The sequence below is a fragment of the Gossypium hirsutum genome, chromosome A09 (assembly GCF_007990345.1).
Source record: "Gossypium hirsutum isolate 1008001.06 chromosome A09, Gossypium_hirsutum_v2.1, whole genome shotgun sequence".
Taxonomy (NCBI): domain Eukaryota; kingdom Viridiplantae; phylum Streptophyta; class Magnoliopsida; order Malvales; family Malvaceae; genus Gossypium; species Gossypium hirsutum.
In genome coordinates, this window is record NC_053432.1 from 50,845,586 (window position 1) to 50,906,533 (window position 60,948).

The 60,948-nt window shown below is 32.6% G+C and overlaps 2 protein-coding genes across 8 annotated transcripts; both read right to left on the bottom strand.

The window, feature by feature from the left end:
* Positions 1–22,126: 22,126 nt before the first annotated feature.
* Positions 22,127–24,696, bottom strand: LOC107888884 (heavy metal-associated isoprenylated plant protein 32). Its single transcript, XM_016813142.2, has 3 exons — positions 24,166–24,696; positions 23,977–24,052; positions 22,127–23,886 (listed from the first exon to the last, which is right to left on the bottom strand). The coding sequence occupies exons 1-3, from the start codon at positions 24,193–24,195 to the stop codon at positions 22,439–22,441; spliced, it is 1,554 nt and encodes a 517-aa protein (XP_016668631.1). The 5' UTR covers positions 24,196–24,696; the 3' UTR covers positions 22,127–22,438.
* A 26,859-nt stretch (positions 24,697–51,555) lies between these two features.
* LOC107888883 (probable E3 ubiquitin-protein ligase LUL4) lies at positions 51,556–60,673 on the bottom strand. Of its 7 annotated transcripts, none has more exons than XR_001681536.2 (5): positions 60,043–60,662; positions 53,553–54,063; positions 52,518–52,660; positions 52,148–52,234; positions 51,556–52,072 (listed from the first exon to the last, which is right to left on the bottom strand). XR_001681536.2 is itself a non-coding variant. In XM_016813140.2 (4 exons), the coding sequence occupies exons 1-3, from the start codon at positions 60,543–60,545 to the stop codon at positions 52,550–52,552; spliced, it is 1,125 nt and encodes a 374-aa protein (XP_016668629.2). In that variant the 5' UTR covers positions 60,546–60,661; the 3' UTR covers positions 51,556–51,881; positions 52,518–52,549. The 7 variants fall into 7 exon arrangements, 3 of the variants coding, with proteins under 3 accessions (XP_016668629.2, XP_016668626.2, XP_016668627.2); XR_001681537.2 differs by having other exon boundaries at positions 51,914–52,072; positions 52,159–52,234; positions 60,043–60,673; XR_001681539.2 differs by having other exon boundaries at positions 51,914–52,072; positions 52,159–52,203; positions 60,043–60,661.
* Positions 60,674–60,948: the final 275 nt, after the last annotated feature.

Sequence of the window (60,948 nt, forward strand, 5' to 3'; positions counted from 1 at the left end):
ATAGAGACTACTTACTCCATTTGGTCCATCTAATTTTTTTATTAGGATAAATAAGTAAATTTAGAAAGTTCACAAATGTTTTATAAAAATATTTTATAAAATATTTTTTAAAAAAATTTAAAAAATACATATTAATTTTTTAAAATTATTTATGAAATAAAATTTTAAAGTACCAGTATACCAAATACTCACCCATAATGATAATAATAATTAAAGTGTACGAAAGACAAAGCCATGAGAAAATTGAAGAAATAAGTACTTCAATGATGCATATTAGCATATTATGCAAGGCAAAGAGGAGAAGCAAGATCCGAAGGAGAGGGGTTTTGGTTGGGACTTTAACGTCATAGCCAAACTAACAACATAAATTTGGATGTCCGCCAACCTTGCATTAAATATTTCTCCAAGGGATATATGGTACTGGATAGATCTATTTATTTAAGATTGAAAGAGATGCAAATAATTATCGGGATATCGAAAAGTGAATAAGAAATTTTATTTTGTACTTTTAAAATCAAATTATAATCTAGAGATAAAACAGAACTGGTTTCACTCGAATTGGATTTTTTCAGCTCAAATAGGAGGCCTTTATTTATGGGTAAGTACCTCCTTACGAAGGAAAAGTTATCCAATCAACACAACTATTGAGGTAAGAGTACACAACCTTTCAATTTTGAAAGGTCGCTGAATCAACACAATTACTCCTCTTTTGAAACGAAATTTTTGAACTAGCATCCGTTGGAAGCCAATGGACACAACCATTTCCTAAATCAACATGTCTATGTACGTTTCTTTCTTTCCCATATTATATGCATATATTACACATATATGTTATGTATATGACACAAAATTTTAATTATAGAATAGAGTGCGGGAGGATGTCTTTTTTATATGTAAAAAAATTAACTTAAAGTGTCTATCTAACTAATGTACCTCCACACCCGAGCTACAGGATGCAACAACAGTTAATGAAATAAATTATATACATTTTTAACTTTAATATTCAATAAAACAACAAAATAATTCATAATCCATGTTAAGCATGATTTACAACCAAATCTGAGTCTTAATCAAGCTTACGGAAGCTCTTAAGTTGACTCGAGTATAAATAATGACTAAATTGTAAACTTTTAAATAACTATGGAAAAATCACATAACAGCGCCACATGGTCATGTCCCTAGGTCATGTTACAATCAGTGGCCGTGTGAAGCTGGAGTTACATGGTCGTGTATCTACATCGTGTAACCTATTGAAACCATGTAAACCTAAATGAAAAAACTTACAAACATTCACACAGCCGTTTGGCTAGGCCGTGTGAGAGACTAAGACCGTGTGAAAAATCTAGTTACCGTATGAACAGTACCCACACGGATGTGTGCCCAGCCAATGCAACAGATTGTAACTATGTTTACCCAAAACATCCAAATCAATATAGAGCACACGAGGGAGTCATTTACCCGTGTGTAACACACGGCCTTGTGTTAGCCTGTGTGTGCCAATAAGTTCCTTATTATGCAAGCTACCAACCAAAATTTGACCTAGGTCATGAGTTTGTATTTAACCATTCTTTAAACCTATTCAAAATAAACAAAAGCATGCCAAAACATATCATTTCCTATATCTAACCAATATTCCTCAAGGAACCATCACATAACATGAATTAATACCAAAGCACATCTCAATTCATGCCAAGATAGATAATGACCAAACATATGCCTTATACACAATCAAAATACCAACTTTCAATCACCTATTAATGACCAAAAATGCCAAACCCACAACCTATAAGATTGGTATCAACACCATTCCACATAATATACTTAAAACATCAATTCAATCATCCAACTATTATGTCATAATCTCCAACACAATCTCACCTACTCAAACATTTCATGTCATGATTAGACATGTCAAACATTCATTTTAATCTGTCACATGTCCCATGCCTAACAACCATATTTACAGTTTGCTATGTTAAGGGTTCCAGATTTGCTAAGACCGTTTATGAGCTAGGAAAGGCTAGTTTTCGGTGAAAGCAAATTGGTGAGCGTTTAGATTAACTGCTTATGGACACAATTCAATGCATTGTTAGGGAATTTAGTTGTAGCCTAAACCACCTACTCTAAATTTCGAGTGTAAGTTATCTTGTGCTCATGCTTAACTTGTGTATTATGTGCTCGTTGAATTGTGAAAATGTGAATTAAGATGATATGCCATTACATGTATTATGTGTTCATGATTATTATTGTGGAATTATATATGTGAACATGTCAAGCAAGCTAAGTGTTAGTGATAATATTATGCTTATGATGCAAATATGTAGTGGTAATGAGCAGGAAACCGATAAGCAATATATGTATGTTTAATAACGGATATTTTTGCCTTGTGACACTTGAGACCATTGAATATAGTTGACATGCCATAGGATTGTGAGTACTCACTTATATGTATATGTGATTTTGGGCATTGAAGCCCTAGGACATGTTGGAGGGATAAGGGAATGTGAGCTAAGCTCCATTCAACGGGACATGTGAGGGGAAATAATGAGAGTGTTAGTTATATGCTTCACTATGGGACATGTTTGACTATGAGTCTATGTGGTGTGTTGGAGATCCGTGTATCCGATGAGTGGTGATAGTACCCACTTTTACGTTTCATAGCTTAAGTACCAAATTATCTTAAGTTGTAAATATATTTGTATGTATTGTGATGTATGCATGAATGTATATATGTTGAATTTGTAAATAGGCTATTGAATATGCAAAAGATGTAAAATGTGTCAACTAAGTTGAGGTTGTTATAATTATGTTACTTATATGATTCACCAATGCTTGATGAACTATTTGTATGGTAGTTGTTCTAGGCATTCACTAAGTTTATCAAGCTCGCCCGCTCCTGATGTGATCCCAGTCGCATCATGTTTCGGTACATCTCGACGACATCGAGATTGGCCCAAACTCGAGGGGCTCAAATGCAAAATGAGAACTTTTGGACATTTTGTTAATGTTATGCTGCCAAATTTGTGAGGCAAACTTTTCACTATTTTCGTCCAAGGATTCGTTGGCTACCTAGTGTTCTAGTTGAGTCATCCGCTTTCTTTATCGAAAACTGATCTTATCACTACTGTATTAAATGGTAGAGTTATTTAGTTCAAGAATTCCAAGAGACTTGAGCTTTATTTCAGCTTTTAAGATGTGACCATTCAGCTAGCCTTTTCCTAGCCTTATAAATATGTGTGTAATCAGCCTTTTGGAGGAAGAACTTTTTGGACATTTTGTTAATGTTATGCTGCCAAATTTGTGAGGCAAACTTTTCTCTATTTTCGTTCAAGGATTCGTTGGCTACCTAGTGTTCTTGTTGAGTCATCCGCTTTCTTTGTCGGAAATCGAACTTATCACTACTCGTAGTGTGGCGTTCAAACATACTAAGGTTCCTACTTTGCTAAGTAGCGGGTCGAGGTTCTCATATTCTCCATCCGACCACCTTGAAAACTTATAAACGTTTGGGTCAATATTTTCTAATATTGGTTCGTTCGTGTTTGTTTTTGAGATTATTTTCATTCCATTCCGTTCCATCCTTTCGTTTCATCATAATCGAATCATCAATTCACTTCACATTCATTGTTTACTATATTTATCTCCATCTTTTTTTTCTATAACCGAACCTACAAAAACTTCATATCCATAAACCCATCTTTGAATTTTTTTACATAACTTTCGCCATTATTTACTTAAAACATCCTTTGAACAAACCGAACAATACTTCTTCATAGACGATCGGGCAAACTCATATACGACTCAAATTTCCCTGAGGCAGATCGTATCAGCTCCCTTCTTTACCCATTACAAATTAGTTGTGTGCCGGTGTGAGCGATGTGGTTCACAAAGAGTGATCCAATCAAGTTTTTGTGTTTTTTTGTAGGTGTTTATTATCTATTCATTTATGTTTCGGGAATAAGGCAATGTGATAGACTTTATGCTGGTTTGGCTATGGCTTTTAAGTTGTTTATATGATTATGCCTTAGGACTTAGAGACTTTACATTTGAATTATTGGTTTCTTGCTTAGTCATGATTATGAAGTTTTAGATTATTATTTCGGATATTTTGGTGCTCATTCAATAAAGTGAAAGATGTGTGATGATAAGGCACTAATTGGTACGAGTTATATGTTTGAAATTGTTGTATTTTTTTATGTCTGGAGTAGAGGTATCGATATTCAGATTTTAATATTGATACATCTATGATTTTTGAAAGTGCAGGAAGTAGCGTAATTTGGTATCGATACCTTATCACGAGTAACGATACTTTTTGAAAGGTGCCGATAATTTCTAAGACTTTGGATTTTTGTGCGAGAAATAAAATGCAAGTTTGGCAGCAATTTTCCAAGCGGTATGAATACCGCTTGAGAGAAATATCAATACCACACATTAAGTATCGATACCTACGTGATAGTTTTAGAATTTTTGCTTAATGGTCCCAATGCATGATTAACTATTATTATAAAACTAATTGATGTATGAATTGCATATAACAATGTTAACTAAGGAGTAAGATTGACTTAAAACCTATACGAATACTAAAATGGAAGACGTTTCGTTAGAATGAGATTTTACTTGTATATGACATGAAACGGTGGTGTGGCATCCTGATATTTGGGCTTGGCGACCAGGTCGGGTATAGGGTGTTAAATCAGTAATGTTATCGTCGATAAATTCTTAGCGAATCGTCGATAGTAACCGGCTAAGCGCAAAAAACTATGCACCTCAAAGACATTCTTCAGAGCTTTTCAATTTACAATTGCAGAAATTTTGCTCGGATCAACCCGAATATCATCCGTAGAAATCATGTGACCAAGGAATCCAACCTCTTGAAGCCAGAACTCACATTTACTAAACTCCGTGTATAATTGTTTCTCACGTAAAGTTTATAGTTCGATTTTCAAATGTTGAGCATGCTCAGCTTCAATGTTCGAATAGATCAGTATATCATCAATGAATACTGCTACAAATTTATCTAAATGTGGTTGAAAAAATTGATTCCTTTAGTCCATAAATACGGCAGGGGCATTGGTCAATCCGAAAGGCATCACCAAAAACTCGTAGTGATCGTAATGGGCTCGGAGTGCAGTTTTCGCTCACAAATATCTTTAACTCACAACTGCTAGTAGCCGGATCTGATATCTATTTTCGAAAATACAGTAGCTCTTTTCAACTGATCAAACAAATAGTCAATACAAGGTAGAGGGTAATATATTCTTTATAATGACTTTATTCAACTGCCTGTAATCAATACACAACCTTATCGACCTATCTTTCTTCTTCACGAATAACACTAAGACACCTCAAAAAGATACACTCGGCCATATAAAAATCCTATCAGACAACTCTTGTAATTGGGCTTTAAGTTCTTTTAGTTATGTTGGTGTCATTTGGTATAATGTAATAGATATTGGTGCGATCCCTGGCACTATATCAATCACGAATTCAACTTCCCGATATGGCAATAACCCAAGAAATTTTTCTGGAAACACATCTGTAAACTCATTAACAATCGGTACCTAATCATCTTTGATCCCAATTCTTGAGTATCAAGTGTATAAGTGAAAAATGCTTCATACTCTTTTTTGATCAATTTTTGAACGGAGACTGCCGAAATAACATTAGTAGCATAATCCAATCTATTAGACTCAACTATAACAATCTCATCATTCTGACATCTTAAAACAATCCGTTTCAGTCTACAGTTCACCATGGCATCATGTAAAATCAATAGTTTATTTCCAAGATAAGATCAAATTTGTTAAATGGCAGTAACATTATATCAGCAGGAAATTTACAACCCTGAATTCTCAGCAAGCACTTTTGACATATCAAATTGACTTTAACATATTGACCTAATGGATTCGTAACTCTGACATCAAATTCAATTAACTTGACGAGTATATTCTTATCTGTTACTACTACAGTGTAAATATATGAGTTGACTACAGTTCAATCAGTGCATATATAGTAACATCAAAGAGAGAGAAGGTACCATGAATAACATCGGGTGCAACAACTTCCTCTTTAGCTCGGATAGCATACACTCAAGTAGACGCCCTAGCTTCATACCTAATTGTTGTCTCTTTGGTACCCTAGTATTACTACTCTATCCGAGACTTCTACCTTTCTTAAGAATGAACATTGGCTTCACATTTCGATATCAGTGTCACCTGTCTTTCTCGGGAAATTCCTCAAGAAATACTCGATAGATCCACATCTGAAAAAAGCACCTATTTTGATTTGATATTCACCAAAATTTCATTTTCCACAATGTTCACAAACTAGTCTATCGGCAATGCAAACACTGGCAACATTAGTGACCAGAATAGGCTGAAATCTCGAGTCACTTGGTCTCGGTTTATTTCATCCTAAAAACCCAGTTTGTGTTGCAAATCAACTAAAAGCTTCCTCTGATTTCTTTGCTAGAGGAGCTGAACACAATCTAGGTACCCCCCATTTACCAAAGTCCCGAAATCTCATTTTTAATTGTCTTTCCTCATTATAATTTTTTTTATCTTTTGAGCTCATTCAGGTAAAACTACTAACTCCCGCAATTTTAATGCCCTAACTAACATTTGGATCACATCATTCAGGCCAGATTTAAAAGGATTGCATATTTCATCTTTTGTCGGCACAATCTCGCAAGCATATTTGTTAAGCTGTACAAATTCCCTCTCATTTTCAACCACAGATTGATTGTCTTACTTTAGCTCAAGAAATTAGTTCTTTTTCTTGTCCAGATATTTTTTACTAATATGTTTCTTCTAGAATTCTATTTGGAAAAAGTCTCAGCTCATTTTCTCTTTCAATACCATAGTTGTCAACGTAGACCACCAATGATAGGCTTCATCTTTTAACAGTGATACAACACATCTTAAGCATTCGTTAGAAGTACAAACCCGTTGGATCGTCGTTTGTCTTACTTCTGAATTCTTCGGCTCTACATTTTCTAATTTTATCGATCGAAGGCTAACATGAACTTTCAATATTTTGAGGACAAGGGGGTGCCACAAGAGGCAGAGCATGGGGTGGAGGTTGTGAAGCCACAGAATTGGCTCACTTAAACTCGGCGAACTTCTGAACCATCATGCTAAAAAAGGCATTTTTTACTTCATTTTCTAACATTTGCGGAACTTGCATACTATTACTCACTTCTTGTTCAGAAGCCGGTGCATTATAGTCTACTTCATCAGTTACAGCACGATTGGACTCTACAGACATCTTTGAATCTATAAGAAAAAAAAGTCAAATCAGATCAAATACCATCACACTGTCACAGGTTAATGTGGCATGCAATTTCTAGACTCAACACATGTTACGGTTTAATCGATACGTTCAGTCCTAGAATCGATTAAATCGTATCTTTGATACAATTAAATATAACACACCCCTTGCCCAATCTAATCGTCGAACTTGATCTATAAAATCCTACAATAGTTAATTGAATAAATTACATACATTTCTAACTTTAATATTCAATAAAAAAATTTCATAATCCATGTTAAACATGATTTACAACCAAATCCAAATCTTAATCGAGCTTACAAAAGCTCTTAAGTTGACCCGAATACAAATAAAGACTAAAAACAACTATGGAAAAGTTATAGAATAGGGTCACATAGCCGTGTGCCTAAGATGTGTTACAATCAGTGACTGTGTGAAGCTGAAGTTACAGGGTCATGTATCCAAATCGTGTAACTCACTAAATTCGAGTGGACCTAAATGCAAACCGTTACATACATTCACACAGTCGTGTGGCTGGACCATTTGAGAGACTGAGACAATGTGAAAAATCTAGTAACCATATGAAAATTACCCACAAGGGCGTGTGGCCAGCCCGTGTAACAAATTGTAATTGTGTTTACCCAAAACTTCCAAATCAATATAGAGAACATGACCGTGTCACTTACCCATGTGTGACATGCAGTCGTGTGTTAGCCCGTGTGTGCCAATAAGTTCTTTATTATGCAAGCTATCAACCAAAATTTGACCTAGGTCATAAGTATGCATTTATCCATTTTTTAAACCTATTCAAAATGTGCAAAAGCAAGTCAAAAAATATCATTTCCTATATCTAACGAATATGCCTCAAGGTACCATCGCACAACATAAAGTCATACCAAAATACATCTCAATTCATACCAAGACAAATAATTCCCAAGCATATGTCTTATACACAACAAAAATACCAACTTTCAATCACTTATTCATGACCAAAAATGCCAAATCCACAAGCTATAAGATTGATATCAACACCATTCCACATAACGTACTTAAAACATCCAATTCAATCATCCAACTTTTATGCCATAATCTCCAACACATTCTCACTTATTCGAACATTCCATATGATAATTAGAGACATGTCTAACATTCATTTTAATCCATCACATTTCCCATGCTTAACAAGCACATTTAAAGTTGTCATTTCAAGCCATAATCAAACATATCAAAATGCCATCAAACACACATACTTTATACATCACCATTCATATTTTGATTTTACAAAACACTTATATACAGCTTAACTCTTATATACATGCCACATAACCAAGTTGAACAATTAAAATTGTACCAAAATAAAGATTGGATAGTGCGATCTTTAGGATGATCCGATTGTCGAGTTCCGCAAAATGCTAACTACAGGAAACAAAAAATGAAACAGAGGAAACTTTAAATAAGCTTAGTAAGTTCATAGGTTCAAAACAATATAACTTACCTTAATTCCCAAAATAACATAGTTAAGTAAACAATTTTCCCTGTTACCACAATTCATATCATCAAGTGAATCCATCGTGTATATAACTTGTAAAACATTCCATTCGATATAATTCAATCTCAACCAAAGCTATATCATCAAGCCATTGGCCATATGCACTTTTACATTATACAACAATACTTTATCTCATCATAATACTTTCACCATTTATCATTATCCAATTGTAACAACAGTTTAGCCTGATGAAGTATAATGAACAGATGCGGATATGTGCATAATCACCTAAAACACACATGATTGCTCAAACAAGGCATACCATCCATGAACACACCTAAGCACTAAGTGTCAAGCCCATAGGATAAACATCCCTCCAAAAACAAATCTAGGCACTGAGTGCGTGGCCCGTAGGCTAAACATCCCCCCCATAACACACCTGATCATTATAAAGATAACTTGGTAATTCGCAACAAATGATGGATTCTGGTACAATCAGTGAATAAACAGTACGTCATCATCTCATCTCATATCAAACCGATACAGTGTGCGAAATAACCCTATTGGCATGACAATTGTATCCTATCCTATGCTCATCCAGGCTTAATACACATCAGTATAACACTTTTTAATTCAATCCTTTTTCTCACATTTGTACCAATTTGCAACATTTAAGTATACATTCAAACATTAAAAAAATACACAATTTAAATATAAACATTACAAAAATACATAAAATTATACTGTATGAACTTATCGGGTATAAACAGTAATAGAATAAGTGTCAAGGAATAATGTTATTTTCCATTTTCCTCGATTATCTACTAGTTGATTTGTTTCTTGATCTATACGATAATTCATTTCAAATTGTCAATTCTAAATACCTTATAACATCTTATTTAATGCGTATGATATCCTATTATAATTTTTCACAAATTCTCTAAATTTTTACAGTTTATTCAATTTAGTCCTTAAAACCCAAACAAGCATATTTTTCATATTTAAACTCCAAACTTTAAACCTGAGTTTAAACTCATCCTTATGTAGCTCTTAGGCATCTATGTCTATAAAAATTTCATGCCAATTTCAACATATTTTTATTTTTGTCCCTAAACTTAAAACTAACAAAATTCACTGTACAAAATAGTCCTATTTTAGATAAAAGCTTCAAAGTCAACCATTTAACATTAGAAACATCAAAAGCCATCAATGGAAACTTTTAAAACTTTTGACAGATTTACAATTTAGAGCTTGGGTTAGCTAGATTAAGCTACAACGATCTCAAAAACATAAAATTTACGAAAAATGAGCTTGATTTACATACCATGACAGAGGCCGATTGAGCTTGAAGAAAAAAGATATGGCTTCCTTAGGATTTTAGTGCTCATTTAGAGAAGAAATAATGAAATGAAAATAATATGGATGATGACTTATTTTTTATTATTATTTTAACTTAATTTAATTAAAAGTGTTTTTATAAAAATTGAATAACTATATTCTAATCGGCTACTAATCATAAAAATGGCTTATTTTCCATATAGAACCTTAAACAATTATTAATCAAGCCTTTTAACAAATAAAAACCAATATCGGTTAACTTTTACAGTTTTTATGTTTTAGTCCTTGTACTCTAATTAACCATTCAATCAACCAAATTTTTGAAACCAAAATTTAATATAATACTATAATATACTAGTAAATACTAATAAAGAATATTTACTGACTCGATTGTAGGAAAACGGGATTCTGAAACTACCGTTTATGGTACCACTACAAACGGGTTGTTACATTAATATTTACTAAGGGTTGTTTAAAAATATTTATATATGTGATATTATATGCCACGAATCTTGCTTATTTTCAAATAAAACACAGATTTATCTATAGATTTTTAAGTTATACATAATCAAATGTTACCATAGCTTGAACTTTTGAAATGAAAGTAAAACAAAACATAATACTTTCGTACCAAAGTCATTCTAATACAACGTGTTACAAGGTCATGCACTACATTCTGTGTGTAGTAAGTAATTCAAGATTCTACCAATCAATCCATAAAAATTAACCTTTCACTTCTCTACTTGAAAGGCGAGCTCATCAAAAGTGTTCACAAGTTTTTTCTCATTTCACTTATTTGAATATAAGTTATGAATCTAATTAAGAGTAATAAATCCAACCTACTTCATTTTGAAATGTAGCGCATCAACCAAGTATAATACTTTACTAGAATAATTTGCCCCCACTAGTCAAAAAACATTTGGTATACTTCAATTGTCAACCTCGTTGACATATTCAAAGTATCTGTGAACTCTGACGCATATTATTTTTTATTAATAAAAAATATATATTTATCCGAAATCAATATGATAGAGTATAGTTTAAACAAGATTATCGTTATGAACTAGTAGTAGTCTCATACTTCTCATGGCCTTATTTGTAACACCCCTAACCCATACTCATAGCTGAATTAGGGTTACGAGGTATTATCTGACAAAACACAATTCGACACATTCACATAATTGATTTCATGATTAAGAATATATCAACTTTTTTTTTACAAAACTTTTCAATCGAATAACAACCATATATTCATTCATATAGTCAAATTTGCATATACTGACCACTTAATCAACTAAAATCAATCATAAATTATTTCTTATAATTCATAAACAATTCATGCTTAAAATTTCAATCACATCAATATCATCAACTTATACCATTATTCAAATACTCAACTATTATTCAAGCATATATCCTTAGATAATATATACCAAGCATATGTCAAAACAGCCATTTCGTTAGTTGAATAGTATCATATTAATTCATAATTTCTGCACTATGCATATTATAACCAAACGGACTACATATACCTAGTCATTTACTTCATAAACTATTCGGCTAGTATTAACTTATAAAATTTATACCCATTACAAATAATATAAAATTTGGTCATTTAAACATATATCTACTCGGTCATATCACATGATTAAATTTTCAATAACATGAAAGATAATAACTATCATTATTTCCAGATTAAATATACCTCTTCTCACATTACAAATTTATGCGCATATGACATAACGATCTAAACCATTTTTCGAACATCCATACTGAAGTATATCATGTCTACTTCACATACTATAATTATATCTAAACATCACTCTTACAACATCAATTGGGATGTATAAAATCTGAACCTAAATACCAACCATTTAATTATGATGTATATACACAAGCTTACCATCACAAACCAAAACTAAAAAAAAAAAACCAACTCACAAGTGATTGTCTCATAAGCATACACATATTTTTACTATGTCTAGTCAAATATAATCATGCATTGTATAACCTAATTCTTATCTCACAAAATGATCAAAACAATTACACACACATATGACATAAACATTACTTAATCAAAATATGGTATATCATAACTGAAACGTGCATTCATCATTTACTTCATTGTCTAAACCGAATGAAACCACACTTACCATTTCCCATTGTCAAATCATATACCCAAACATCACAAATTGATAAACCAAATATCAAGCTTACTAAAGTGAGCTAATTTATAAGTCATTCGTGACATACCCAATCAATACGTATAACCAAATTACCGTAATCAAATATACTTGGACTTAAGCTTCATGAACACATATGCGTTATAGCAAAAACATATCCATCAACCGAATCATTACTCAACTAAAACTTGAAACCAAAACACCATACATACATACTATGAAACATACTTCCCAAAATAAACTTATAGCATGCCTGAATATACACAAACATTAACCTCATTAACAAGCCATTTTCGCATGGCTATATATATATATACAAATATCAAAACCAAATATATCAAAACAAGCCTATACATGCCACATAACCAAATCTCAAAGCATTTATTTACCGAAGCGAAAACTGGATAATGTGATGAGGTCTCCTACAACTCCCAACCCGAGCAATTCTCTGAAACTCTATAAACATAGGAAAAACACACAGAGTAATCTTTAAAAGCTTAGTAAGCCATAAGCAAATTAATGACTCAATAACAATATTAATTCAATTTCCAAACTAATTCATACTATCATAATCACATTTAATTTCAAACTTACAGTTTCATATAATACATATATTTTTATTTTTCCAAATATACATACATCCAATATCAAAATATCATTCACACTCAAAGCCATAATGTCATTATTTAACCGAATATACATAATCTCATATACATATATTCATGGATCATTTCATAAATATTTTTATTTTATATCCTTAAGGCCGTACATAATCATTTATATATGTTTGCACATAGGTCACAAATATAACATCATTATACATAACCTTTGGCCGAATGTACTATATCTATTATCAAGGTAACATTCAATTTCAAAACCATGGTACCATTCTATAATCAAATATATACACACTCATAAGCATATGTTCTTGAATCAAACTTTAATATCTCATACTTATACTTATCATGTAGCCGAATATACTTCACAAATATACTTACATTTACATTAGCATCATGTAATAAATTGCATTGCATATCAAATAACTAACTTACCTTATTTCAAATAGGTAATAAGCTATTACATACCTGATCACTTTAGTCTGTTATACACCTTCAATCACAACTTATCGTTGCCCGTTGAACCATTCGAAATTGAATAGGATACTTGGATGATCCCATATATCGTACAATGTCAACGTCCCAGACATGGTCTTACATGCTATCTTATATTGATGCCATTGTCCCAGACAGGGTCTTACATGAATCAAATACGATACCGATGTCCCAGAAATGGTCTTACACGTAACCACATATCAATGCCAACATCCCAAACGTGGACTTACACGTAATCACATATTGATGCCAACATCCCAGACTTGGTCTTACACCTAATCACATATCGATGCCAGCATCCCAAACGTGGTCTTATTCGTAATCACATATCGATGCCAACGTCCCAGACGTGGTCTTACTCGTAATCACATATCGATGTCACATATATATCCATGTATCAACTTTAACTTGACCAAAATACACATATGTTCATTAACCAAATTATCATTCACTTACAAGGTCACAATATCATCATATAGTCGAATATATATATATACACTCATGATTCACACATTAATATCACATACATATATCATTAGTCGAACATATATTTGCAATTAATATACATATAATCAACACTTTAACATGTATAGTTCATGTCATCACTTCGAACACCAAAACTTATTCATTACTTTATCATCAAACATAAATTATTTTTCCTTACTCAATGTCGATTAGTAATTTATTACTAATTATTACAATTATTTATAAATCACCTATATTAAAATTTAACAACATCTATTTGCTTATAAACTTACCTCGGACAACGGTAATCAAGATAGGACAAATATTCGATAACTTTGGTTTTTCTCCTGATCCAAATCTGATTTATTTGGTTCTTGATCTTAATCTAGCCAAATCATAGCCGAAACCTTAAGCTAATTTTTTTTCTTTCTTTTCTTTGATGAATTCGGCAAAGATAAAGCATAATGGCTATATTTTATGCTTTGGTTTTATTATAATATATATTATTACACATGTTACATAAATAGCCTTTATATTAATATTTAAAACCATTATATTTAATGGCTATAATCGTCCACCTTAAACTAACATGGTAATATTGCATTATAAATGCCTCCATTTTTAAAGACAATAACAATTTAATCCTTACAAATTAAACCATCAAATTTTTATTTTAAGCGATTAAGCCCTTTTTACTAAATCGACACTCAAATGACAAAATTAAATCACGAAAATGTATCACATATAAATTCACACATAATAAACACTAAAAATAATTTTTAATTATTTTTCTGACTTAGATTCGTGGTCCCAAAACCACCGTTCCAATAGTATCTAAATCGGGCTGTTACATTATTGATCTTTCCACTAGATAATGGCTTAATAAGAGGGTCAAACAACATCAAACTAATGGGTAAAAACCCAAGCACTATTTTACCTTTTTTCATAACATCTCTTATGAGATTGTATCTCATAGGAATTTGATTACTACTGCTTGAGATTCTCTCATTATTAATGTTATATATTGTAATATCCTGATTTTGGGCCTAGTCGGAATAGTGGTTTCGTGACCACAAAATCCGAGATAGAAATAATTATTTTATGATTATTTTAAGGTCTGTGATATGATTGCATGATTGTGTGAAAATTTCGTGAAGAAATTTTATGCATAAAGTGCTTAAATTGAAATTAGGGACTAAATCGAATAATTTGCAAAACTTGCATTCTAGAAGTTTCTAGTATGGAATTGTTTTGAAATATTAATTAGGAGGTCTTAAATAGCAATTTTACCAATTTCTAAGTCTATGGACAAAAATTGGACATGGATGGAATTTTTGGAAAGTTTAGTAGTAAGGGCATTTTGGTCATTTAGGGGTAAAATGAATTAAAATACAAAATTAAAAGCCAATTTTGCTCATCTTCAACCCCATGGCCGAATATAGCAAGGAGAAACCATGGCTAGGGTTTTTCAAGCTTCCAAGCTCGATTGTAAGTCCGTTCTAGCCTCGTTTTTAATGATTTTTACGTTTTTGGAGTCCCGGTAGCTCGATTTAGCTTATGCTAGCAATAATTTAACCTAGGGTTTATATTTGGAAAAATACCCATAGGTGAAATTTGTGTATTTTGGTGTTTTATGATAGAATATGAGGTTTTAGATTATGTTAGACAACTTGTGCTACTCGGTTTTAAGTGAAAACGAGCAAAAGGGCTTAATCGGTAAAAATACCTAATAGTCATAAGTACATGTTAGAGTGAGAATTTGATGTTGCCATAGAAGGGGAAAATGATCAGCATGTCATAAAACATAAGAAAGTAGGCTGAAGTTTAATTTACAAGCTTTGAGGCAAAAGTGTAAATATGCAAAAGTTTAGGGGCAAAATTGTAATTTTTCCAAAATATGATTTTGGGTCAATTTGAATAATGTGAGTCCTAATTAGACTATATTTTAAATGATAGAGCAAGGAAAACTGAAATTCGGGCTAAAATGGGGAAAATACCAAGTTGTGGACGAAATGGTAAAAGTAGCCATTTTCGCATACGAGTTTTGACAAGCCAGCTCGAAAATTGGGAACGGTCGGAGGCTCGCTCACACTATCCGTATACCATCTTGGCATAATGGCTTGTATATTTTGAATATGGCATGTATAACATTATAATAATTTTGTATATATGGTCTTATGATATGGTTATTGAGTGGTATGGAAATGCTTGGTAATGATTAGCCATTGGAATGGCTAATCATGATCATATTTGGTGTTATGTATGTCAAATTACTAGCTAATCCATGGAAACCATGAAATAGGTAAATTTTACCATAAAATAGATTCAGATAGCAGTAATGACGTGAATTTGAAAAATCACTAAAAATAATAGAAATGGAATTAAATAATGAATAAGTTATGGAATCGAAGCTTGATGAGTCTATTTTCATATGGAAGAAGCGAAATAGGTATATGAGCTATATTTTATGAGATGTTTAAATTTTTGTGAAATAGGGCCAGAGCGATTTCTGGATCCCCTATTCTGAATTTGTAAATTCACCATAAATTTTACAAAGATAATTAGAAGTCATACTTTATATGTACAGATTCATTATTAAGTCTAGTTTTATTAGAGACAAACGGCATAGTCATTGAAGCTCTGTACAGGGAGATATCTGATTCGTAATACACAGAGGTCAGATTAGTTGAACCCTGAAACAGGGGAGTCTTTAACTAATAAACTGTACTAATTGGCCCAACCAAAAATTCTAGAAAAAAATTAGTAGATATATATATGAGTCTAGTTTCAGGAAAAATTTACGGAATTGGATTTCGAGTTTCGAAACTCGAGATATGATTTTTAAAGCAACTGTGATGCAGTTAGCCAGCTTGTCTGGAAATTTTAAAATGAATTGTATGAGCTGTTTAAGTAATGAATTAAGTCCATTAACACCTCGTGTTCGACTCTGGCAACGGTCTCGGGTACGAGGCGTTACATATATAGTTACTTGTTATCACAATGCAAAGTGATTGGTCCTTTAAGAGTTTCTAAGAATGAAATGCATTTTAGAAATATTTTTGTCCATAACATATTTTACTTTCTAGTGACATAGAAATAAACTCATTTTCTAAAATGAAATACAATACATGTTTACTTTTTAAATGAGCAAGCAACTATTGCACCACTTAATGTAAATAATCAACCATTATTAGGTTTAGAGTTCACTTTATCATATGCATAATTTACATCACTATAGCATTCTTAAACAAGAGTTGTATAGTTATATTGCAATGTATAATATTCTTATCTAAAACATCTATTAATTTCATTCCAATGTTCTATATTAGAATTACTAATGCATCTACTCAAGAATCCAATAGCACAAGCAATATCAAACCTAACATGATCCATAGCATACATCAAGCCACCAATTATTTAGCATATTCCTTTTTTGATATATTGATACGAACCTAGAAGGGGTAAACTCATTTGAGTTTAAGTCTAGAGAATTAACCAACTTGTGCCAAATTTTTGGGTTGAGTTGCCTACTTATAAATCAAAGGCTTATCTCTTAACTTCATAAATCACTTTGAAATACGTCAATCTAAGTTTAAGAGATCAAGTTATAATCATTTTAGTGAAGCTTGTCAAGCAAGAATTTCTAAACGAGTTTAATATGGATTTTTGAGTTGAAGGCTTTGGATCAATATTTAATTTGTATTGGGCAGCTTGGGAGCCCACATTACACTCAAACTCATCTTTCTCAATACTAACATCTTCAAGTCTCTTAAGTGTCATAGCTTCTAAAGTATAAAAGAAACAATACAAAAGGCAAAGAAAAATAGATAAAGAAGAAAGACAAGAAAAAGCAAAGCAAACATACTAACCTTAAAACTTTGATCGGAAATTTAGACAAACCAAAAAAACAAATATGGAAATAGATCAAAAGTGAAGATGAACTCAGAAGAAATAGAAAGGATTTAGAGAGTTCTCACAATTCAAACAAGTAGCAAAACAAAAGTAAGAGAAATAATCCCTAAATTTTCCTATTTAAAAAAAGAAGAGACCCTTCAGTCACACTTAGTGTGTTACAACAAAGCAAACATGTGCAACAGTAGAACAAACACGTGCGACACTCACATGCAACTTCCAACAAATAGCACAAATTATCCACTCATGAAGAGACATAACTTCTTTGAGCCACCACTATTGATTACCTTGATTACTTAACAAACGTGTCGCCATTCTAATGCTATAATAGCCCGTTTTTCAATGGTGTCGAAAACAGTGGTTTCAGGGCCACCAAATCCGACAAGTAAGTTCATAAATATTATTATTTAATATTTATGAGTCAAATGTGATTTAAAAAAAAGTTTTTGATTTGATAATTTATGTTATATAAGTGATTTATTAAGTTCAAATGGTTTTAGAAGATGATGTATTAGGATCTCATTTTTATAAACTGAGCTGTAAATATTTATAAAAATATTTACGGGGTGTCATTAAGGTGGTATTAAAGTTTCGTTAAGAAATTTTAATGTTTCAATGGTTAATTAATTAAAAATGATCAAATTAAAAAAAATGCATTCCTGGGACTCTGTTCCCGTAAACCGGACACGAAGCTAGTTGTGTAGTTAATTAGGTTTCTGTGAAGTGAATTTGCTTGAATTTAAAGTAATTAGGTATAAGGACTAAATTGTAATTAGGTATAATGACTAAATTGCATATAGGGTGAAAGTTGAATTATAGATAAAAGAAAAAGTAAAAGGACTAAAGAAGGAATTATGCCATTGCTCATAAATGAGGCGGCATAAGTGTTTATTATTAAAAAAATTTAAAGTTAAAATATATATTATAATATTATAATATTAAATCTTAATGTTTAATTATATATATTATATATATTATATTATATAATAATAAAACAAAGAAATAAAAGAAAAAGAAATAGAGAAAGAAACAGAGAAGCAAAAATGAAGTAGGAGAAAATTAGGGTTTCAAAGTTCCAAGCTCAATTAGTTAGTCAATTTAGTCCATTTTCTTTTAATTTTTATGTTTTTGGAATCCTGGTATTAAATACTACCCGACTCATGTCAAAATTTTAGAAATTATTGAGTTTTTAAATGTTGTTAGTGTTGAATAATTTTAGTATTAGGGACTAAATTGATAGATTTTTAAGCTAGAAGTGAAAAAGGATTAAATTGTAGAATAAATTATAAAATTTGAATAATAGGGACTAAATTGTGAAAATTTTGAAATTTAGGGATTTAAGTGAAAATAGGAAGTTAAATTTAGTTCAAATTGAAATTTGTGTGAAAATATAGGATTAATTGTAAAGAAATAAAGTTGTCTCGGTTTAGGGGCTAAATGGAAAATTAGTCAAATATTGAGCAAAAAAATTGAAATATGCAATATAAAATTGAATTGTGTTGTATTGATAAATTTTAATTGTTTTAATTCCGTAGCTAACGTCGTACCGGAACCCTCGACTAAAAAGGGGAAAGATAAATTCGACGAGGAATAGCTCGGAATTTCTTGTTTGTATTTCTATAATCCGAATTTAGTTGTTAATTGTTATAATTTAATTTAATGTACATGGTAAGTGTTGAGGTGAGAATTATTGTATTTTGCAATTGAAATGGATTGATTTAGTATGTGATAAATTTATTGAATTTATATTGATTGAATTGATATATATATATTGGATATATTGATTATTTGAATTGAAATGAATATTGGTTGTATTTGAAAAGTGAAATTAAACCCTATTAACTATATCAGGTTGAGTCGGATATAGATGGCATGCCATAAGATTGCAAGAGTTCAGGGATTTCTTCGACTTCGACTTCGACTCGATGAGACACTGGGTGTCAATTTACTACTTGGGATTAATTCGATAAGGCACTGGGTGCCAATTTACTTTGGTTTAGACGATGAGACACTCGGTGTCAAATTATTACTTCGAATTATCCAATAAGGCAATGGGTGCCAAACTAGTATGTTTTGGTTGGATCCGTGTATCTGTCCGAGTCTGAGTGGTGTTAATAGGGGTAAATGAATAATAAAATTTTATAATTGATGTTGAAATGGTATGGTGTAACAAATGGAAGTGAAATAGTGAATTGAAAATAGAATGTGAAATATGTTGCAAATATATGGAATATATGAGTTATATATTCATTAAATGACTATGGAATGAATATCGCAATTGTATAATGAAATGTGAAATAAATTGTGAAAAGCTATGTATATAGCAAGTATGAGAATTAAGATAATTGTAAAACAAATGAAATATGATATTGTTGTTGTAATTAAATATTAATATGTGTTTATATTTCAATTGTATAATTGTAATTTCTTATCTTTAAATATTAAGATTATAGAAATACCACTGAGTTTATACTCAACGTACGGTTTTATTTCCCGTGCGCAAGTTAGGTACTTAACTTTTGATCGCCGATTCAACATCCAACAACGATCCCGAACTCCAATGTGGTGATATTTATCATTTGTGTCGTCATGTACCTAGGGTGTCTAAATAATAGTTATTTTGTGGTTTGATTGTAAATGAGGTTATAAGTTTAATTTTGGTTGGTTTTATACATATAAATATGTGTTCATTTTTGAAGCCATATTATGGCATGGTAAATTGAACTAAATCTAGATAGGTGCATGTGAATTTAATTTTGTGTTTAAGAGCTCATGAACTAGTAAAATTGATTTGGATTTGATATGTTTATAATTTGGATTAAAATGACACTTTGATGACTTGTTTTAATGATATGAAATGTTTGAAATTTTTGTCTGTTTGATCTGTAGACTCCGGTAATGCTCCGTAACCCAATTCCGACGAAGGATGCAGGTTGGGGGTATTACAAATGCACACTCCCAAAACTTCTTCACCACGTCAACATTTAGAGCCTATTTTAAATGGAAAACATGAATTTCAAAATTTTGAAATTCCTAAGTTATTAATTTTACAAGTTATTAATTTTCAAAATTACATGGAATTACACAAAACTCAATTCAATCATAGCTAACATCAACAAACTTACCCCTTCAATAGACTTGACAAACCTCATTTCTCAACAGACTCAAGAAGGTCACTATATAACCTCTCTTGTTTGAAGGGCAATTATTATACCACCTTCGTGAATCCCTTACACGTGTCCTCAATAGGCGAACTTCATACCATCCACGTGTCTCGATTAGGCAAACCTCACATCAAGCAAACCTTAAGCATCAAGCAACACCGTGACGAACTCTCGCTAAACCATCACCAAGTGTGCATGGAGCCTTAGGCCCATTAATTGCTCAGCCATCATAAAATATTGTATCATCGACCTAAAAGGTCACATCGCCACCACTATAAGGAGACAATATAGGACTCTGCCTCCAACAAGCTCAAGACGTGTGGCCTTCCTTTTCTCTCACATATAAACCCAATCATAATACCTAAGAGATCATCAAATATACACCTAGAACACTTAAAGAACTTTCTTCCCCAACCAATTCTATCCTAAAAACCCTCTTCATTCTCACCCAAAAATAGTGGCTCTCCATCCCAATTTACCGTCATCATCACTGCCATACACTCCTTGTTAATTCTACTTATCCACAAGTTCAAATCGAATTGATAGAAAAGCTCGAAGACTTTCCAAAGAAACGCTACGCAATGTCTATTCTCCCATAGCATGGAAGGAGCTGCTTCCATTCTTTTTTCCTAAATCAAAACTAAATTGAAATTTTTATTTTAATATAATTTATTTGTATTATAAATTAAATGTGTATATTTAAATTTAATGAAATAACTTAAAATTATTTTTATAATTTAAAGAAAAAAAACTCAAGGACCGAATGATTTGCAGCAATATAAATTGAAATGGATTTTGTTTTTTTATATATAGAAAAGAAGTTAAAGAAACAAACAAGGGAAATCTTTACCAAAGTTTTTGTAGAAGTGAAAAGTGAAAATGAGAATGTAAAAGTTAAAAAAGGGTTAAAAAGTTAAAGCGGTTACCTAATTATAATCATTATTAGGAATGAGAGAGAGTAGGGACAAAATCGCCAATAAAAACACGCTATTCAAGATTGGTGGGTCCCTATTTCTCCCACCGCACTCACTCTGTCCCACACTATCACATGACTCTTTTACCATTGTTTTACATATTTATTTCATTTTTTTATTTACCCTTTTTATATATATATTTTATTTGCATCTTAATTTAATATTGCTATTTTTTTTGCGTGTGTGTGTGTACGTGAGAGAGTGAGAGAGTGAGAGAGAGAAGTAGAACAAATATTTATTTGTGTTCTTATTTGTATTGCTACATATAATTTATATAATATCAACAACATTCTCATAAAAAAGGGAAAGCCACACCACTGACTTTCCACGTACAACATTTATCATCCTCCCCTAAAACCTTCAACAAAAATATTATCTATATCATAATTTAACCCCTAATCCAACATAAAATTGAAAAAAGAAAAAAAAGATAAAAACTAAAATTAAAAAAAAAAACATTTTCAAGTATATTATGGCATCAAACTTGAACTTTTTTTTTTAGGGGGTAAAATGAAAATCCAAATCATCATCATCTTCACATAACATTGCAGCTTGAGGTATTCTCATCACTAAAGAAGTGGGTATAAGGGTCGGGTTGAGGTTGAGGTTGAGGTTGAGGTTGGGGATATGGATACGGGTATGGATATTGATATGGGTATGGTGGCATGTAATTCACAGCTGCGGGTGGCCTAGCATGCATCATGGGCTGAAACCTCTCATTTCCTCCTCCCATGGCACGTTGTTGGTTCATCATTGCTGCCAAATACTGTTGCTGTTGTTGTTGTTGATGGTATGGGTTGCCCGGCATTACATCCGGACCCGCTCCCTGAAAGTACCCTCCGCCGCCGCCGCCGCCGTTCATGGCTGCTGCCGGTAACCCTTGCACTGCTGGGATGTTACCCATTTGGGGTAAGCTCCCCATTTGGCCCATTGCCATGTTCATGGCAGCAGCCCTTTGTTGTTGACTCATGTTCCCACCATTAGCGCCGCCACCCATGGTAGGGAACCCATCGGAAACACCGTTGGGAGCACCCTTTTTGCCACCGTTCCCACCACCGTTGTTACCACCATTCTTGTGTAGCTCCTGAGGTAAACCACCGCCATTTTTACCACCGTTTTTACCACCGCCACCTTGATATGGATTCCCCCCGTTAGGATTCCCTCCAGCACCACCACCTTTCTTACCTCCATTCCCATTTTTACCCTCATTGTTACCACCACCAACAGGCATACCACCCCCACCGTTACCACCTTTCTTACCATTACCCCCACCATTAGGAGCAGCATTTTGGGGACCCTTTTGGGGATTCATAAGCTGAGGGAGATTACCATTCATCATGCCATTCAACATCACCATGTTGTTGGGCATTCCTTTAGGAGGAGCATTATTCCCCATCATAGCCTTCATCTTGTTAACTGGATGACGAGGATCATCCAACTCATCACCATCATCAAAATCATCATCATCATCAAGATCACAATCATCATCCAAGTCATCATCGTCATAATCATCATCACTGAAATCTTCCTCTTCAGCAAACTTGACAGCTTTGTTGTTTTGGAGTTGGTTGGGATTAGGACCCATTTTCATGTCCTTCAACTGAGGCAGCTTCAGATCTTGTAACCCTTTCATTTGTTGAAGCTGTTGAAGATGCTGGTGCAACTGTTGAGGTGTCGGCTGACCACCTTTCGGCTGGTTATTGTTGTGGTTGTTGTTGTTGTTGTTCCCTTTCTGACCACCCTTGTTGTTGTTTTGGTTGTTGTTCTTGTTGTTGTTGTTTCCACCTTTGTTGCCATTATCAAGCATCTGCATGTTCTTGAACTGGTTGGCAAGATGTGCTTGATTGTTGTTAGCTTTTGCAGAACCCCAAGGCTCTGCATGCTTCCCTGATTTTGCAAGCTTTCTTATTAGAACATTAGGATCTACATTTCCCAACACTGTTACCTTACCTTGCTCAGAATCTATGGTGGTCTTAAAAACCCCTGACAAAACAAAAATAAAACCCCAAAAAACTCAACTTTAAAGTCTGAAACATGAAAAACAAATTAATGTCCAAAAAAAAGAAGAAATACCTTCAATCTTTTGTAAGATTTTCTTCACTTTGTGCTTACATCCATCACAGTGTATGTTAACTTTGAGGACACAAGTCTGCAAACAAGCAAAAAAAAAAGATTTTTTGAGTAGAAACGAAGTAAAGGTATAATCTTTAACAAAAAACACTAGAGAAACAAAAATGAGAGAGAAAAAGAGAGAGAAAATACTTGGATCTTCATAAACTCTTCTTTACTCATTTTTTTTTCTTCTTTTCTAATCTCAAATACACATACAACAACAAGGAGAATGAAAGAGGGAAAAAAAGGGTTGGTAACAGATCTGAAGAAAAAAAACAGAAGAAATGATAGAAATTTACAACAAATCCCAACAGACTTAGTTTTTGGGTTTGTTTAACAGAAGAAGAAGAAGAAAGAATGAGAGCCGGAGAATGAGAAGAAGAAGAAAGAGAATAGATGTTAATAAGCAAAGCAAAGACTCTGCTAAAAGCAAAGAAAGAGAGAGTGCCGGCAATGGCAATGGCAACAGCAGGCAAGGCAAAGCAAAGCAAAGCTTCACTCTATCTTTTGGATCTTTATTTATTGATATATTTATATATATATTGAAATTTTACCAGAAAGAAGAATAGAGTGATTTTTTTTTTTTTGGTAAAATGTGTATTAGAGCCAAATGGTGGCTTAGGCTTGGCTTGAGCTTTGGCTTTTGGCTTTGGTATTGGCTTTGTATGAAGAAGAAAATAAATAAATAAAGAAATTTGAGGCTTTTGGTGATTTCACAAATTTCACCGTAAGAGGGGGATTGGATTTTGGTGGGTCCAAAATAATAAATGGAATGTACAAAGATCACAGATGTGAATGAACTCCTTGTCAGATTTTTCACTCTCTTATAATACAATACAATAATGACACTAGATGGCATTGCCATACGCTTCCCTATCCTCCTTAGATTCGATTTTATTTTAATTATTTTCTTATTTTTAATTAAGCTCTTTGAATTATAAATTTATAAATTAATTCAGCCTTAAAATTTAATTTTTACATCAAAATAACGACTAATGATATATATAGCAGTTAATAGCGACACGAAATAAGTTGATGAAAGAGATTCCAACATTATCTAAATTATTATATTTTTTTATGTTTAAATCTAACTTAAGTTTAGTCTAATGAAAATAAAAAAATTTTGTTTTATATTCATATTTACATATTTTTTATTATTTAAATTAAATTCAAAATTAGGAAAAAGAAATTGGTCGAAAGCTTGAGTTTGTACATGCCAGCCTAATAAATTTAACAATCGATCCAACAAAAAGAACTTACCATATATCATATGATTGGATTGCCTTGGTGTATCCATTTTACAACCTTCAAACAAGCACATATTAAACCCATATAAATTTTATTCTTTTTTTTCTCAATAAAAGTTCAACTAAAGTGTACTCTTACAATATTTCTTGATTTATAAAAATCGAAGTCTTGGAAAACCCCTCATCAAAAAATAAACACAACCCTAAAATTCTTGCTACTCGATCAAACCGTTATTGGATTTCTTCCGATTCAATCAAGCACATATTCAATTTCTCATTCATTTTTTTTTCCTAAATTGAAAATTTCCCACTCCATTAAAGAGAAAAACTATGTTGAAAAGAAATAAAATTTGCAATTATCAATTTTATGAAAGTATAAAATAGATTAATGCTTTTTCAAAGAATTGAAACACTTAAACATAATACAGATAGTAGTATACATCTCAGGCCTACAACAATCACACCACATCCTATAGTCAAAGTAAGAGAATTTTTTTTCAACCCTCCTATATTTGATTGGTCTCCTTGTCTCAATCACTTGTAGGATGCGCATGAACTCCGTTGTCGTCCAAGATGTCTACCAAAACTAACTAAACTAAATTTATATTAAAACTAAGAAAAGAAAAGAAAAACAAAAAAAAAAAACAAGAAGTTTCAATCAAGGCTAGTTCATGGAGTTTGGAGCATCAATCATTTAATTTTAACGGTAAAAGGAGGCTTGGATGAGGAGAAGCGTCAATCGAAGTCTGGTGATGATTCAACAACCAAAAGAAGATACTTGGGATTTGATTTGGTTGATTTCATCTTAAACCATTCAGTAATTGGAAGAAAGCAACGAAAAGGTAGCAAGTCGACACCTTCAATTGGCCAAAAGTGACCTGAATTATGGTGATTCCAAGTAGTGGCTAGGGTATGGAGAAGAAGGGATTAGCTTTGTTTTGTTCTGCAAAGGAATAAGAAATGAATAGGCAAAAGAAAAAAAAATAGGAAAAAAGGAAACTTACGTGTGAGATATTTTTATAATCTTTCTAATTTTTTAGAATATTGACAAATTGTAAATATTAAGGCTACTTTTTAAGAATCATTACCAAATTGACATAATATATAAACATTGACGGCTAAAATTGTTATTATACCAATTTTAAAAGTTGTTACATCATTTTCCTATTAGTCAGTTAACAATTGGTGACAAAAAAAAAAGAGGCAAATCCAATAAGTTGAGTGCCCATTTTATTACTTTCCATAGTTAGGTGATAAAAAAAAACCTTACTAATAATGGCCTTGTTCCTTAGACTAAGGGTGCCTTTGGATAAAAATTTGCGATGGTGAGATGGAAGATCAAGAGATTATTCTTTCTCATTGCGTTACTTTCATATTTAGGTAACTTATGGTGCAATCCATTTAGCAACTCTCAACCATGGAAAAAAAAAACCCTCCAATGAAAATGGCGTTTGTTTTTTTAAAAGTGTGCTTATTTTTATTCCAAATAAAAGATGATGCATGCTTACTGATTGGCTTCCACTGACAGTGGTATATAAAAAATTTAATAAATAATGATGTTAATATGAAAATTGTTATCATATAATAATTATATCAATTATTTTATCTGATAATTTAACAAGCACAAACTTGGACAAGTGGAAGTCGGGCGAATAGGATTGTTTCTCGAATTAGAGTGGCTTAGTTGTTTCAGATTAAAGCAAATGGTTTTGCTGGGAGGATTTGGATTATTTGGAATGAAACGGTTCTAATTAACATATTGGTTATGCATCCTTAAATGGTTCATATGAAAGTTAGCAATGTGTAAGCTCAAATAAAAAAAAAAAGAAAGTTAGCAATGTGTAAGATTCCTCTAGTTTTCTCTGTTCAGCAATATATGTTAACCCATAACAAATGATGATGAAGGAACTTTAGTATACTTAGAATTACATGGCAGATTCGATTTTGAAGCTGTGGTTGATTGCTAGAGATTTTAATTCAGTTTTGGAGGGATCGAAAAGGGTAAGAGGTGTTGCTATGTCGCGAATAGGTTGTAAATGGTTCCAATCATTCGTGTTTGACAATGGGCTTCGTGATTTAGGATATAATAGACCACAATTTACTTGGAGTAGAAGGAATCTTTCATAGAGGCTTGTTAAGGTAGTTTGTAATTCAGAATGGGATCTTTTTGCCCTAATTGTGTGGTTCACAATTTCCATTTATTAAAATCGGATCATAAACCGATTTTGGTCTCATTAAGGCCGGTTATTAAAATGGGTTGTAGGCCTTTTTTATGTTTAGCCAACTGGATGATTGATCGCAAGGTTTTGTGATAAGTTTTAAATATTTATAATTACTCATTCTTGAACTAACTATTATCGCGATGTAGGCAAGTGTACCTATCGAACAGTAGTATAGTTTTAGCAAGACCGGATTGTCAAACCCAAAGAAACTAAAAGTACTAGTAATGACTGTCTTTTTATTATCTAGCCTAAGAATAAAGAGGTTTTGTTTTAATTAACTAATTATCTAAACTAAGAACTCACAGAGAAAAGAATTGAGGAATTACTTTTGGGAAAATCGATTGAATGAAGACAATATCTAAGGAAAAATCCACCTAGACTTTACTTGTTATTCTGGCTCCGAATCGGACGATTTATTCATTCAACTTGTTTCGTAGAGATCCCTAAGTTATGTTATTATCCCTATTCAAGACTAATAACGTCTAATCCCTAGATTGAATAACCGAAACTTTTCTCTAATTAACACTCTAGGGTTTCATTAACTCGATCTATAGATCTCCTTATTAGGTTTCACCCTAATCCGGCAAAATCTTGTCACCCTATTTCTAGGCGCGCAATCAACCCCGCTTAATTATGACAAAAGTACTCTTAGACAAGATCTATTCCTCCTCTGAATAAGAGCATGTCTTGAATCAATATCCTGGGATATCAAAACAAGAATTAAGAACACATAATTAAGAACAAGTTAAATATTTATCATACGATTCAAAAAATAATAACAAGATTCGTCTTAGGTTTCATTCCCCTTAGGTATTTAAGGGTTTTAGTTCATAACTAAATAAGAAAACATTTCAGAAGAATAAAGAATACAAAACATAAAGAAAACCCAAAACTCCTGAAGGGAAATTGAGGAGAGATCTTTAGTCTTGATGATGAATTCGGCTTCCAAGATGGATCAATCGGCTTCCTTAGAGTAATTCCTTACCCCCTCTTCTCCCTCCCTTTTTCTTCCTCCTCTAAGGTGTATTTATAGGCTTTGGAATACCTAGAAGCCCTCAAAAGTGGCCTTTTCCAAATTGGACTTAACTTGGGCTCGGCAGGGACACGCCGGTGTGTGATTACTTCAGACCGTGTTCGAGCCTGTTAGAATGGCACGGGCGTGTGCTATACCCGTGTGAGGAGGTCTAGGCCGTGTTGATCTCGTACTTTGGCCCATTTTTTTCGTTTTTGGCCCGTTTCTCATTCCTTTCGCTCTCTTATGCTCTCCTAAGTATAAAACATGAAATTAAAGCATTAGGAGCATCGAATTCACCAATTCTTATGGAAAATCATCCATAAAATGCATTAAAAATGGGGTAAAAATATGTATAATTTACGGTTTATCAAATACTCCCACACTTAAGCATTTGCTTGTCCTCAAGCAAAATTCTCAACTCATAATCAAAATAAATTCTCCTCAACTTACAATTCCTATCGATAATATCTCAGAATAATCCATAGGTAATCATACATTGAGAATTTAACTAAAAGAACATAACAGTTTCAAACATTCCAAGTTGAGTATTTAATCATGCAAACATAAATGTCTCTCCGCATCTAAATAATTACCTTTGATTTAGAATATCATAGAGTTTCACATCCTCACTAAAGATTCACTCAAATCACTTGAGGTGTTTAAGGACAATAAATGAAGCACTCAATAGTCAATAATGAAAAGTCATTACCATAGGCTTTCATGAAAATCAAATCTCCACCACTATAATTTAAGATGATACATCAATTAAAAGGTCTTTAGAGGGTTGAAGTGAGGCTTAGTTAGGGGGGTGTGGTCACAAGCTGAAAGAAAGGGTTAGAATCGAGATTGAATTAAAAAATTGCCTAACTAGAAAAAGAGTTAATCTTCACTTGCATACAATAGAGCTTCTCTCAGAAAATGAAAGTACAGATATGTATACGTAGTTTTTTTTTTTTGAAGAACAAGTTAAAATAATATAGACTAACTATTAAGAACAAAACATAGCTAGGCAGTCCATTCAATTCAAATCTCGACAAAAATAGGGATTAATTTAGGGGATTTCAACAATAACGGGTTAAAGGTTAATATTAAGGGTAATACAAAAAATGGCTTGTTAGGCTCAAGGAGGTTTACTAGGGGTTAATCGTAGAGGTAGGCTTTTCATGGCATGAGTGGGTTAATCTTAAGTGCCTTAATCATTTGGACATATCAAATCAAATGGTGTGGTCTCGACATACATAATCAAGCAAGTTCTAGAATAGTAGTTCAATACTGACGCACTCAAAGCAATAATGAAAGTGAGCATGAAAGAATTAATAGATGCTCAAAAGGCTCAAAAATCTCACAAAAATTATGGCTTTTTGATGTTTAGACTCGTGAATTCCAATTCAAAGTAATACCTAGACTTGGAGAAACGACCTATAATTTTAAATTCTTAATAATCAACTTATCATGCTTGATTCTCTAATGTCTTAAAGTTTAAATAGTCAATGCATAAATCCCTATGTTTTAATTCAAGATATATCAATCAAAATCATAAACCAATCAAAATTTATCCTAAATATGATATGAGAGCTTTTTAAGAGAACAAGGCAGTCATTCAGGGATTTTTCTGATAATGAAATGAATGCCTCCCCCTACACTTAAGATGTACATTGCCCTCAATATACAAAGATAGGTATTATAAAATAAAAATAAGATAGGGAGAGAAGTGAAACTTCCTGTATGATGAATTCCTCGAACTAGAGTTTTAGAGAGTAATTGGTTAGAGAGTGGAGGAGGATACTCCGGCGGTCGTAGAGGTTCATTAGACCATAAGTTCTGCGCCAAAAGAATATTATATCTAGTGGTAGCTATGGTCATGGTCGAGCAGGACATGGCAATCGTGGAGAACCTTTCGCGGTGGAGTTTTAGTTCCTATGTGATGATGAGCTTAAGAGCTCTATATAACTGTGATAAAATCAGGAACTTTTTAGGGGATATAAGGAAGAATAAGTACTCGAAAAGAAATAACCGAAATTAATAATTAAAAATAAAATTCTAAAATCTAACAAAAATAAAAAATAGTTTCAATAAAAATTAAAAACATAAAATAATAAATAAATATTTCTAAACATCTTCATCGCTGGATGGTTCGCGAGGTAGGACTGGCGATGAGATGTGGAGGTGCTGACAAATCTGCTGTAGAGTAGCATCAATGTTGTCAAATCGTTGAAAACACTGCTGCTCGAATCAGGTGAGACGCTCAGAGATGTCAGCATATGAAGCCGCCACATGAACTGGACGAGAGGGTGGTGGTGGCTGAGTCGGTGGGTCTTCATGCTATGAGGGGACATCATCAGGAATGTCCTCGTAGGCCTCCTCCTCGGTAGATTGGCGAGGCGATGCTGAGGAGGGTAGGTTCCTCAGTGCCTCTCGATCATTCTCATGCTAAGCATGCTCGAGATGCCTTATGGAGACATCTGGCCGATGAGAGTGAGGGATGATTATTGGGCCGCGGTGTTGAGAAGCCCGAAGTGTCATGCCAGCCTAGTCACGTAGGGGCCAATGGAGATGACCCCCTTCCGATGCCGCTCTGTCTGGTGCTGAATCGCAAGGGCGATGAAATAGGTAAGGTCGATAACGTGCCCTTGCAACATGCACCATAAGAAGTAAACGTCGTGGGTGTTGACGACGTCAGTGCTCTCTCACCTCCCTATAATCGTGTGAGCTGAAATAGCATGTAAGTACCTCAGGGATGGTGGGAGAACTGATGCCTTGGAGCGGCTAGGATTGTACAAGGCCGTGCTAAGAGCCAAAGTGTGCCAGCACTTCGAGGGTGAGAAATGTATGTGGCGACTGAAAGCATGTAGTTCATTCTCCTCTCGAAACTCCTCCGTATATAGGCCTAGAGTAGCACCAATCTTTGGGACGCTTAGTTGGCGGATTAGTCTACCTAGGCGAAACTAGACCGTACCGGGATCATCATACCTTGTCATTACGATCTGGAGATGGAACGTTGAGTATAGTTCCATCGTAAGCTTGAGGTATGTTGGCTCAATAATCCCAAAGAACAACTCCCAAGGGTCGGTGGTTAGGAGAGCCCGAATCGCATCAGCCATCTGGACTTGTTCTACGGCAGCTAAGTCGATGCAACAGCCTGCAATTAAGGGTCGGGCCCAAAGTATTTGGAACAGTTGTTCCTGGGGCCCTCGGGGAAATTGTAGGAGAGGGTGACGGATTTCTGCGGTTGGGCCCGCGGAAGAGGGCACTCCCTTCCTCTACTTCGAAGCAAGTACGGCGATTTTCTTTCCTCTTGACGATTACATGGTACCTGCGATTAGAATCATCAAGTCATCTTGATGAGTGGTCGAAGTAAAAGGAATACAATTTCCAACTAAAAAGTAGACTTTCAACCACAACCAAACATAACTAATATAATAATTACGTGACTTTGTCATTGTATGTAGTAATGGCATGTGTAAAAGAATGAAGCTTTCCTAACAACATGAAATGTATAAGAAATAATTGAACAATGCAAATTACATGAGAGATATTGGCATGGGAATATCATGAGAATGAGCATGGTAAAATCATGGGTATGAAGTTTCCTAATCACTTGATTTAACATGCAATGTATAATAACTAACTAAAAATGCAAACTAAATGATAAAGTAATGAACAGAAATAGAAGATAGTTCAAAAGAAATGGAAATTATTGTAATAATAAGCGTTAGTAATAAGTAAAATAGAAGTGAAGAGAGTAAACAAACGCTAAGGGACAGAGATTGGGCGTCAAAAACGAAGTTGAAGGCGGAGCACGGGCGTGGCAGGGGGCCGTGTGGAGTTGTAGCGGCTAGGGTTAGGGTTTTTGAATGGGGAAAAAAGTGAATAGTGCAGGGTATTTATAGATTTTGGGGCACACGCCCATGGCGCACGCCCGTGTCCCCTAATTTCAGCCCATGTGATTCGCGAATATCAAATTTGGGTGCGTCTGACATTTAGTACATGCCCGTGTTCCTCGAGCATGTGGGTTCACATGGCCGTGTTGCACGGCCGTGTCTAGCTTCGTTCGCTTCTCCCACGCCCGTGTGTTCAAGCTCCACGCCGTGTTAATTTAACAGGTTCGACCACGGGTGTTAGACACGGGCGTGTCGCACGCCCGTGCTAGTTTCTCAATTTCAACCACGGGTCTTCTACACGGGCATGTCGCACGCCTGTGTTATTTTAGCTGGCTCGACCATTACCGTATCGCATGGCCGTGGCATTTAATCGTAGCCCGTGTTGGGAAAACCTTTTGCCCTATTTTCACACGGCCTTGAGCACGCCCTTGTGCTTGGCCGTGTCTCTGTGGAAACACCTGTATTCAAGATTTCTATTAGTAAGTTAGGAGTTAAATACCAAAATTCAAAGAAATTAATATTGTTAGTGCTCGGGTTGCCTCCCGAGAAGCGCTTATTTATAGTCTAAGCTCAACTTACCTCTCCGTTGTATGGTCATGGTGGTTCGAGGAGTTTATACTCCTCATTCCTGTTATCAGTGTCATCAAAATAAGGTTTTAAACGGGTGTTGTTTACCTTAAAAGTGTCGAACCTGGGATGACTCACCTCCACCATACCAAATAGAAAAATACTGAGTACCGTAAAAAGGATTTCCTCATTCGGTGTGGTAGTGACAATGTGGGGATCTTCGGCATCTAATAAGACTTTATCACCAACCTTAAGTTGATTTGGAGAGGTATCGGGCTCATTTTGGCGTAGTTTCGGTTTATCGTGTGTTCTCAGTTTATGTGATCTCCATTCGTCTAGCTCCTCTATCCATAGCCTTCATTCTTTATGAAATGTGTCATCTATCATTTCTGGAACATGGCTCGTGAACTTCTTTGAAGCTCAATTTCTGTAAAGTCATATTGTTAGTTTTAGTAGATTGGTGTGGACCATTACCTTCAATGTTCGATGTGATGCCAAAATTATGAGCTTGAAGGGTGACCGTTTCGTCTCCCATACGAAGTGTAAGCTCACCTGTGCCAACATCAATAATTGTTTTAGCTGTTGCTAAAAAGGGCCTCCCTAAAATCAAAGGGGTGTTATTATCCTCCTCTATGTCTAGAACAACGAAATCAACGGGAAATATGAACTTATCTACTTTCACTAGTACATCTTCAATAATACCCCTAGGAAATCTTATAGTTTTATCTGCCAATTGAATGCTTATCCTAGTTTGTTTAGGTTTCCCAAGACCTAGTTGCTTAAACATTTTGTAAGGCATGACGTTAATACTAGCACCTAAATCAGCTAATGCATGATTTATATCTAAACTACCAATTAAGCAATGAATTGTAAAACTCCCTGGATCTTTCAATTTGTGGGGTAGCTTACTCTGTAGAATAGCTGAGCAGACTGCATTTAGCTCCACATGCGACGCTTCATCCAACTTTCGCTTATTTACTAAAAGCTCTTTTAAAAATTTCATTGTATTCGGCATCTGCGACAAAGCTTCAATAAATGGTAAGTTAATATGTAATTTTTTCAAAAGTTTAAGGAATTTACTGAATTGTTCATCTGAACGGTCTTTCCTTGTCGCGTTAGGATATAGGACACGAGGTTTATATTCTTCATTCACTATTTTGTTATGACTTACCTCACTTTTACCTTTGCTCACCATAGTTTCTTGCATCAATTCTGGCTCAGGCGCAATGAATCCTTCCTTATATTGAGTACTAATTGCGTTGAGGTGTTCCCTTGGGTTAGGTTCAGTACTACTTGCTAAGCTACCTTGTAGTCGTTCAGAGATCAGTCTGGATAGCTGGCCTATCTGAGTTTCGAGTCTTTGGATCGATACTTGTTGATTTTTAAGTGCTGTATCGGTATTTTGGAAACGGGTTTCTGACACTGATATGAATTTCGAGAGCATCTCCTCAAGGTTTGGTTTTTTCTCTTGTTGATAAGGTGGCTATTAAAAACCCTAAGGATTTTATGGCTTTTGATTCCTTTGACCACCCTAGGAGAAATTTGGGTGGTTCCTCCAACCTGCATTCTAAGTATTACTATATGGGTTATTTTGAGATCTAAAGTTATTGTTACCCATATAGTTGACTTGTTCCTCTTCGGTTGTAGGATTGAAAGATTGATATTCTGTATGCACACCTCCTCCACTTGAGCCACACCTCATTACTAGATGTACCTGCGTAGAACCAAGTAAACCATCAATCTTTTTATTGAGAAGTTCTACCTGATTTGACAGCGTAGTAACTGAGTCAACGTTATAAACGCCGGCTGTTTTTGTTGGCTTAGTGCTCATGACTTGCCACTGATAATTATTCAGTGACATTTCTTCAATGAATTCATAAGCCTCTTCAGGTGTTTTGTTGTTGATGGTTCCTCCAGCAGCTGCGTCAATCATCTGTATTGTTGAGGGATTCACACCATTGTAAAACGTTTGAACTTGCAGCCATAGAGGTAACCCATGGTGAGGGCACCTTCACAATAGATCCTTGTATCTCTCCTATGAATCATAAAGTATTTCTAAGTCTATCTGCACAAAAGAAAAGATATCATTACGTAATTTAGCCGTTTTAGCCGGCGAAAAATATTTTAGTAAAAAATTTTCGGTCATTTGTTCCCAAGTAGTAATTGACCATCGTGGTAACGAGTTCAACCACTGTTTAGATTTATTCCTCAATGAAAAAGGGAATAACCGAAGACGAATGGCATCATCAGAAACGCCATTGATTTTAAATGTATCGCAAAATTCCAGAAAGTTTGCTAAGTGAGCGTTGGGATCTTCCTCCTGCAAACCATCAAACTGAACAAATTGTTGTATCATCTGAATAGTGTTAGGTTCTAATTCAAAAGTATTTGCAGCTGCAGCAGGTCTAACTATGCTAGATTCAGTTCCTGATAAAGAAGGTTTAGCATAATCATACATAGTGCGTGGAGCAGGATTTTGATTAATCGCAATTGCAGGAGGTAGCTGATTGCCTTGGTTTTCAGCCATCTCTTCGGTTGGGGGTTGAGTATCGTCTTCTTGCTCGTTCTCTACGTATCTTAAGCTTCGCATTATTTCTCTTTGGTTTTTACGAACTATTCGATCGATTTCTTCGTCAAAAAGTAGTGGCCCTGACGGGTTTCTTCTAGTCATAAACTATGAAAACCTGCCAAGAGAAAGAAAGAGTAGGTTAATAAATAATAATAATGATAAAATTAAATTAAATTGCAAGAAAAATAAATGGCTAAAGTAATAAAATTAAGCGTTCCTAATATTTTAGTTCCCCGGCAACGGTACCAAAAACTTGATCGCGAGGTTTCGTGATAGGTTTTAAATATTTATAACTACTCGTTCTTGAACTAACTATTATCGCGATGTAGGCAAGTATACCTATCGAACAGTAGTATAGTTTTAGCAAGACCGGATTGTCAAACCCAAAGGAACTAAAAGTACTAGTAATAACTATCTTTTTATTATCTAGCCTAAGAATAAAGAGATTTTGTTTTAATTAACTAATTATCTAAACTAAGAACTCACAGAGGAAAGAATTGGGGAATTATTTTTGGGAAAATCGATTGAATGAAGACAATACCTAAGGAAAAATCCACCTAGACTTTACTTGTTATTTTGGCTCCGAATCGGACGATTTATTCATTCAACTTGTTCCGTAGAGATCCCTAAGTTATGTTATTATCCCTATTCAAGACTAATAACGTCTAATCCCTAGATTGAATAACCGAAACTTTTCTCTAATTAACACTCTAGGGTTGCATTAACTCAATCTATGGATCCCCTTATTAGGTTTCACCCTAATCCGGCAAAATCTTGTTACCCTATTTCTAAGCCCGCAATAAACTCCGCTTAATTATGACAAAAGTACTCTTAGACAGGGTCTATTCCTCCTCTGAATAAAAGTATGTCCTGAATCAGTATCCTGGGATATCAAAACAAGAATTAAGAACACATAATTAAGAACAAGTTAAATATTTATCATACGATTCAGAAAATAATAACAAGATTCGTCTTAGGTTTCGTTCACCTTAGGTATTTAGGGGTTTTAGTTCATAACTAAATAAGAAAACATCTCAGAAGAATAAAGAATACAAAACATAAACAAAACTCAAAACTCCTGAAGGGAAATTGAGGAGAGATCTTCAGTCTTGATGATGAATCCGGCTTTCAAGATGGATCAATCGGCTTCTTTGGAGTAATTCCTTACCCCCTCTTCTTCCTCCCTTTTTCTTCCTCCTCTAGGGTGTATTTATAGGCTTTGGAATGCCTAGAAGACCTTAAAAGTGGCCTTTTCCGAATTGGACTTAACTTGCACTTGGTAGGGACACGCCCGTGTGACACGCCCGTTTGCCATTACTTCAGGCCGTGTTTGAGCCTGTTAGATTGGCACGGGCGTGTGCTATACCCATGTGAGGAGGTCCAGGACATGTTGATATCGTACTTTGGCCCATTTTCTCTGTTTTTGGCCCGTTTCTCGTTCCTTTCGCTCTCCTATGCTCTTCTAAGTATAAAACATGAAATTAAAGCATTAGGAGCATCGAATTCACCAATTCTTATGGAAAATCATCCATAAAATGCATTAAACATGGGGTAAAAATATGTATAATTTACGATTTATCAATGCTTCATACTGAATTTAAAGGTCTTGTTAGGGAAAGTTGGAAGGACGACGTGGAGGTGGAGGTTAATTTAAAATGGTTCCAAGATATGGTACAAGATTGGAACAAACATGTTTACAGTAATATTTTTGTGCGCAAGAGGAAACTGGTATCTGAGTTGAATCCGGTGTAGAAAATTTTATATTTAAGGCCTTCGATACGACTTCACAAACATGAATTAGTATTACGTAAAGAGATTGAAGAAATCTTGAAGCATGAAGAATTGTTATGGTTCCAAAAATCTAAATCAAAATGGCTTACATTTGATGATAGATATATAAGCTATTTCCATGGACACGTGATGGAAAATCAAAAGTGGAATAGGATTGAGGGGCTAAGGTTTGAAAATGATGAATGGTGCTTTGATGGAGATGCATTGAAACAACAAGAAGCTATTCATTTCATGAAAAGTTTCAAAGGAAAAAAATATGGGATGACTCTAAAAATTGACTTGGATAAGGCGTAAGATAAGATTAGATGCGATTTTTTGGAAGACACGCTATCGGAAGCAGGAGTACCACGTTTATTGGTTTCAGTAATTCTAAATTGTGTATCATTAGCCTCACTCCAAGTCCTTTGGAATGGTGATGTCACAAAAACTTTTAGACCATCACACAGAATAAGACAATGAGACCCTCTTTCGTCATATCTATTTGTACTATGGATGGAAAGTTAGGACACCTAATTGAGGGGCCAGTCAATTGTGGGAATCGGTCTCCAATTTTCTTGTTAAGAAGGGCCCCAGCTTTATCTCATTTATTTTTCACAAATGATCTTATTTTATTTTTCACAAATGATCTTATCCTTTCTTGTGAAGCCAATAGGAATCAAGCAGCTCAAGTTAATTATATTCTTCACATACTCTGTCAATTTTTTGAGCCAAAAAGTAAATAAAGAAAAATCACTAGTATTTTTCTCTCTCAATACACCAATTGATTTTAACAGATGCAATTTGTAGATATGTTGGTTTCATGCGTATGGATGATCTTGGTAATTATCTCGGTATGCCATTGTTTCATAAAAGAGTCACAACTAATACTTTTGATTTTATGGTTAGCAAAGTTCGAAATAAGTTAAATGGGTGGAAACCAAGGAAGATATCTTTGGTAGGAAGAGTTATGTTGGTAAAATCAGTATTGCTTGCTATTCCTAACTATTTCATAAGTACAGCTTGTATGCATGTTTCTATATGCAGTGAAATTAATAAGTTAGCTCGTAATTTCATATAGGGAACGACATCGGACCAGGAAACCAACATTAGTGTCTCGAGGGATTGTTGTCGACCTCTCAATTTCGGCGGTCTTGGACTCAGAAGCTTAGTTTATCAAAACAATTTTTTTTTTGAATTTGAGTTTCCAGATTCTCACCAATACGGAAGCTTTGTGGTGCAATTCTTGAGAAACAAGTATAGTGTACAATAGTGTTACCGGAGTCCATAGCAAGGAGTAATTGCTCTTATATTTGGAGATCTTTAATGAATGTATGGTCAGATGTGATTGCTAATGTGTTCTAATCTTTAGGGGATGGTCGACTTACGAACTTCTAGAATGATGTATGGGTTCGTCAATTTGGTCAACTTAGAGGCTTTTACATAGGTGTTGGGCAACCAAATGATACTTTTCGTGTCTGTACCAAGTACAGTACAACCAAATTCGGAACTCCCAACAACTAAGATATCTTCACTTTTCCTTTCATATTTTCTGAGAATAACTTTAGCATCACTTAACTCTTGCTCATTTGTTTTCAAAGTTGCATTCGTTTTAGTAATCATCTCATTCTTTTCTTTGATAGTTTTATCAAGCACTACGTTAGCCTTATTAAGGTTAGCGATAACATCATCTTTTTCTCTTACCATAGTTTCAATCTTTCTTTTTCTTTTTTTAGAATGATAACTTCTTCCCTCAAGTACTCATTTAATTAGCATAATGTTTCCATGCTTTTCAACATTTGGCTGAACACTTCCTCTTGGTCATTAAAAAGAACATCATTGTCGTGATTTGAATTTGATGCTTTAATCATCGAAGGTGGATGAGGGATAGGACAACCTTTCTTCTTGGACTTCATTATTACAAACTGTAGCTTAGGATCTCATTCGAACAACTCTCGAAGCTCGCTTTGATACAAATTGCAAAGTAACACAAGGATACTCCAAAAACACATGAATTTGATCAAAGACACTCCAAAAACACACCCCAAGTGACACCACAAACAGACTATTTATAGGTTGATGCAATAGTTCATTCAACAGAGTTTTGATAAGCTTTAAACACCTATTTAAAAGATCAAATTATCTTATTAATTATCTATAGTATATATCTCATAATATCCTTCATAAACAAGTTCCCCAACAACTTGAAATACTCTAAAAGATAAGGATAAGAACTCAATCGTTATCAAATAAACTCATGGCCTCATCACAAGGATCGGTTAATTTGAGTCCTAGCCAAACTATATTGTTGTTTTGTCAAATATTCCACAATTTTGTAGGTCATAAACATCCAACATCAAAGAGGCCAAAAACCTTCCCATGGCCCAAGCAAAAATTCATTCTCGTTTTAACAGGACATGGAATGAGCAAGTAAAAAAGACCCCAACAGTCGCCCTGATTTGATTCTACATTGTAATTAGTCGAACATTCATTTATACATATATTATATTTGTGAATGTACTATATTTTTAATATTTTACTTTTTTTAAAAAAAGAATTTATATAAACAAAAAAACTCATTTGTGATTATTTTTTCTTGACAAACATATAGAAGAAATTATATTAAATATGCAAACTTCTATTTTTATAAAAAGCATGTATAATCATATCCAACTGAGAATTTTGGTTGGATATAAATTCTTATATCCATTTATTGTAACTAATTAATGTTTAATAAATATATAATATGCGTTCTCTATAACAATTATTTTTATAATAATATTTCATTATAATAATTAAATTTATTATAAAATTGATTTTTATATTTTATTTTTTTCTTTTATATCAACTTTTCATTTATAACAACAATCATAAAATATGAAGTACAGTCTTTACTAATTTAGTTTTCTATAACAATCTTTTGTCTCAAATTTATGTAAAATTAGTTTTATTCCAAATTAAAATAAAAATAAATAAATTTTAGTTAATATATTATTTTAATAATATGTTTAAATTTTATATAAAAATATATTAATCATATTTTACTAAATAAAAATAATCTTTAATAAATTTAATTATATTTGTAATTTTTATTAAAGATACGATCTAAAATCACTAACTACTAATATTATAGTTTTTTAATTTAAAAATTTAAAAATTCAAATATGATCTAAATTTTAAATGTTGTTATAGATATATAATTGTCACATCTCTATCATATTCAAAATTTTAACAGATAAATGAGATTGCTATAAAGAGAACTAACTTTATATGCATAAGTTTAATTTTATTATACAATTATTTTTTAAATTAAGTAGATGGAGACATTTTTTTAAATGCTTTAATATATATTACAAATTGATTGCATCTCAATATTTTTTATTTTTAAAAAAATAAAATTTGTAAAAAAAATGGTAATATTAGTGCTTGCTCAAAGGTCAAGTTGTAGAACAACTAGGCCCACGACACCACTAAATTAAAATTTAGCTACACTTCCTAAAACTCCAAAATAAGAAAATAAAGGAGGGATTTAAAGAACCAAATAGAAGATTCAATATTTGGTTTGGTACACTTAACATTTACTATATAAGTCTTTATATAGAGCCCAAGGTCTCACTATCTTCGTTTTTCTAAGCAATGTGGGAAATGAGTTGTTATATAAACTCACAATCACTTACTTTTTTATTCCTAAATAATATGGGATTCGTTCCTCTACTAACATAAAATTTAAAACTAAACTTAGTATCTAAAGACTATTCACCAAAGTTAAACTTCTTACAATATAAACATTAACCAAATATATTTTTCAATAAGTTGGTGTTGATATTCAACACTCCCTCTCAACACTAGCTTTCACCACGTCAAACTAATGATAGAAACTTCTGAGCTTGTTGTCACATAAGCCTTTTGTAAACAAGTTTGCAATCAACTACACACGGCTTCTTTTGGATTCCGACAAATTCTGCAACTTCTTCTTATCACCAGTCATGTGATTTGAGCAGCCGAAATCAACTATCCAACCATTCTCATAATCAATTTGATTGGATGTTACAATTGTAAAAGCCATCTCCTCTTCCACAATAAACAGTGCATCGACATCCCATTCTTTTTCATTGTTAACGGTAGCAAGATTACCTTCCATGGGTTTTTTCTTTGACCAGTAGGTGTGCACCTTGTGACCCTTTTTACCAAAATTTTAGTAGCTCCCTCTGAACTTTCGTCCATTGACATAGGACTTTGCAGCTCCCTCTACACGAGAACTCCCTTCATTTCGTAAACTCTTTGCCTTGTCCTAATTTCTTTTCAATCCACCTTGTTGCTTGGTATTTCAACTGCTCTTGTTGGCATAAAGCGCTTGCTCATCCTCTTTCAGTGGAGCTCTTCACATATTATTTACTGATGCTTCTTGACCAACAAGCAAATTCTCAAACTCAACAAGTGATAGTGGGGTTTGCCATCCTTGTACTATAGCAACAAAGCTTCTAAACTTTGGTCTCAAACCATGGATAATTATCCTCTTCACCTTGGTGTCCTTGATTGGATCTTATGGATCCAAATCACCAATCTCTCGCCATAACGACTTCACCTTATGGAAAACTACAAGATTGTCATGTCACGTAGCGTCATCGATAATAAATCGCCCTCGAGAAGTTGAAGCTTTATGTCATTTCTCTTGGAGGACAAACTTGACAATGTATATTATGCTTCTTTGGGAGCTTTGGCATCCCGAATATGCTCCAACACGTCATTTTCAATCGTCATCTTCAAAGAGAAAATTGTTTTACTGGATTTTATTTTCCATTTTCTTAGCGTGCCACTTGCATCCTCGGCTTCTAGTGGTGTCACTTCATTTCTGTTGGTAACCTTCCAAAGGTCTTGTTCTTCCATATAAGACATTGTACTAGTTGATCATGTATTATAATTCTTGCTATTAAGTTGCTTCATTTCGCCAATTATTCTCACAATTAAATACTTAAAGAGTGAAAGTATTTTATGAACAATGTATCAGGAAGTTCCCAGAAAAGAGATGAGGGTCACAACAAACACTCTTAAGTACCAAGTCTTCATTAGCCAGAACCTTTCCTAGACATGCAATTTCACACTACCACACTTCCTTCCAACAACTAAGCAACTAAGGATAATCTTCAAGTAGCTATGATAATTTATTTTCTAATGTGGAAAATTAAACAATGCTACAACTATAGGGCATACTAAGAAAATTTTCAGTCCTCTAACCTGGCTCTAATACCAATTGTAGAACACTTAAATTCACGACACCACTGAACTAAAATTTAGCTACACCTCCTAAAACTCCAAAATAATAAAAGAAAGAAAGAATTTAAAAAATCAAATAGAAGATTTAATATTTGGTCTGGTGCACTTAACATTTATTACATAAGTCTTTATATAGACCCAAAGTCTTACTACCTTCGTTTTTCTAAGCAATGTGGGATATGAGTTTTTATATAAACTCACAATCCCTTACTTTGTTATTCCTAGATAATGTGAGATTCATTCCCCTATTAACATAAAACTTAAAACTAAACTTAGTACCTAAAGACTACTCACCTAAGTAAAACTTTTTACAATATAAACATTAACAAAACATATTTTACAATAATTTGGTGTTGATATTCAACACGAGTTACCTATTTGAGCTTGAAAACCTGTCCAATATTTAGAATAGTTTGAAGAAAAATATTAAGCTATAAAAAATGAAAATTAAGCAAAAAAAAATATTAAGCTTGATTAACTTTAGTGTTGGGCTCGTCTTCCAAAATTTAAACGTCAAGCCCTACCTTTTCCATTTTCAACTTTATAATATGTTTATTTTATTTATGTATCATGTAAAAGTTAAATACACTATTATATTGTAAATAGTAAAATAACATTTAGTTGTTGGTATTTAGAAATTTTAAATATATATAATGATTGTAAAACACGTATAGAATTACTAAATATTAAATAAATTAAAAAATAATATAGACAATTCAAACAAGTTCAAGTTAATCATTTACAAATATTACTGGACATTAACAAATTTAAGATTTACATCTCATCGAATAATACATATAAGTATAGTTTTCATCCAATAAGAAAAAAATTAATTTTTTTGTGGTGTATAAATTTTTTGAAATTATTATCTCATGCATAGATTTAAAACTAATTTTTATTTTTATTTTTGATGTATTAGTTGAAAAAATAGATAATCAACCTTTGTATAACAACCACCTTTTATAATATCCAAATTTGTTGTATAATTAATTTTTTATATTTTATTTTTTATCTTTATAACAACTTTTCATCTATAACAGCAACAACCATAAAGTATGAAACACATTTTTACTAAGTTAGTTCTTTATAGAATCTTCTTGTCTTAAATTTTAGTAAATTTTAGTTCCGTTCTTAAGTGAAATAAAAATAATAAATTTTAGAATATATTATTTCAATAAAATATTTAATTTTTTAAAGGAAATGTTAAAATTTTATATAAAAGGGAAATTATTTGGTACACTTCTAGTTAAGTTTTTAGATTTTATAAGTAAGGTCAAGGGTTGACAAATCTCCTATAAGAATATAGTAAAATATTAAAAAAAAAAGAGACGCATAGTATATAATAAAAAATATAAAAATATATTAATCATATTTTATTAAATGAAAATAATATTTAATAAATAAAATTACATTTGTAATAAATTTTATTAGAGATGCATAGTATTATTAATATATTATAGTTTTTTAATTTAATTTTTAAAAATTAAATATGATCTAAATATCAAATATTATTATAAATATATAATAAATACATGTATATAACATCCAAAATTTTAACAAACCATTAATATTTTCCTCTAAAATTTAGGAAGAATTAAGACAGGTAGAGTTGTCTGAATTTATTAAAAATTAATAATTTATCCCATGTATAAAATTCACCATCGGTCTTTTAAATGCACAAGTTGCCTATATAGGATATCTATCCGAGGATAGGTTATATACTGCCTCCCATGAATTTGATTCCAAACAATATTTTTTCTTTTTTAATAATTTGGAAATGTTTTTGAATCAAATCCATTAAATTATCCATTTTTAATTTAATCTATCTAATCAATTTAATTAGTTTTAATTAAATAAATTCATAAAAAATAAAAATGATTAAAAGAATTATAAAACTTTATTCAACCTGTTTTAATCTAGTTCAATCGATTTGTATTGATCCGTTGATCAATTAATTCTATGATAATGTATTGGTTGATTCCCAATTTCGTCTAGTTTCAACAATTTTGGTCAATATTGTTCAAATTAATAATAAAAAATAAGGTAAACTACCAAAATAGTTACTTTTGTTTGCCTTAGATTACATTTTAGTCACTTATGTTTGAAATGTTACGTTTTAGTCACTTACGTTATCGTGTTATAACATTTTAGTCACTAAGCCATTAATTGACATTAACGGTAAGCTGACATAGCTCGTTAAATTATCATTTCAAACAAAAATTTTAGGTTAAATCCTACAATGAATTCCTATATTTTTTTCATTTTGAGCAATTTAATTTTTTTTTCTTTTAACTTTCTTTCTTTTTTCTTTATCTTTCATTCTCCTCTACTTCTCCCTCTATTTTCCTCCTTTCTTCATTTTTTTAATGTAGTTTTTTTTATGTTTTACATTTGTTAAAACTAGTCCACAAGCTCGCCTCACTTGAAAAAATTAAATTGTTCAAAAAAAACTGTATAAGGACTATCTTTAAGAAATGCAAAACATAAAAAAAAAACAACGTTAAAAGAAATGGAGAATGGAGGAAAATAGAGGGAAAAACATAAAAGAATTGAAAAGAAAGAGAAAAAAAAGAAGTTAAAATAACATAAAAGAAAAAATTAAATTGCTCAAAATGAAAAAAAAAATATGGGATCAATTTTATAAATTAACCCTTTTCTTCTTTTTTTTTTTGAAATGATGATTTAACGTGTCACGTCAGCTTACTGTTACACCGTTAACGACTTAATAACTAAAATGTTACAACGCGATAAAGTAAGTGGCTAAACTGTAATATTTCAAACAAAAGTGATTAAAATGTAATTTGAAGTAAAGTGACTATTTTAATAGTTTATCCTTAAAAAATATTTTAAAACATAAAACATTATATTTCTAATATTGAATGGATAATAATTCAGAGGTGGTAACTCATTTTACTTTTTGTTACTATGATTGTACTGTAATTAGTTGTAAACAAAAATAATTAGCTTCTGCTTCACTGATATTTCAAATGATGTAGGGGAATGACAAAATAAGACGTTTCGATGCTTTGACTTGTCCAACTCGACATGGGCAATTTTGTTATTACTGAAATGGGGTAAGGTTAAAAAGTAAAAATATTTTCAATTTTAAGGACTGTTATATAATTAAGGGTGAGTTTGGATGAGCAGTGTCTTTAGTTGTGTTTAGTGTAAAAACAACGATGGTGGTGAGATTAGATACTGTAACAATACTATAGCGTGAGATAAAAAGTAAATTAAACGCACCTCACCACAGTAAACCGCCCATCCAAACGAAACCTAAGTGTATAATAGTAATTAAGATATATATATATTAAAAAGGTAAAAATTTCAAAAAATAAATATAAAATTGAAGACAGGTTGAGTAAGATGAGTGTTAAAGAAAATAATATCCAAATTGAGGAGGGTTAAAGCTAAGCGGGCCGACCCCTTGGATGGGTAGAGGGATTATTTAAGGGGGGTATTTATGGTGATTTTTTTTATACAAATTTTAACATTTTAATATGTGTATGTTATTTTTTTTATATTGTGCACGTGTTTGAAAAAAAAATTATATCCTACTTCAAAATTACCAAATCAATTAAGGGTGTATTTGGTATTATTTTTTCGACTTTTACCATTCAAAATATTTTTAAAAAGTACGTACTTTTTAATTGTAACAACAATATTAAATCGAAGTTTAATTGTAATATATTTTAAAACTATAGAAAAATAGAAAATGGTTTGTAAAGCTATATTGAAAGGGTATGGTTAATGTTGGAAAAAAAAGAGAGAGAATAATTATCCAAGTTTCTAGACTTGGCATGCCTAGAAATAAGACTATGAGTGCTACCTTTGTTTTATATAGTATATATATATATATCTCAACATACCAACTAAATTGTTGAAAATGATATTGCTTTTTACTTCTTTTTCACTTTATTTTAAATTAGGAAGATTAATAAACCTCCTTTCCTTGTTAGAAGGTATTACCTAAGAAGGAAGTTCAAAGCCATGAGTACATGCTTGGTTATTATCGTGCAAGAATGGGGTTGTTGAGTTGAATCCATTTAATTAAATCCAAGATTGAAAATTATTATTTTAAATATTTTTATAATAAAATGAGAGAAAAAAAAAGGTAAATGATAACTTTTTGTAAATAAATTTAGTTAATGAGACCTTTCCTTCTATAGTAGAAAATAAAATATTTCTATTTTTAGATAAAAATTCGAATTAATTTGACTCGAATTAGTATTATTTTTATATGAAATTAATTTAAATGAAGTAAAAAAAAAAAGAGTATAGAAATGAAATTACAAAGAAATAGTTTGGTATGAAAACATTGGTCCAAAAATAGGAAAGTAGGGCAACATGGGTATAAATTTTGTGCAGAGAGGGATTGCATTATTCATTTGATGGAGGAAATATGAGTATTAATGGACAACAGTCTGCCAAGCCTAAGCCTTCCACTTCTTCATAACATTTTCTTTACGTTTTGCTTTCGGCTTTTACCTCAATATTCCACTACTGCCTTCCAACTCTCATTTTTTATGCCAACCTATAATAACTTTATCACTTCAAAATTCCCTTCCTCAACTACAAAAATAACTTCCAACACTTTGATTAAGTGTAAGAGTTTGATTAAATCGAGTAAATTTTTCGAATTAATCCAGTTGATAAGTTTTATTTTATCAACTTAACTTGACTTGAAAATATTTAGAATTAAGTTGAGCAAAGTAGAGTTGAATAAATTTATTCGAGTTAAATTAAAAAAGTTAAACGGCCATATTGAAATCTTATTGACAATATGACTAAATTTTAAGTTAAAAAATATAAATACCATATATATATATTTATATATTTAAGAAATCTTAAGAAGAAAATAAGAAAAAAAAGATATAATTAGAATGAAAAACTAAATTTGATAATTTACTTGTTTAAAGCCTCAAATTTTGTCATTTGGATTTTTTAAATTTATAATTTAACATTATTATATAATTTTTAATATTTTTAATTTTTTGAATATATAAATTTTTGGAAAAATATATTTTATAAATATATTGAATTTCTGAAGAATATTTCAAATTTCTTTTTTTTTTGTAATTTTTTAGAGTGATCAAGTTGCACATTTTCAAAATTGTCAGGATCAATGAATATTTATACCAATTTTTTATTCGAGTTTTAAAACTCAATTCAACTTGAATTCAAAAATCTGAATCACTTATTCGATTTGATTTTTTTTAAAAAAATTTAATAACTCAATTCAATTAACTCGAAATTCAACAAAAAATCGAAATAAATCAAATTTTGTTCAACCCTACACTTTTGAAATAAAAAATATTGTCAAAAAATGCTTTCTTACCCAAATGTGAAGGCTAACATTTAGTCTATTTTTGTTTGAAATTATTAAAATATTTTTTTTATTTATATTAACTATTTAAATGATATTTAAAATTTCAAATTAATTTATATTTATATATTATATTAAATTATGTAAATACCATTTATTGTTATAATAATTTTAAAAATATTCCATGTATTATTTTTATAAATAATTTATATTAAATAATTAAAAATTATTTAAAAAATATATTTCATGTATAATTATATTAAATTATTTAAATAACATCTAAGTTAATTTATTTTTTTTAATTTCCAGCATGGACATTTTAACTTTACAAGCTACCCATTTTCACTATACTTTTTAAAAATAATTTTTCCAAACTAAAATTTTCAAAAACACTTTTCAACCACAACAACAATATTATTGTCAAAAAGTACTTTTAAAAAATAAAGTGTTCATTTTAAATATAGTGTTATAAAGTAACAAATAGCATTTAAATAATGTTTAAATTAGCTAATATTATGATATTTTAACAAAAATATAGAAAATAATTTGTTATAATTTGTTGTTAATATTTTAATATATAAAAAAAATTTAAATATTTTTTAAGCAATTAACTAAAGAAGGGAAAGTACCATATGTTGGAGAGATGAAAACATAATTAAATTATCAAAGTGCTCTTGGGAGAGAAAAACTAAAAATTTTAACTTCTCCATTTGGGGAAAAGTGATTTAGAAAAGTAAAAAATAAATAAAAAAAGTTGCTTGTTTAACATTCGTTCTGCTTCAAAAAGTGTTTTTAATATCAAAAATACTTCTAAAAAGCATTATTAAACACAACCTAAAACTTGTAACCACAATCTTCATAACAATGTTGGCAAAAAAATTATTTATTTATTTTTTATAGTATTTAATTTTTTATAGAATATTGTGTTATATGTTAATTTCATTTCATTTTGTTTTATTTGTCTTTATCTTTAAAACTTGCATCGGAAGTATTCAACAACCTCTTGACTTAGTAACAAGAATATTAAATTATAAAGCATGAGAGTTTGGGTTTGATCCCAAAGAACCCATCTCTCACCCTCAATTATTAAAAAAAATCGCATTGGAAGTAAAACAAGTGATGCATACAATAAATGACAAAATGAAAATATTTGGTATACTATCAGTAAAGTTTTTAAACTCCATAAGTAAAGTCAAGAGGTTGATAAATATCTTATAAAAGTATAATAAAGTATTAAAAATAAACAAATATTTAAAAAAAGAAAAGAAAAGAGATATACTACTATCCGTTTATCAAATACTGACCCTAATAAAAATATGCATGTCATTGAATGCTAATATTTTCTTCAAAATAAGTTCTAATTGTTTAATAAATCGAAAAACAAAAAAGTTTAAAATTATCTTTTAGCGAGTGTTTAAAAACTTTAAAGTTAACTTAACAACGGTATCAATTGAACTAATATTATATAATTAAACTTTATTATTATATGATGCACAAAAGTTAGAAATTCTAAGGTAGCATAGTATGGAGAATAGAATAAAAGGTACACGAAAACTAACCCTATATGCAATGATGAAATGATAAATCACGTTTCTTTGCAGCCCCTTTTTTTTTTTTAATGTTTGAAGTTTGAACCCTTCTTTTTTACGCAAATTATTGATTTTTTTTCCCTCAAAAGCCTAAAACCCTCTCTTGCTTTGTTGGTTTTTCTAGTTTCCTTCTCTTCCATTTGAAGTTTGAACATTGAAGATTTCACTTTATAAATGCAAAAAGGGGCATTGAATTGTGACCAAACAAAAAACACAAGAAAAATGGGTTTCTCTCTCTCCCTTAATTAAAACACAATCTTGCTTAACTATTGAACTCAACTTTACCCTGATTTTGCTGCATCTTTTCATACGATTCTTTGGCATTCCACGGTGAAAAAGGAGGGGGAATAAAAGAAATTTGTTAACAAACACAATAATTTTGTCAGCCAAACCTTTTTTATATAATAATTATTCATTTTATATATCTCAACAATTTAATCTAATATCTTCAATCATCATATTCTAGAAGCCATTGTTGTAAGAGTCAGATTGTGTTTTGTCCCCTCTAAAAAAAAGTACAAATTAGTCTCTATAACATTAGATCAAATAACAAACTAACTCTTCTATTAAAAATTTCATCAATTTCTCTTGTTAAATTGATTCCTGTATGTCAGAATGAGGCACATGTGGTGTCAGCTATGCCAACTTTTAACAATAGAAATGGATAAAAGTTTTAATAAAAAAAACTAGTTTATTATTTGATCTAATGTACAGGGACTAATTTGCTCATTTTTTTAAAAAAAAGGATAAAATGTAATCTAATTCCTAATACAATGACATCTATGATGCTTTTACCTATTTTAACATCACCTTGATCATTTTCATTTTTTTTGAACTTAAATTTAGATCTACTGTTAATTTTAATCTCAATCACTATAATATCTAATGTCATAATTATAATAACTAGTTTTACCACCTTTGTTGTTTTTAATTTATCGGAATCAATGGGGTCATCACATTATCTGCATTCTTTATTTCTTTCTCTAAGCATAAAATTTTGAATCATCAAATATGTTGTAATTTTTTCCCTAGTACAAAGGGGATTTCAAGTTGAGGATAGGAAAAAGGTTGCACATGTTGAGATTCAAATCCCAAAGTTGGTAAATATCATCTTCTAAAATATGGTTTCATAAACCAATTGAATTAAACTCCAAATCCAATTGAATTTAACTCGTGTTGGGTTGAGTTGGAAGGATTTAGTGTCCATTCAGTAAAGTGTTGTGGGAGAGTGAAGTTTGTCCTTAGCTAAGAAGTCCAACTTAGCTCAACTTGGTTGTCCAAATAAAAAGAAATAAAGTTTGACCAAAGGAAAAAAAAAAGAAAAAGGAAAACAAAATGGAAAGAGAGTAAAAGAAGGAAAGATGATGACATAAGAGAAATGGTGAGTGGTTGAAAAGGGAAAAGGAAAGGGGGGGGGGGGGGGAAGGGTTAGGTGATAGCCAATTGGACATTTTGCTATTTATAAAAAAAAACAAAGGCAGAGGACATCACATGAAGACCACATGGTTGAATCAGATAGCCGATGCTTTCTTAATCATTCATTCACTCCAATTTTTATTTTTATTCTCTGCAAATATTATTATTAATAATGGGAGATGTTTTCGTATAATTAAAACTTATTTGCTTTGTTTTTTAATGCCTTTCATTAAAAAAGTAGTATTCACCAAGCTGTAAAAATGTGAGTTTGGGGCTAATTCTGACTTTTTAAGGTCATTGTTTTCAGCAAAAGAATTCTGTCATTTACAATTACATCACTAAGCTATTAGGACAATAATGTAACTGTAATGCGAACAGGGGGGAGGGCACAAAAGTAAATCCAGAAGGGCACAATAAATACAAGAGAAGAGAGAGAGAGCTTCACTTGAATTTAATGCTCTTGCCTGCCTTCACGCTTTTTTTTCTTAGTTTTTACACATAACGTTTATTACGCTGAATGTCAAATATTTTGGTTCTTAATTTTGCAAATTTTATTAAGTATTGAAAAAGCTTTTAACAAAGAAAATCATATAAGATTGATATTTACAGATTAAACGAATAAATTATTTTTTTTTGGCTTTGAAAGAGCCTAAGCCCAATAAGTGGGTACTAGGAAAATTTTAACTCTTTAATCCAATTAATAACATTTATAAAGTTTCTGGGATCATTACAATTTTGAAAAAAAAAAAAAGAAAAAAAAGCAAAGGCTCATTCACTAATTTTTAATACCAATGTACAACAACTTTGCCGTAATTATATCAGCCTGAATCTCCCAACCTTTTCCTTTTTTACTCTTTTTCATTTTCTGTCCCCTAAGATTTAACTTGTAATGGCAGATATTCCCAGATTTTTCATTCCAGAAGTCAAAAGATATTCCCAGATTTTCTTTCCACAAGTTAAAAAGCTCAACTGGCCTTTGAATGTTCATCCCATCTGTACTAACCTTTTGAAAAAACAGTAAAACATTAATAATAGGGTCAGGCTACATGACCAGACCAATAGGCCCAACTCCCTCCAACTAGATTATATATTAATATGAAAATAGTATCTGGACAGAATTACGTAAAGTTTCAGACTACAGCTCGGCCAAACCTACGGACACATGCACTTCGAAACAAAGAGGGCTGCAAATTATATACAAAACGTTACTAAAAAAAGTGAAAGAACAAAGAATAAAGCTAAGAGTTTGAACACTTTACATGGTTCTCACATATTCTTTCAAAAGCTTCATCAAGCAGCAAACTTGGAAAAAACCCTATGTTTATTCACCTCATTAATATACATTGCTTCCAAAAGCGGAAAGCCAAAAAGAAAAAAACAGAGTTAACTTCCAACATATGCAAGCTTTACATATATAAAATATCTAGAATGTGTAAGTTCAGAAATTGTTCACAAGAGAAATTCGGGATTTAACTCAATTGGTTTATACAACCACTCTTAAAAAGTGACATCTAATAAACCCGTACGAGCACATAAGAAAGACAGTGAAGAATGGGAAGACGAAAAATATACAAAATAATTGTAAAACAAGTGAATCAGAGAAAGATCACAAAGAAGAATTTGTCATACCGTACAATCAAACTTCAAAGGAAGAAAACTTTTCAATGAGTGCTGTTTATCTTGATTTCTATAAGTTCTTCGATAGGTTGTCGGCATATTGGACATTTATTTGACTGAAGCCTCAATGTTTTAGCACATTCACTGCACATACACTGGAACCAAAAAAAAAAAATTCTCGCAAGAATCATTTACTAGTTTGAAAAGTTATAATTTGAGAAAATAGACAAAAACAAATACATCCTAGCTTCTAATCAAAGATTTCGAAGTTTGCAAGTATAAATTAATCAAGCCTTTTCACCATTACTAAATTGTTAAAAAAGGCAATTCAGCAACAATTTCAGACAATCTCAAATCTAAAAATTCTTCTATATTACCTGGAGTCGAGGGCGATTACATGTTCAATTTACAAAAAAAAAAAAAAACTTATTTGGAGAGTCTTTACAAGATTATAACCCCATGGTAAATTTTAGTTCTGATATTCTCCATGGTAACCAATAAAGAAGCTCCAAATTCCAGACAAAATCAAAGTAAATTATTCCATCATCAATCATGACACTCTTTCTCATAAGTCATAGCTATAATGCATGAGCACCAACCATAAAAGATGATCCTCTTAGAGGGTATGATGGTAAAGTGAATGCCATGTGGAACCCACATAATGGCAGAACGATAATATGTAACTTTTTAAGTAAATGATGTGTCTGATCCTACACAACATCCAAGAGTGGCAAACACTAATGCTTGAGCTTGTTTCCATGTTATTTTAATCTATGTTACTCAGATTGAGATGTGAATGTTAGACATGGATGCGCCAGACACAGATATGTTTAAATTTTTTCAAGATTTCCATGTGTTTGGAGGATTTATGAAGGATTATATCCTTGTACTAATGTCCGAATAAGCATTGGTATTTCAAGAAAAAAGAAGAGTTCGGCAACATAGATTTTAATCACACTCTTCCAAGAGTTCATAAGTGCCAATCTCAAACTATTATATCCGGCTGATTAGCATGCATTATATTCAAGGAAAATGGGGAATTCTTACCATGTGGCGGCAAGGTAGGACCGCAGTATCCTTGGGTTCGGTCATGCAGATAACACACTCTTTCCCCGGGTCACTATCATCAAAGCCTTCCGCTGCTGCTGAGCTTCCTATTCCATAAATCTCGCGTAGTTCATAGCGGACTCCATCAACCCATAATATCTGCCGTATCACTTTTGCTTGGAAAGAGTTACCGTTCTTCTCTAAAATGGCTTGAGTAATTTGCATGTGGGCTGATGTACTTTGTGTGGGATCACCAACATGTTCATCAGATGAATGCGGCAGCATACATGTTTCAGCAGAAATTACAAGAGGGAAAACATCCTCCCCTGGTGATGGTTTCGAGAGATCATCCAATTCAAAGAAACCTAAGTCAATTCCTGTCCCAGGAGGCTGCTGGAATCTCTGGCCAAGTCCCTTCTGAAATGGGACTCTCACAGGCTCGAAGGCTTCAGGAAATACGGGAACAAATCTACAGTTCAACTCTTCCTTGGCAAAGTAGAAAATGGTGATACTGTAAATCAGAAAACAACATGATTAGATAAAAGCATTGAATGGAGTTCGCATAACTTATCAGACAAGTACCAAACATTAATTACGTAGTTACCTGGAAAGTTTTACATCTATTCACCCTAGAATTACGTCAAGAATAATTGAGCCAACTTAGTTGCTTTTGACAAAACAAGAATCTTTACTGTGAATCTTAATTCAGCTTCCGTGATATTTGAGAGCAAACTGGCTTTAAAAAGGCCAAAAATTCATTTTCCACAAAGAACTGTATCACTAGTCCATACAAAACCAATACCCTTTGATATCATATTACTTGCTTGGCAAGGCAGTGAATTATTGCAACCGACTGTTCTCTTTTCTTCATATGCAGATAACTAAGGAAAAGTGTAAGTGAAGGTCTGAACTTAATAAAAAAAATGAACGAATCAATCCAAATAAAGAATTGAATTATTATTCCTTTGAATCAGGATATCACAGTCCACAGCTTAACAAAATTCTATTATAATCCAATTTTAAGAAATTTCCTTCCATAGAACTTTGAGAACTCTTAACCTTAAAAATCTCTATAACAGAAGGCTTTTTGGCATTAACTATATATTCACATAAAAAAATTGCTTCAAAAGCAAGAAAAAAATCCGTAAGAGAAACCCAGATGGTATTTATCTCAACCCCAATCAAAACAGTGGTTGCAAAGTCAATATGCCACTGAACCCCTCAAACAAAGAATCAGACATGCCTGAAAACAGAAGAAGGGAGAACTCTTTACAAGTCCAAGGAAATTAATGGCAGCTTATAAAGCCATGAAAGAAACTTCCAAGAAGCAAATTTTCAACATCTAGTTCTTTATCTAGGTATAGTAAAAACTTTAAAGATGAAGAGCAGATTTTAAAAAGTAAAGACTTTATGGGGGAAAAATGATGGGAAAAAAAAACTATAAGCAAAAATTAACATTAAAACAACCTCCCATTCTTTTGAATTCTAGGATGTAAAGTTCCAATACACGTGCTACCATCCTGTCCCTACCTCTTCTCATCAACAATGTTGAGCAAATGATGCAGTTTATTCAAAAGGTTCCATGGACAAATAACCGGTTCTATGGTAGTAAAGGAACTAAGAGATTGTGAAAAGAAGTCTAGGTATTTATCGTAAGTGTGCCAACATTTGAGAAAATCATTTCAAACTTACAAGCAGTAGCAGACCATAAAGGGGCAGTTCTTTAATAAAATATATGACTAAGCCAATGGAGGCTACCTAATGTCACTCAGCTCGCATGGCCCAATCTATGCAAGTTCAGAAGTTTAAAACATCAAGTCATTGACTTCAGAAGCAACAGCATAATAGCATTATGATCCACTGTTCAGCTAGCAAAAGCTTAACCAATAATACATTCCAGGAAACCAGAACTTAAAATGCTGGGTTATCCTAAATTTCTGTGAAGCATAAAATGTAAAAGGTGATAGAAAAGTTAAGTGCCAATATCAGCAAGACATGATCTAATACCGTAAGGCTACATCGTAATGGACAAGAAGATACATCACAGCCATAGTCCTGGAAAATGGAATAGCGACATATGCTTGCTGAACTAGAGAGCTCTCTCTGTTAATCATTGCACTTCACTGTTAAGTTCCCCAGGTTCAATTCCAAAACATATTTGTAAAGATTTGGCAGCAGATTTCAGATTCTGATAGTGACATTGGACTTCTGATTTTGGAGACCTTATATGGTTTACGATCCTTGCAATCTTTATCCAAATGATTGAAGGGTCTCATCTTGAGTCAGTTCTTATAATTGTTAGGTTCTAGTATAGTGGATTCTATTTTGCATCTCTCATTCATTCATTTATTATGGTTCTGAAGTAAAGGCAGGGATTGTTTTCTCTCCTATACAGGTTTATATGGCACCGGGCTTGGTATAGTTGTTGAGAGAAAAAATGGCCAAAACAACCATGACTGGAGCAAGCATCCTACCTCAACAATTGCTTTCATAAGAACGCATCTCTCCAAATCACTGTTCACCAACTCAACAGGAAAAAACTATCTTCAATGGTCACTTTCCATTCAAATGGTGATCCAAAGAAGAGGCTGAAGGTGCTATCCTGATGGTACAACCATGAAACCATATAAATATGATCTTAAAGGCTAGGTATGGCTTGTGAATTCAATGAATGATTATACTGGAAGAAATATTACTACCATACAACAACTGAAAACCTTTGGGAGGAGGCTGTCAAATGAACATATTCAGATCAGGAAAATTCTGGAAGATTTCTACCCTTCTCCCACGCATCAATGCGTGAGAGCGCTTGAGTATCCATCTGGTCACTGTTCTTTGATGCAAATCTTCCAGAAGCTATGCTCTGTTCGTTCAACTCCAATGGTGTTATCCACCTGTCATTTTGATTCCCTTTGATATTTATTCTTAAATTTCTATCTTCGCTATGGCTTGAAATTTCAGATTTTATTAAACCCTTCTTCTCCACATCTGGTAATCCTTGAAATGTTCAAAATAATCTGCTTATTGCTCATACCACTCAGCCTCAAAGGGATGGATTACTCCCATAACCAAATGCACAAGTACAAGGGAATAAATCAATCACATCAATCAGGGCAAATATGCTGAATATTGGCAATATCAAGCATCAAAATTGCAATCATTCAACAAGCTATGGTGGATGAGATGAATGCTATTTCTGATAATCATGGGATTTTCTTCCTGTACCACTTGGTAAACTTGTAGTTGGTTATCAGTGGGTTTTTACTGTGAAAGTTGGATTTGATGGCAAGATCAATCGTTTTAAGGCACGTCTATTGCTCAAAGAGTTTACAAAGGTTCCTAGTCTTAATTATGAAGAAACTTTCTCTCCAATCACCAAGATTACCTTAGTTCGACTCTTGATCTCCCTTGCTGCAATGAATCACTAGACTATTCATCAGCTGGATATTAAAATTGTTTTTCTTCATGGTGATTTATTTGAAGAAATCTATATGGAGCAACCATCAGGCTTCATTGCTCAAGGAGAGCCTAGAGTATGCCAACTGCGAAAATCTCTTTATGGTTTAAAGCAACTCCCAAGAGCTTGGTTTGGATAGTTCAGTGTTGTTATCCAGCTATTCGGGATGAAAAGGAGTGAAGCAGATCACTCAGTCTTCTATCGTCATAACACTCATGAAAAATGTATCTATTTGATTGTTTATATGGATGATATTGCCATTAAAAGTGATAATCATGAAGGGATAGCACAACGCAAGTAACATCTTTTTGGTCACTTTCAAACTAAAGACTTGGGGAAGTTGAAATACTTTTTTGGGCATTAACGTAGCACAACCAAACACAGGCATTGTTATTTACCAGGGAAGGTATGCATTGGATATACCGGAAGAAATAGGGATGCTGGATTTTAAACTTATTGAGACACCGATGGATCCTAATGTTAAATTTGTTCCAGGACAGGATGAGCCACTAAAGGATCCTAGTCAATATCGAAGGTTGATTGGGAAATTGAACTATCTTATCATCACAATTCTTCTCCAGTAAGTGTGGTAAGTCAATTTCCACAAGCTCCTTGTGATAGCCATTGGAATGCAATGATGTGCATCCTCTGATACATCAAACATGCTCCTAGACAAAGTTTGTTATACAAAGATAAAGGAAATACACAAGTCATTGGGTATTTAGATGCTAACTGGGCAGAATGTTTCTTCATTGGAAGGAATCTAATATCATGAAAAAGTAAAAAGCAAGATGTTGTGGCAAGGTCGAGTGCAGACGTAGAGTATCAAGTAATGACCTTAGTCACTTGTGAACTTATCTTGTTGAAACAACTTCTTCAGGAATTACGATGTGAAACTAATAGCCCAATGAAGTTGGTATGTGATAATCAAGCTGCTCTAAATATTGCTACAAATCCGGTGTTCCATGAAAGGACAAAACGCATAGAGATAAATTGTCACTTTGTCAAACAAAAGATCGAGCCAAAGTGTATTGCCACGAGTTTTGTCAATTCTAATAATCAACTAGCAGATATTCTCACTAATGCCCTTAGGAAACCTCGAATTGAGTATATAAGTAACAAGCTAGGAGCCAAGCTAGGAGCATATTATCTATACTCTCCAGCTTGAGGGGGAGTGTTAGAATATACTTGCTGTAGTTTAGGGATTTAAATCTTTAACTTTCTTATTTTGTTTTCTCTTAGATAGTATAAATACCCTCTAAGCGTGAGAGATAACTAAGCTGATTTTTCCAGATTATTTCTCTCCTATTTCTCCTTTCCTTTCTCCCTTTTCTTCTTTCTTTTTTCTCACAGCAGCAGCCACCTCCCACGGCAACAGCTTCTCTCCCTCTTCTTTCTTTTCTTCTCAATTTTACTTACTATTTGTATGGTCTATTTTCCATAAGAACAAGTTTCTGATATACTTACAAAAGGAGTTGCTAACATTCAAGAAGTTAGTGTGTTACATGTCAACTAATTATTATTAGATTAAATTATTATTCTATTAGGCGATTTTATTTATGAGTATTTTATATCATTTGAGAGATCTTTTTTAATTAAAAGTATTTTAGAGAGATATTAGGAGTCTTTCTTTATTTAGAGTCTTTCTTTATTTAGAGTCTTTATTTTGGTCTCCTTAGCTTATAAGTCATTTATTCAAATAAGTAGACTTATGTAACCTCTATTTAAGAGGCCAATTGGTAGCAACAAAATTCAAGTCAGATTAAACCAATTTTTACGAGATTTAAGATTCTCTCTAACAAGTCAAGGCTTAAAGGTTTGGAATTCCCTTCAACGAGTTTCACTTGTTCAACATAGGTTATTCGCAAGGAGGAGGTAAAAATCAGGGAAAGAGCCCTGACAAGACAGACAGATTGCCTGTGAATCATTCGGTCACAAGATCCACCAGTCTGGACCGTAACATAGTGGACAAGAGGGGAATGTTCAATTCTTTTTCCTGACTAGGGGGGAAATGTCATATAACTTAGACTCAGACAATCTTATTAGAATTTAGATGCATAAGAACTTATCTGGATTAAGATCGTTGCAATCTTATCTGGATGATTATCTGATTTCTTTTTATCAAGCAATTTTGTTTATATGCAGGTTCTTAAGAGGTTTAAGGGTCCTATCTGAACCACCTTTTTTAAAGTTGAAAGCAGATTTGTCAGGTTGTTCACAGAGTTTATTTAAAGGGCTGTAATTCATACATTTGATTAATGTTATGAAATAAAGGCAGTGCTTGATTTTTTATCCCATAAAGGATTAGACATTTCAATCGCCAACCCTAAGGATGAAGAGAACTTTGCAAGGACTTTGAAGAGTAAGCCTATCAATTACAGTCCACATTCACTAATATAGCTTTCATAGTTCCTAATGCATATACGATAAGGATACTCACATTTGATTAGTTAAAGCTAGAAAAGCAATAACCAAATGCACAATCCCGAACTCAAATAAGAAAGCTCATCTGCTCATAAAAATGTGAATTGTATCTTGCCTCAAATAGATTTCTAATCCTAGCAGCAAAAATGCTTCTAAATAGTATAAGGACTAGCTGCTGCTGCATTAAGATTTTTAATCCTTCAGATTTGGTAGGTTCATGGCATCACTGTCAAACGCAATGAAGTTACAAGCACTATTTTGGAATCCATATAACATCCAAACCCTATTACATTATCTAATTCTCTATCTTTCTTTAATCATTTAATGACCAAAGAACAGTTTTTTATAATTTCAATTTGGTTTTTCATATCAAACTAGCTACACTAACATCGGGTTTGATTAGGATTACATTTTGTTTTTTCCATTGGTTATGTACTCATGCTTTCAAATAAATATTTCAACTATCATTTATTTGATTTTTTTTTTCATCCAAAAATTAAGTAATAAACCTTAAACTAAACCCATCTTTACTTTTTCCTCTAAAAAGAAGAACTTGAACCAGACCCAAAATTAAGCAACAAAAGTAAATAATTTTTTGAAAAAAATTACCTGCCATCAAACAAAGCATCAAAAACGAAAGAAACCAAGTGATGATCGGGATTCTGCTCGTCTACTTCCAGCTTCAACGTATCCTTGTGCACGTTCACATCATTCCTCACTTTCTTGGCATTATAATGCTCCACATAAGAAGGTGGCGGCTGAGGCGGCACCGCCGCCACGGCATGAGCACGAATCGGGGGCCAGGCACTAGCCTGGTTGGCGAAATATGGAGGATATTGAATAGGGTAACGACCCATGACAGGGTTTGAGTAACAGCAGGGGTTGTAGGGTGGGGAACAGTAGTAATTGTTGGGAATTGGAGGCGGTGGGGGTGGAGGATGCGCAGGATAAGGGTGGCTAGTAGAAGGCTGGGATGGCGGTGGAGGTGGCGGAGGAGGAAGGGAAGTGGGTTCTTGGGGATAATAGAAAGGTGGAGGAGGTGGAGGGCCATGGAGGTAAGCTTGGTTTCTCCTCCGGTTGCTATTGCTTGTGTTGCTCCATGAGATGCCCATGTTTGGAGAGAAAGAAAGTGAAAGGGAAAAAAGGAAAATTTTCCAAGAAAATGGACAATTGAGGAAGAGAGATTGCTTTTATTTCTTAGTTTGGTGAAACCAATGAAAGTTCCTAACACTCTAATTCATTATTGACTTTTTTGCTTTTAAGTCTGTGTTTAAATTTCTATTTTTCTGTAATAATAAAATTTTTATTACAATTTTATTAGGCTTTGAATACATCTTAGAACTCTGGCCTGATAGGTCTATTTTAATTTGGGTGGGATTTAAATAATGATTTTTTTATTTTAATTTAATTCAATTTCACTTGAATTCAATTTAAATAATAAAATTTATTTTTAAATTAAATTTTAATTATAAAATATAAAAAATAATAATAATTTAAAAAATATTTTTAAATAGT

What these genes read in the sequence shown, in the direction of transcription:
- LOC107888883 (XM_016813140.2), bottom strand. Translation starts at nt 60,545, where the DNA reads ATGGGCATCTCATGGAGCAACACAAGCAATAGCAACCGGAGGAGAAAC. An exon ending in GATGCTTTGTTTGATGGCAG is followed by an intron (nt 54,064 to 60,042) that starts GTAATTTTTTTC and finishes TCTGATTTACAG; the next exon opens with TATCACCATTTTCTACTTTG. An exon ending in TCCTACCTTGCCGCCACATG is followed by an intron (nt 52,661 to 53,552) that starts GTAAGAATTCCC and finishes TTTTGGTTCCAG; the next exon opens with TGTATGTGCAGTGAATGTGC.
- LOC107888884 (XM_016813142.2), bottom strand. Translation starts at nt 24,195, where the DNA reads ATGAGTAAAGAAGAGTTTATGAAGATCCAA. An exon ending in AAGAGTTTATGAAGATCCAA is followed by an intron (nt 24,053 to 24,165) that starts GTATTTTCTCTC and finishes GCTTGTTTGCAG; the next exon opens with ACTTGTGTCCTCAAAGTTAA. An exon ending in AATCTTACAAAAGATTGAAG is followed by an intron (nt 23,887 to 23,976) that starts GTATTTCTTCTT and finishes TTGTTTTGTCAG; the next exon opens with GGGTTTTTAAGACCACCATA.